Genomic DNA, 62,546 nt, shown 5'->3' with positions numbered 1-62,546 from the left:
CAAAGCTGTTTGCCTGGTGGGGCCCCTTGGGTCCCCGCTCATCACGCGACCGCCCTAAAGGGACAAGTCAAAGCGGAGGCAAGAACCTTCGGAACCAGAATATCCCCACAGGGGGTCTTCCAGATGGGCCCACAGGAGCTAAGAGACAAGGCCCAGGGGCCGGAACTGTGGTTTGAAGCGGTGCTGAGGCCTCAGTTAGTTATTCTGAGAGAAATAGACACGTAACGCATTCAATTAGGGGAAAACAGCAAGAAGTCCTCTGAGGAGGAGGGCATTCGATAACTTTCTCAAATACTTAGTCCCAGAAAGTTTAGTTTCAAGAGGCTTCTTGCTCTTAAAAGACATTTTACAGCAGAGATGGGGATGGAACCTCGGGAAGAACAGTTGAGGAGATCTGATGAGGAGGCGGTGCTGCCCTGGGTCCATCCGCAGGGGCTCGGGGGCTGGCGGGGCGGGTAGTGCACGGGAGGGGTGACGGCTAGGGGCGGGTGGGCGAGCGGAGGCTGCGATGCCACCCCCCACGACTGCTGGGCGGCCCTGGCGTGAGTGTCTCACCAACTTCCATGGTAGCAGCTTCACTAACTTCCAAAACATAGAAGAAGGTGGTTTTCAACCTTTGTGTCCATTTTTTCCCAATGTACCTGCCTTTCTAAAGGTAATCACCCAGAGCAGAATGTCGCCCGAGGGGAGCCTTCTTTTTTCCTCTCACGCACTCATTTTCCAAGTGGCTTTGCCATTTCTGTCCCATTTCCCTACAGACACCCCAGATCGGCTGTAACCACTGATCTTTCTGACCCTGGGGCAAACCAACCTGTACTTATATCCTCGGTTTCAGGCTCTAGATACATGCGAGGAAAAATAAGTGACTGCTGTCTGCATGCACACGACTTTGCAAGTAAGATGCCGTGAATAATAGTGAACAGAGAAAAGCCCACCGAGGGGGCCCCAGGGCCGCTGGGTCCCAAAGGTGTAAACCGTCTCCCAGCACTTGTGGCTGTGCTTCTGTAGACTCTCCTATAGATGGTTCACCCTCAACAGTTCTTACATATTTGCAGTAAAAAGTACGAGAAAACAGCAGTGAAAGAGCAGGTGAAGGGAGGTGAGGGCCTCGCAGGAAATGAAGCGACCTTCCTGAGACCTTCGCCCTCACCAGGCCAGCGGGTAGAAGCGGCGTTCCCGGGCTGGCCAAGTGATTCTGAGTGAGCACGTTGACCCAGAGTTGTGTGGAATCTATTTCTGAGTGCGTGACAATCCCTTTCTTGGGTGGCGTGACCTTGACCTGCCGTTAAACTTTGCTGACGAGACTGCAGACGGGCGTGCAAATCTTCAAAGGCACAGTCTGGGCCGGGGCCTGGGGTCATCTCAGACAGTGGTTGAGGTCAGATGAGCAGCCGCTTCCCCACCAAACACACACACACACACACACACACACACACGTCAATTTAAAACACTTTGGTGTGGGAAGAAGCACCATGTTTTTCTTTCATCCTGTTTTGTTTTGGAGTCACAGGGATGAAGATGGTTAACCTTCCAACAAACGAGACACACCAGCATGGCTGTGTTCAGTGTGGAGTCTCGTCCTGCCCTCTGCCTGGCCTGTGTCTCTGCCTCCGTTGTGCGGTTGCTGTTGACTACGTAGGAACGGGCGTATCTGAGATCGAATTGCTGTAATAATGATTACAATTACGGTTATTGTAAGTGAGGCTTCCCTGCCTTCCCTGAGACACACGAGAGGAAGAACAGTTCACACGAAATCCAGGAGTCAAGGCCTGAGGGAGGAAGGTGCCAGTGATGCAAGGTTTCCTTTCTTGGATTCTGTGACAGTTAAAATTAGCTTTGGCTACAGATACCAGGACATCCACAATAGTGGTTTATGGTCCAGAGATTTAATTCTGTTACCTAATCAAAGTTTGGAGGTGGACAACCCAGGGCTGTCTTTCTGCTCTGCCTCTCTTTGTGTGTGACTTCTATTGTCAAGGTTCCCTCATGGTGCAAAATGGCTGCAGGGGCTCCACCTTTATTCCAGGCCGCGGGAAGGATGAAGGGGAGAAAGGCAAAGGGACTGGCTCCTTTAAGAGATTTCCTGTAGGTCCCACCCAACATTCCTTGTTGAGGTGGAGATTTTTTGCTGAGAACTTAATCACCCAGCTGGAGCAGAGGCTGGAAAATGCCATCTTTCAGCTGGCGTGTTTCCACATCCAATAATTGGGGCCTGTTGACAAGGGGAGAGGGTAATGGACGTGCAGGTGGGCAGCGGCAGGCTCTGCACACTTTTATACTTTCTTTCCACCCCTTCCCATTTGATCACTCACGTGTTTGGTGCTGAGCCAGGTATAGGAGTGGAAGAACACAGGATGCCTGCCCTCCAGGGAACGGCTCAGTGTGGACATGGGGGCACAAGTGCACCCATGGAGCAGCGTGGACATGCTGGCCATCCCAGAGGGACGCACGCCCCCTCTCTGTGTGGGACCTGCTCGGCCTGGTCCAGGGCAGTGTGCAGAGGTCCTCTGTGCAGTCTTGGAGTAGGGCAGGGTCCAGGGTCATGGACTTGGCAAGGCCCAGGGGTGCTTGTTGATGCAGGTAAAGTGCTCAGTGAGACCAGGCACGGAGCAGATGCGCCATAAGCGGCCGGCGTGACTGCTGCCGTGTGGGGTGAAGCCGGGACGGAGGCCGCAGGGGACTTGGAACCCGGGGAGGGCCCAGCGCCCCCTGACGTTTACTGAGAAGCTGCTGTGCGCGGGCACTGTCTCAGGTGGCAGGGACGCAGCGGGGGACGAGGCAGGGCCCCTGCCCACCCTCATGGGGCTCATCGTCCGGACGTGTGGGTGGTGACAGTGCCTGGATACCCCTGGGTGCGGTGGGGGCCACAGGGGAGGGCGGCCGTGCAGGGGTACCGGCGGGGTCTGGGTGCCCTGTAGGAGACGACGGTGAGTCCTCAGGGCGGGCGGAGGGGTGGCGAGGGGTCCCGCTCTGAGCACGGGGATGGGCGGGGAAGAAGCAGGCGGTGGTGGTCCCTGGGGAGCGCGTCCCAGGCTCCTGCCAGCGAGCAGCAGGGCTGCAGCAGAGAGCCAGGCTGACCCGGGATGCGCTCGAGGTCCTGGCCCCCCGCCCCAAGCTCAGCCCCTTACCAGCTGGCTCCTTGTTTGTGTTCCCCCAGAAGGGTTTGCGAGAAGAAAGAAGACTTCCCTGTGGTTTGTGGGGTCTCTGCTGGTGGTGTCCACCTCCATCCTGACCGTCGGCCTCGCTGCCACCACCAGGACGGAGAACGTGACCATGGGCGGCTACTACCCCGGGATCATTGTGAGTGGCGCGGTCCCTGGGGTCTGCCGGTCGGGGGGCCTGGGGGCGGTGGGGACACAGATGTCCGTGTGCTGCAGACACGCTCCACCCCAGCCCCCCGAGGTGGAGGTTTAGGGCAATTATCCTGCATGCTCAGGTGGCCCCGTGGGGCACAGGGTCCTGAGAGGTGGGGGAGGGGAAGGAGAGGGGTCGGAGGCAAGAGGTGCGACAGGCCCTGGCCCAGAGTCTCCCCAGAGTGCCCGGGAAGAACCAGCCCTGTGACGCCTGGACTTCAGCCCCATGAGACCAAGCTGAGCAAACCACCCCTCGGAAACTGGACTCAGAGCTTTAAAAGACGCCACGGAACCTGGATAGAAGGTGCGTTCGTGGGACCGCATGGGATCAGCAGGAAAACGAGCTGACGTGGTCCTCACCTCCGCTTCTGGGCAATAACCCCACTAGGTAAACCCACAGCCCAGCCAGACCTGGCAACAGCGGCCCCCAAATCCAGAATCCTCCAGACTTCTGAACTGTGGGACTGTGTCCATCTGTTGGCAGTAAAATTTGCTCCAAGCGTCTGCATCGCACTCAGGGAGCGTCTGTGAAATTGCTTTTTATCAGACATGATGCCCTGCAAACGCACCAGAGCCCTGAGGGGCTGTGTCACAAGTGCTAAACCAGGATTTTAAAAACGAAGCTTATTCAATCTCATTACTCTCACTAGAGGTATTATGCAGATTAGTCACGATGTTGATAACATTTTAACAAGGATGAAAATACTTTACAAATATCATTCATTTTCTCTTTGTATTTTTCTTTATTTTTAGATTTTATCTGTGCTTTATAAATCTGCATTATCTTCCTGTGTACACTTTCTGAGTAAACCTACATAAATAGTGTCTGTGCAGGTAGTATTCTCAGTGAACTCCCATGAGACTCTGCTTCCCGGGCCCGTGTCCTGGACGGAGGGGAGCCAGGGGTGTGGAGGCTGGCGGCTGTGAAGACGCGTCCCCCAGGTGACCGGCAGACAAGGTCAATCTTGAGTAGGATTTTGCAGTGTTCTCTACGCGTCACTGGTTCAGGATCTCACCTGGAGGTCACCTTCAGAACATCCTGGGTGTGTTCAGAGCCTGGCTCTGCAGAGAACCTGACTCCTGGGCGAGAACCAGAGTGCAGCTGGCTTCAGCTCAGCGGTTCTGAAAGCAAACAGTGGACACAACAGATGAGGTTTGCTCAAAGAAAATGTGGATAAAAGTCACTTCTGTGGACGCACGGCATCCGACCTTGAGACTTCTAGCAAGGGCGGGTCTCAGGAAGAAACTGGGTGAGAAGGTGCAAACACCTCAACATTTTGGAAAGAGGAATTTTTTCAAATCCAAAAAAATGCAACTTAGCGAGAATTAATAGATATATTTTAATACATTTATGTTGGAATGGAATTGTGATATTTTGAAGAAAATGCTCATCTTTCCTCACTCCTTGAGAATTCTTAAATTATTGGTGAAAACTACATCTGTGCATTCACGTCCGTCTCCATAGATATAATACTTGCAGGCAAAGACATCCTTGGACATAAATAGGTCTCATTTTTAGTGCATTCAATCTGGCACCATGGGTAGAGATGCCATAGCTGTGTGGGTCAGTCGCGCGGCTGTCCCCAGGCTGCTGCCTCTGCCTCGCACGGTCACTCAGAATCCGACGGGCCGGGCAGAGCTGAGGGTCACCCACTGGGTGGGCTCCAGTGCGGGGTCTCGGGGCGGCCCTGTGCCTCTGGGAGGGGCTTGTCACTGGCTGCTTTGAGCGCTGCCTCCCCTGGCGTTGCTGGAGCTCTGCTCTTCAGGCTGAGGGAAAGCTTTGGAATTCTTCCCAGGCGGGTGTTGGGGGATGAGGCCACCGGCACCCCTGGGCACACTCGGGCGATGCGAGATGAGCACAGTCGTGGTGCTTCTCCAATGTCCCAGGGTCACCTGCACCCAGGCCGAGAGCTGAGGCCGAGGAACAAGCGGACTGGTTCCCAGGAGCCCCTGGGTGCCCTTCCCGCCCCAAGATTACCTGTTTGCCTGCTCACCTGAGTCAAAAGCTCATTTCTAAGGGGTGTCAGCCGTGTGCGTGTCAGAAACACCCTTGGTTCCAGCTTCCTATGATACTCCCTGAGGGGTCAGCCGTCCTCCCACGACGGCCCAGGAGAAGCTCTCAGACGGGCCTCTCCCTGACCACCAGGCGTGAAGGATGGGTCACCATGAGGAAGTTCTCCTGTCTGGGTGGGGGGCACGTGACACTCATTTCCCGGACTCGAGAGTTAAACTGACGTAGGAGTTAACACATTTGAACACGGGAGATGAGACAGGCCTGTTTCAGCAGCTTCTATCCCGGTCACTGGCTTCGACGGCTCCTGAGAAGCCCACCCCAATGGGCACGAACCTACCTGCCGCTTAATGCTTCGGGCTGTGTGAGGGGGGCTGGCTGGCCTCGCTTTCCGATAGGATGTCCTGAGGCAGGTGGGCACTGTTCCCTGTGGGCATTAGGCTGCCAGGCATGTAACCCGAGCGCTTTCTCCCTTGTTTTCCTTTGGTGTCAGCTGGGCTTCGGATCCTTCTTAGGAATTATTGGCATCAACCTGGTGGAGAATAGAAAGCAAATGGTAAGAATGTGCATTGTTTCTTTCAAATGTGGTTCGTGGGGCTGTACCCGGGGTGGGGGGGAGTGCTGCCCCTCTAGCTGCGGTGTTCCTGGGAAGGCCCCTGCCCCAATCCAGCACCCCTAGGGTCAGTGCCCAGCTTCCCAGGCTGTGGACTGTACACCCCAGGACTCAGGGTTGAGTGGGTGCCGTTCACATCTTAGGCTAAGTGAGCATCGCCCCTGGGATTGTAGGGGCGATGCTCCTACAACCATTCTACAACCTCATGTGGTGTCTTAGCAGCTAAGGTTGGGCCACGGGAAGGGGTGGGCTGGAATGTTGGCAATTAGTTTAAATCATGGTGTATAAGGTTCAGGCAAAAACACGCGTGTATGAACGTCTGTCCTTGAGTCAGGGAGCCTGGCATCTCCTCCTACGGCTGGGGTGTGACGACGGCTCTCCCAGACTGAGGAGGGAGAAGGGGTCAGTGGAAAACCAGGAGAACCGTGGTTCGGAGGTCTTTGCAGAGGGCGTGTCTACAACTGTTTGGCTGTGGGACGTATGAGGGCCAACCGGACGTGATCGGTCAGGTTACAAACCTGACTTTTATTGATCATTTCAGTTTGGAGTCTGTCGTGTTGATGCAGTGCTTTGGGGAAGAGCTATAAGAATAGTGAATCCCTAGTGAATTCAAAATAGTTAACTTTGCCAAATCATTGTGCGGCCAGTGCTGACTTTTGAGAGGGTTCAGGGAGGATGCGGTTGGACCATACGCTGTTTCTGTCTCATCTCCAAATCATCGTAACAGACTGTGCGGGCGTTTCCGCCTCCACCTGCACCGGCCATCATCCTGAGGTATCACCAGGATCCCAGTGGCTGCCCTGGGCTTTCACGGGTGTGTGAGGGTGTGGAGAAGGTGGAGACTTGCACACAGCTGGCGGGAGCGTGAAGTGACGCAGCCACTGTGAAAAACAGCGTGGCAGCTCCTCACAATGTTTTGCGTAGACTTACCGTAGAGGAAAGCGTGTGCTGTCGTCTGCTTCTCGTCTGGCCCTTCTGTTGGGTGTGAAGTGGGGTCTCCTCGTGGATCTGTGTTTCCTCGATGACTAATGATGTCGAGCCTCTTTACATGTGCTGACTGGCTTTTTGTGTATCTGTTTCCGGTTGTCGTTGAGAAATGTCTATTCTAGTCCTTTGCCCATTTTAAAATTGGGTTACTTGTCTTTTTATTGTTGAGTCGTCAGAGCCCTTTATATATTCTAGACACAGGTCCCTTATCTGATACGTGATTTGCAAGGACTTTAGCCCATCCTGTGGGTTGTCTTTTCACCTTCTTGGTGGTGTCCTTTGAGGCACAAAAGTGTTCCATTTTAATGAAGCCCGATTTATCTAGGTTTTCTTTTGTTGCTCGTGATTTTGGTGCCATTTCTAAGAATCTCCTGCCAACTCCAAGGTCATGAAGATTGCCCTTATGTTTTCAAAGAGTTTTATCACTTACATTGAAGTCTCTGGTCCATTTTGAGTTGATTTTGTATACGGTGTGAGATAGGGGTCCACATTCAAGCTCTGGCATATGGCTCCTCAGTGGTCCTGGCACCATTCGGTGAAGAGACTGTCCTTTTTCCGTTGGATGGTCTTGAGACCCTAATTGATAATCACTTGGCCATAGATGTGTGTGTTTCGTTTTAGATTCTCAAGTCTGTTCTGTGAGCTTCTGATAGAAATCGTGTCGAATCTGTAGATCAGTTGAGGGAGTGTCGCCCCATGAACTTGGGGATGTTTTCCATCTCTTTAGATCTTCTTTCAACAATGTTTTGTCGTTTTAAGAGTTGAAGTTTTGCGCTTCTTTTGTTAAATTTATTCCTAAGTGTTTTATCCTTTTGGAGGCTATTGTGAATGGAATTGTTTTCTTAACTTCATTTTTGGATTGTTCATTGCAAATGTATGAAAATACAATTGAGGGGCTTCCCTGGTGGCGCAGTGGTTGAGAGTCCGCCTGCCGATGCAGGGGACACGGGTTCGTGCCCCGGTCCAGGAAGATCCCACATGCCGCAGAGTGGCTGAGCCCGTGAACCATGGCCGCTGAGCCTGTGCGTCCGGAGCCTGTGCTCCGCAACGGGAGAGGCCACAGCAGTGGGAGGCCCGCGTACCGCAAAAAAAAAAAAAAAAAAAAAAAAAAAAAAATTGATTTTTGCATGTTGCTCTTACATCCTGCAACCCTGTTGGTCTCACTCATTAGTTCTAATAGTTTTTTAGTGGATTCCTGAGGATTGTCCGTCTATGAGGTCATGTCACCTACAAATAGAGATAGTGTAACTTCTTCCTTTCCAAAATAGTTGCTGGACTTCTATTTCTTTGGCTTTGGCAAAAGAAATGTGGGCCTTGGAGTGGGAGGATAAAAATCCAGAACTGACCCTAGCCCCCAGACAGGGTCCAGCCTCCCTGGAAGCCACCCTGAACCCCAGGCGAGACGGGGCCACCAGGTTCCGTAGACCAGAGCTTTCTGCCTGAGGTTGCGTGTGTTGCTGTAGAATCTCATTTCAGCCCTTTCAGGAACGCGTCCCCCAGAATCACCTCGTACGATAAACACGGGTTTCACTGTCTAACATTTAAGTTAATATTCGTGAGAGCCGAAACCTGTGTCGACCATTAGTCTGTCTGCCGTCTTGACTATCGTGAGCCTCAGTTTCTTCACATTCAGGATTGTTGAGCATCTGAGTCAACGCACGCGAGAACATGCAGTGCCGCGCTGGTCCGTAACGGGTGTTCGGAGACTAGTAGCCATTGTTGCTTATTGTACTGAAGCATGGAGGTCAGTCAGAACATTCAAGTTGTAGCAAAGGAAACAATAGGAAGCTGAGAAAACGTCAGCTGGAGACAGTGCTTGTTTCAAATGTATCTAGATTTGTAAGAACGCTCTCTTTTCCCTTGCTTTCTCTTCATTTTAATTTTTTGCAATAGAAAAATGTAAAGATATGCAGAAGTGGACAGAATAGTATAGCAAACCCTCTGTATCCATCTCCCAGCTTCATCCATTGTCGACTCGTGACCGACCTTGAGCGGTGTTTTGAAGCAAGTCCCAGACGTGGTATCATTTTGTCTGTAAACATTTTACTCCGCTCAAGCTAAGGGGTGGAATCTAATCATTACAAATGGCTCCTCCACGATCTCTGCCCGTCATGGCATTAGTCTCCAGTGATGTCCAAAGAATGCCCTCAGCGGAGTCAGCTTTTGATATTTTCCCATTGACGAATGAGTTCTTGCTTTCTCCTTGCCCAGACATCAGAGGCCCTGATTTCACCCACAGCTCTGCCATCTAGCTTGGTCCCCACGGCCGGGGATGGAGAAGTTAAGGGCTTAAAGCACCTTGTTAACTGCCGCCTCCGCCCACCCCCAGCCATATGTACGTGCATGCGCACACACACAGACACGCACGCACGCACACAAGAGACACACACGGACACACAGAGACACACACAGACACACATATACACACACAGACACACACACAGATACACACACAGACGCATACACTGGAATCTTCCTGGAACATAGTTTAAAACCCCCTGAACTAGAAGGACCGATGGGACGTCACTTAGCGGTAGAAGCGCGTTTCCTACAGAGGATTAGGGTACCGGCCTCCGTCTGCTGGGCTTCTGCTCCTTTGAGTGTTGTGCTAGAGGGTCCTGGCACCCCTGCTCCGGGTCTTGACATCACAGGAGTCTCCTCGGCCCTTCACCTTCCCGTGTAGAAGCCAAGCTGGTCTCTGCCCCCCAAGGACTGAGCTGGGCGGGGCTGAGACAGCAAGGCCTCGAGGGCTGGGCAGGCAGACGTTGGGGTGCTGGGGGATCCGAGGGCCATCGGGGAGGAAGCCTGCGAGGTCCACGGTGACCCACGTGGAGGCTGTGCGGGGGGGCTGGGCTTTCCCTGTGAGGGCCCACTAGTGATGGGGCAGGAGGGTGGTGGCCAGGTTCACACACTATCCCACCTCCAACCCCGTGCTCCACCAAAGGGCCTGCACCCCCGTCCAGTTCTTTCTTCGGGGAATGCTTCCGGGGGCGGCGGCACGGGGGGGGGGGGGGGGGGGGGGGGGGGGGGGGGGGGAGACCCTGAACGCATGGGCCTTCGGCCTGTACATGCAGCTGGGGGGCCCTTGGGGCGGACAGGGGAGAGGCAGTGAAGGCAGAGAAGGGCTGGAAGGTCTATCCCCAGACCGGGACAGGAAGGTGGACGCTCCTGGCAGATAAGGCCGAGAACTGAACAAGGCGAGTCAATTCTGTTAATAGTTTCAAAGAACCAACTTGCACCTCGATTCCCTTTGCTGCTTTTCTGTTCTCTGTTTCTTTTATCTCTGCTTAAGCCTTTCCTAGTGCCTTGCTTCTGCTGGTTCTGGGTTAAGTTTGCTCTTCTCTTCTAGTTCTCTAAGGTGTTACCGCCTTCTCCTCGGTGTGTGTGTTCACAGCTCTCACTTTCCCTCGGTCCTGGTTTAGCCGCGTAGCCTCTTGCCTGGACCTGTGGTCGGGGCTAACTGCTCCCGTCTCCACTTTCTACCGTTTATCTGGCTCCAGGCAGCCTCCTTCGTATCACATCCTTATCTGTTTGGTGTTTGTTTTTGAAAATCACTTTCCCCTGCTGGAATGTAGTAAACTCTGTGGGCCCAGCGGAGATTTGAAGATGACCTTCCCCCACTGAGTAACAGCTGCCCTTCTCCCAGAAGAGACCCTGACAGGACAAGGAGACACAGTCCCAACCCTAATCTAGTGCCTTCCTTAGTTGCTAGAGTCACAGACAGACCCTGTCTGCAACATCTGTCGGGCCCGGCAGCCCTCGTGTTAGAGAGGGGCCTTCGGGGCACAAGCGGGTCCTTGTGCTAACGTTGTTTAAACCCCTAGGCTGCTCGAGGGGCAGCGAGGCCTGGTAAGGACGTGGTGGCTGTGACCGAAACCAGGACACGCAGGCCTCGGCCAAGGGGCAGCTGCTCGTCCTGGCCGGTTTCCTATTTCCAGCCCGAAGCGCTGGAGGAGAGAACTTCCAACGTCTTTCCCAGCGCCGTCATCGGGACCCTGGTGGCTCCCGGGCAGGAGCACGCGTGCGGCCGCCCCGGAGCCGAGTTTACCACGTGTGAGGTGGTGCTAGCTCTGGCTTTTACGTTCTCCAGGGCAGTGGGAGGAGGGGCAGCCGAGCAGAGTCCCCTGAAGGTTGATGAGGACGTGCAAGTCGTGGGGACATGTGCAAACAGGGTCAGAGCACGTTTACACACCCCGCTGTGGGCAGCCCTGCGTGCTAGGAGACGCTTTGCAAGTTGTGTGCTGTCTGTGGAGACCTGGATGAAAGCTGGTGGAGGTGTGATGTGAGCGTCTCTCGGCCGAGACTGTGACCGAGCCGCAGTTGGGGCGGAGCCGGCCAGTGGCCAGCGTGGAGCAGGGCGTCCTCTGAGGCGTTGAGTTGGTGCGTGGAAGACTCACCAGGGCAGCGGGTCCGACGATGGCTTTGCTCACCCGCTGGTGGTGAGAGAAGCAACAGGGCCTCAGGGGCCACTTCTGGGAGCGTCTCAGGCGACTGTAGTGCTTAGTGGACTTCCTGAACCAGCACCTGTGCTGGAGCACACGGGGCTGGGCAGACACCCACTTCTGATGAGGTCCCGGTGACCAGGCTAGCCGCAGACCCACTGGTCCTAGGAGACCTGTCGCTGGGGACAGCTCCACTCCTTAGGGACACTGGCAGTGGCCCTGGGGGAGGTGGGGAGGGGGAACGGTGCCGTCCCAGGGGTGTCAGGCCGCAGGCTGCGTGGCTCTCTGCAGGAGCAGGTATCCCGGACCGAGTGCACGGCTGGACCCAGTGCCAGCCCGGCGTCTGGGACAAAGCAGGTGCTGGGGAACACTTGCTGGCGGAGCAGTTTGTCCCTCCCATTGCTTTTGTGCCAGAAAGTCGTCCTCCCTTCCTGAGGTCACAACTACCTGGGGGTCTGGGAGGGGCCGGGGCTGCGTCTGAACTTGACTGTAGCTGTGGCCTCTCTGTAAGGCTGGGGTGGGAGTTCCAGGTCAGAACCGGTGCTTTCCCTCCCTACGCGGCTGGGGTGTCAGGATGGGATGGGTGCCCCGTGCTGAAGGACTTGGGGCTCCAAAGCGATGTTGTTCAGGTCGCGTCTCTGTGTTGGGCCCCTCTGGCCGGAAGCTCTGCCCAGCAGGAACCGCGTCCTTCCTGTCGGGCTACGGCATCCAGGGGCCTCGCGGTCAGTCACAGGAGCTGCCCTGCTCTCCGGCCGAAGCTAAGACGAGACGGGGCGGCCTCGCGCTCCAGCCGCTACGAAGCATGAACCGTGGACTGAGCGTCTCTGTGCGAAGGGCGCGAGCCCGGGGCGGCTGGAAGGTCCGGGGAGGAAGCGGGAGGACGCGGCAGGCAGAGCAGACTCAGGCCTTTCATTCGCTGGAGACGCGGGCCTGCCTGGCTCCCGGGACAGCGGAAAAGTGCCTTTTGAGTCTTTTTTGTGTTTTCCGGTTCGGTGTGGTTCCTGCAGTGATTTTTCCCACCACTCTTTAGCCAGCCGCGTTGCATCTGTGTGCAGTAACTTCACGGGAAGGGACCACGCGGTCTTCCTCCCCCCATATGAGGGAGGGTCTGCCCCTGGCCTCCCTGCTCGGCGTCGAGGCCCTGCTGGGATGAGACCCCGCCTTGTGTCTCAGGGCAGCTCCTGCCTCGTAGACCTAGAGCACCTGGGCGGAACGTGGGTCTGACCGGGGCTCCGTAGAGCCCCAAGGCGAGGTCGCTGCCATTGTTCAGATGCAGGCAGGGTTCTCTGCGTGGCTTCCCGCAGGGGGTCCCCAAGGTCCCTTCTGTTCAATTCTCCATTACTGTCACAAGTGTCACGTGGGGGGAAGGGCCCAAGGCAGCAGTCGGGCTTGTCACACCTGCATCCACACAGCACCTGCAGGGCGTGGATCCGGCGCATGGAGAGGTCAGCCGCATGGCTCCTTCTCCGGATGGGGACACAGGACCAAAGGGGTCAGCAGGGCAGAGACCTCCGCAAGGCTGGGCAACGGCTCTGATGTGCGGTGTCAGGGGACAGGTTTCACTTGGAAGCAACATGTGGGGCTGGGCCTCAGGCCTGTGGGCTGCGAGGAGGGAGCCCGGCCACCCTCCGCCTCGGGACAGCCTTGTGTGGCCCTCCCGCCCATTCTGCCCCTTGAGTAGCCACCGGGAGCCTCACGTCAAAACGGAAATCAAAGCTGCAGTCTGTCAAACCAGCCCACGTTTCATGCCAATCCCTGTGCTTTGTTGAAGAAACAAATCTCTCAGGCTGACAAGGGTGGGAGGGTGGGGCCGTGCAGGTCAGTAACCCCAGAGCCTGACTCGGCCACGGGGAAAGAGGCAACCGAGGAACGCGGGTGGCGGGAGGCAGCTTCTGCCCGTGTTCTCCAGGCTGGAGGCAGACGACCTGCACGCACGCATCGTGCTCTAGCTCGCAGCTTGTTGTTCACAAGGTCTGGGCTGGAGATCCCGGTTACTTTACACGCCCTCTAGGACGGAGTGAATGCACTGACGCCGTGGCTCGTGGCTGCCACGGGGGTCCTGCCGTGGTTGGCAGGGTGGACACTCGGTGTCGCCAGTGGCAGGACGTACAGGAATTTTGGTACCACTTTTGCTGTCTGTTTTGGTAAACCTGAAATTGTTCCCCGAGAGAGAGAAAAAGATTTAAAGAAATGGCCAACAGACGTAAGAACAGGTTCTCAGCCTTGATAATAACAGAGAAATGCACGTGGAGAGGCAGCGAGGCTTTTTCTGCCGTCAGATGGCAGAACCGAGAAACGAGCAGCGAGCCCTGGGTCCTTTGGGACATCAGGGGGTGGGTGTCTGGCCGTGGGGCGTGGGAGCGAAACACATGCCCCCTCAGATCCTGACGTGCAGAGACCCCCTACCTTGTCCTGTTGGCAAGCGTGGCTCCCTGTGTGTTCCAGGAGATGGTCCTGCAGGAACACGCGTGTGTGAGCCCAGACTTTATGTAGAATGTGATTAGGGTCTTTGTAGCAGAGTCTGTAAAAGCAGGAGATTGCAAACCGTTTAAATACCCTGGAGGCCCGCCGTTACCCACAAGGCCGTGGGGGGACCACACTCCCCATCCAAGAGCTCCTGCCTCCGACCCTGCGAAATAAACGAGGCAACCAGGACGGGCCTTGCTCAGCGGGATCGGGCCTGGGGCGCCGCCCCGGCCGCCGCGGAGGGTTTCTGGAGAGGCCATGGTGGGAAGTGAGGACCCCGCGGAGCAACTTCGGGGGCGGGGCCGGGGGCCTCGAGTGGGCGGGCGCTCGGGGAAGGTCTGATGAGACTGAGCCTCTCCCGTCTCTGCTTCCAGCTGGTGGCGGCCATCGTGTTCGTCAGCTTCGGCGTGGTGGCCGCCTTCTGCTGCGCCATCGTGGACGGCGTGTTCGCCGCGCGGCACATCGTGAGTTCTTCCCAGTCTCCCTCGTTCTGTTCTCAGTTGCTCTGTGGGTTTAAGAAATCTTCAGAGGTTCAACTTCCTCTTGCAGGACGCAGCTCGGTGACCTTCACAGTCTGACGAATACAGATGTGTTGGCCAATCGCAGTCTTTCCTCCTGTCCCTCCCCTCGTTTCCTCCAAAACTGACCCAACACGCACCCCCTACCCCAGTCATCACATCATTAGAACCAAAGTCCTCAACTTCCCAGCGACACTCCTCAGGCCCCTCTTTAATCAGTAAGATGAAAGATGTCCCGGAGCCAGTGCCCCACGACTTCCCAGGCTTTTTGCTCAAATACGTGTGTTGGGACCTCCTCACTGGACGCTGTGCCCATGAGGTCCCTCTGCCTCTGTCATCCTAATGGTGGGGAAGCCGGGGGAGGACACGCCACGTCAGACACTCGTGCTTTGGAACCGTGGGGCGGTGGCCGGGACCTGCTCAGAAGGAAGGGCCGGGCGCTGCTGCTCTGTCCACCAACCCTGACCTGGCGCCCCATCCGGGCCGGGAAGGACCCACTGGCATTTCTCTGCGGCCCCAACGGGTCCTGTGTCAGGTGGGAATGCGACACGAGCTCAGGGCTTTACGTGCGCTCGTTCACGTCGATTAACACTGAACTCTGAGTGGTTTTATGCTTGTGAAGTTTCTTAGGTTATAAAAAGTGCCGGCCCTGGTGGTAACGTTAGGCTAAGCTTTACAGTCGCTCTTCTTGGGACTATTCGGTCAGTTTGAAATTATTTCCAAATAAAAGGCTCACAAAGTGCTGGCCCTGGGAATCCTTACCGATTCCTCTCCAGGAGAGGCGAAGGGCCAAGGAAGGCGCAGTTTCACCCTCCCAGTCAGGTTTCACAACTAAAGAGGCAGGTACGGTTGATTCCCGCAGCCTCCCTCGAGCCTCAGGTGTGACGAGCACCCCCTGTCCGGGGTGTAGGGTGTGGAGCTCAGTCCCCACGTCCCTGCGCTTTTCTTTCTTTTTCCTTAGATGGGTTTTCAGCTTCCTCTAGCTGCATGTGGCCAGTGTGGCCAGGATCGGCCGTCCCGCCAAAGCTGGCCTGCCAGTCAGGGACTTGGATGTGAACAGAGGGGCTGAGTTTCCAGGTTGAAAACACATAGCCTGAAGCTGCAGGGAGATGGCTGTGGTTGAACTATGGAGAATCAATTAAAAATGCCCTTTTCTGGGCTTCCCTGGTGGCGCAGTGGTTGAGAGTCCGCCTGCCGATGCAGGGGGCGCGGGTTCGTGCCCCGGTCCGGGAAGATCCCACATGCCGCGGAGCGGCTGGGCCCGTGAGCCATGGCCACTGAGCCTACGCGTCTGGAGCCTGTGCTCCGCAACGGGAGAGGCCACAACAGTGAGAGGCCCGCGTATCGCAAAAAAAAAAAAAAAAAAAAGCCCTTTTCTGCAGCTTGTAACTGGCTATCGGCACTTCCCGAGATTACAGCTTTAAGACGCCAACAGCTGGGGTAGAAAAATGTGTGGAGGACGACCCCCACGTCGTCCTCACCCCCAGGGCAGGCGAGCTGGCATCCAGCCCACTGTGGACGTGTCGGGTGTGTTGGGGTCCGGCAGGCTGGCACCCACGGGGCCCGGGAAGACTTCATGAACATCCACGATGACCCCGATCCTCAGGGCCCTGTGAGCCTGTGCCCGCCGGCGTGTTGCCCTTCTGGTCGATCCCAGCCTCTGGGCTCAGCCTCTGTCTGGACCAGGCCCTCCTTTCTGCCTGTAACCAACCGAGCAGAGGGGGATGAGGGCGCGCGTCTGGGAGGCAGCCTCAGGGAGCCCCACCTTCCTGGGGGCAGCAGAGGTGGGGTCTCGGCCTTGCGGGCGGCTTTCTCGGGCCTCAGCACCCTGAGCCCTCCCTTCAAACGCACTGGCTTCCCAGTGGAAGAGCCTCCCCGGCCCTCTGTAGGAGCGAGACCGGCCCTGCCTTGTTTCAGGGCTGCACAGGACACCTGGAGTGGCACCCCTGCAGGCGAGGACTCACAGCCTGCAGGCGCCCCCTTCCCAGCTCCAGAGCCAGGAGGCCCTCCCGGGTGCCCTTATGGTTTGGCACCATCTGCCCTATGAATGTCGGGGACAGGCTCACGGATAGATAGTTGGATGGGCACGTAGGTGAACGTACGCTCCCGTGGCTGGTGAGTGGATGGGTGCATGGAGGGACGGGTGGATGGACGTGGGTGGATGGATAGAAGGATGGAAGGATGGATGGAGGGATGGGTAGATGGACGTGGGTGGATGGATAGAAGGATGGAAGGATGGATGGAGGGATGGGTGGATGGACGTGGGTGGATGGATAGAAGGATGGAAGGATGGATGGAGGGATGGGTGGATGGATAGAAGGATGGATACACAGATGAGTAAGTGATCGGGTGGATGGTTGGTTGGTTGGATGGATGAGTGGATTAGGCTGAAACCCACCTTGCTCCCTCCCTCGTGGAAAAATTGCTGTGCTTTGAGGGAAAGAGGCAGGAGCCAGGGGGTCTCCTTGTTGAGACTTGTACGGGAGCACGACCACCTCCCTCAGCTGCCCTGTGTTGACCGATGGGGGGAGCTGTGCCCCTGGCCGGCAGGGTTGGGGTGCCTGCTTCCTGGCTGCAGGAGCCCAGCTGCTCTGGGATGAGCCCTGGTACTTCCTGCTCTTTGTACTCCTCCTGGGAGGGGTCCGTTGGCCTTGGCCCCTCTCCTTTGGGCTCAGAGCCTGCGGCCACAGGTCTGAAATCACCTCCGGTCCCTCCTGACATGGGGGTAAAGCTGTCCCGTTCCATCTGTGGTTCTTGGTCTCTAGGAGCCCAGGCCCCTCACCGCAGGAAGGTGCCAGTTCTACTCCAGTGGGGTCGGCTACCTGCACGATGTCTACCAGACGGAGGTGAGTGCAGCGCTGGTCCCGCTCGTTAACCTGGCCCAGATCTGACCTTCTGTCCCCAGCACGCCCTCACGTCGTGCTCACCGCGCCCGGTGAGGTGCTTCGCTCCGGATCACAGCTGCCGACTGCCTGTGGTGCAGCCCCGAGGCCACCGGCCCCGTCTGTGCGGCGTTCACGATGAGCCTTTTATTGACGTAATTAGTGCACTAAAGTCTAGGATGCTGCGTCTGCACTGGCCCCAAACTCGCCGGCTGTCCCTGGGCCGAGGATGTCTGGCGGGTGTTTCTAAGCGTGGCCGGCGTCTCCTCTTGGGCCGTCCAGGTGGCTGCGTGGCTCCCTTGTCCTGCTGTCTCACTCAGCTCTGCGTAGATTTATCGGTTTAACTAAACATGGCCTCTGACACTGTGCACAAATGTCAGGAAGGAGGCGCGCAGGGCGGGCAGCAGACGCCGTGGCTGAGGCCGCGTGGCTGGCGGCGGGGAGAAGGGGCCTCTGCTACTGCCCCTCAACGGGGCGGCACACGTCTTCTCCAAAGGCCTGGCCTGTGCCGCTGGAGGGGGCCCTGGGGACTCGTCCTCTTCAGCGGGGGTCACCGGGCCCCCCACGCCCTCGTGCTGCTCTGTCCTTCCTTCCTGCTCACCGCAGTGTGTTCCGAGCGGTACTGGGGTCACAGAGGTGACACCTCGCAGGAGGGAGGGACGCCTCCCAGCAGGGGGCACCTCGGGTCAGGATCAGGGTTAGGCCTCGCGACCTCCAGCTCGCTGTCCTGTGGCTCCGACCTTCCCGTGTGCTGGCTGCCAGGCTCAGAGCCCGGCGGTGCCCTGACTGCTCCCCGGCTCCCCTCGCTGAGCCCCGGTGCTCACCTGTCGGGCCGTCCGCCCAGCCCCCTTGCAGGCTGAGTCACACGGGCTCACTTCCATGGCTCCCAGCAGCCTGTCTCTGGTCTCCGCCCCGTCGGGACTGTTTTTCCAGATTAATCTTTCTAGGACCCCTGCTCAAGCCCTCCCACTCCTGATGTGGGTGGCTTTCGGGAGTTAACCACAGAACCCTGAAAGAAAGGCTACATGCCCAAGGGTGGCTTGAGGTGCCGCTATAGGGGCCGGGGCCAAGGACCTCTGGGGTCAGGCCCTGCCCCCGACCTGCCCCCTGACCTGCCCCGGGCGCTTGGCCTCTCAGGCGACCCCAAGCCTGCTCGAATGTCTGTCCTCACTCATGCACGGCCCTCCCTTCAAGTCCTTCTCCCCAGGGTCCCCGTCCTCTCTCTGCAGCTGGGTGGTCTCTGCCCCACTTACCTTCCACATGGGGGTGGTTACAAAGCGCCGGGGGAAGGAGGGGAAGCCTCCGTGTGACCTGGGGAAGGGCTGGCTTGGTCAGACTGGGCGACCGGGAGCTGTCCTCTGGGAGGTCAGGAAGGGGCTCCCACCAGAGGGGTCCCCACCTGCAGGCTCCTGGGGACCCCCCGCCCCTCACCTCGTCCAGCAAGCTTTGGCCTGGTCCTCTACCTCTCCCTGCAGGGGGTCCCTGTGGCCCCCCAGCCCTGATGCACCTGGACTGGGTGGAGGAAGGGGCAGGTCAAGAAACGTGGGCTCAGGGGAGGCAGCTGCCTGGCTCATGGGGCAGAGGGGTGGGTCCTTAACGCCCAGGGAGGCCCCTGCCCGCTGCGGCCTGAGGACAGGGGCACCTGACCGGACTCTCTGCTCACAGGTGACCTGCCACTCCCTGAACGGTAGATGCCAGCTGAAGGTGAAGAGTAACACCTGCTACTGCTGCGACCTCTACGACTGCCACAGGTGAGCGGTGGGAGCCCGACAGCCGCGAACCCCACGTCCCCGGACTTACCCAGCCCGCTCTGCATCCCCGTCCTTGCACCCACATCCCATTCAGACCTCGCACATCCTGTGAGGCCGGGGCATGGGCTCCGTTCCACAGATGAGAGGACCGAGGCTCAGGGCTGCCGGGAGGTGGGGGGCAGGGGAGGCCTCCCGGGGAGCCCTGTCCTGTGGGCTGTGACCGGCACAGGTGACCCATTTCTTCCTCCCCGGAAGGCCGGGACCCTGTCTCTGCCTGCTGGTCTCTCCGGTCTGGGGACGGGGGCGGCGGTTTGCCCTGTGTCCTCCCCTGTCCCATGGGGCCCAGCAGCGCTGCTCTGTTCAGTCTGTCCAGCTTCTCACCTGTCGTCTGGACCAGTGCAAGGTCCCAGCTCCGCGGGAAGCAGAACCCTCCCCACACCGTCTTTTAAATTTTGTGTTAACAGCTTGAATACCTACATTAAAGCCAACAGGGAGTTTACTGTTGCTTCTTGGAGACCCTCCCTGAACTGTTGAAAACCCCAGGGGCGTAGGCTGCAACACCCTTCCCCCAGAGCAGGAATTCACCCCATTTCCAACCCGAGGCTGTGGTCCAGAGCCTGCACAGACCACGACCACGGGGCCCAGGCCACGGGCCAAGACGAACCCCCTCCGAGGCTCACCCCTCTGTGCTCCCTGCCAGGGCGGCCAGCAGCCGCTAAGCCCTGCTGGCTCCGCGGGTGACCGGGCCGGGGCTCTGCCTGCCGGGGCCCCTGCTTGGGGCAGGCTGTCCTGCTCAGAGACCTGGGCCCCCTCCCAGCTGGATTCTGGGCTCCCTGGGACAGCCCTGCCCCCAGGGCCTCCCTCCGCCACCTGAGGGCCTGGGCCCTCCCAGCAGAGCCCCCGGCCCATCAGTACTCCGCGTCTGCCCCGCGGGCTCAGGCGGCGAGGGGGCCCCCCTGCAGCCGTGGGTGACGCTGAGCCCCTCCCCGCACAGCACCGAGCACCCGCCCACCTACTACGAGTTCGTGGGTGTTCGCGGCTGCCAGGACGTGCTCCACCTCTATCGGCTGCTCTGGGCCTCGGCGGCGCTGAACGTCCTAGGCCTGTTCCTGGGCGTCGTCACCGCGGCCGTCCTGGGGGCCTTCAAGGACATGGTGAGTAGCGCCCGCCGCGCACTGGGCAGACACAGCGACGGGGACGTGGGCTCGTGGAGCCGGCAGCCGTGCTGACCGCAGCCTGGGGACACTTCAGTCCCTCCTCCCCGAGGCTCGCGCCACCTGAGCTGGTCCAGGGAGTGCGAGTTCAGCGGCAGAGAGGGGCACCGAGCCTGGCGCCTGATGGCCGCGTCCATCCCTTGGTGGCCCGCTGAGCACGGAAGCCCAGCGCCTCCGATCCGGTAGATCTGGGGCTCAGGCCCGTGCTTCCCGAAGTCAGGTGACTCCAAAGTGAGCCCCTGAGAACGTGCTGCAGCATCTGGGCGGCCCTGGGCAGGGACTGCACTGCAGGGCCCGTGCCTGAGGCCACCCTGCAAGTCTCTCCGTGGGCAGCGTCCTCTCCAGGGGACCGGCTGTTCCAAACCGTGTTCTCGCGTGGGGCCCAGATGGTACCTCCCGCGACCTGACACTTCATCCGTGGAGGTGCCGCACGGGAGGCCACAAGCGCCAGGAAGAGCTCACAGCCTCCCACAGACCAGCAGCCACCCGCCCATCGCCCGGTTTTAACGAGGAGGAAGTCCAAATGCACGTGCAAACACCCCCTGCAGGCCAGACCCCATCCACAGCCCACACTGCCGAGGGGAGGCTTGTTACCTCTGCCCCAGAGACTGTGGCCCTTGGCCGCATTTCTCAGCCTCACCTGGAGCCTCCCGAGATCAGTGACATGTTTCTGGGAGGTTTCCTGACCCCAGACAAAGCCCGAGATACCACGGGAGACCCTGGCGACCCCCGCCCCACTCCCACTCTGCGTGGTGCAGACGCCGGGCCCAGCTCCCGCTCGGTCGCAAGGTGTCTTTCCGTGAGCGCACAACAAGCATCCTGTCCTTCAAGGATGAGGGCCGCCTGCCCCCGGGACGCCTGGGGTCTGCAGGGCCCACAGTGTGGTCTGGGGGGTCCCTCGGTGGGGCTTTTCCTGCTGTGGCCAGGTCGGAGTTTTCTCTCTCCGCAGATCCGCAAGGAGAGCGAGGTTAGACTCAATGGCTACACAGAGTGTCTTGCTCGGGTCCTGCCCCTGGGAGCCCGGGTGGAGGCTGCTGGCTGTCCCCAGGGATGGCCGTCAGCCCGGTGGCTTTTCCAGAAGAGGGCCCTGTGCTCATGAGTTTATAACAAAACTGCTGGAGCTTCTCTCGGGAACGTAGCAACGCCCCAGAAAGGCCGCTTGTCACGCGGGACACAGAGTTACGTGTCAGCCCCGCTCTGGACAGTTTCCTCTCTCACATCCAGAGCTCAGGGGCGTTGTAAGAAGCAAGTCAGGTGATTCCTTAAAATTTTACACCTGCGAGTAGATGCTCTTGTGAGTTAATGGATCTTATAATTTAAGAATTATCTTAAGGAGCGAAGACACGTCACGAGCTACCCGAAGCTCTGGGCACTCAGGGCTCCGTCCCGTGGGGTGTGGGTGGGCGGGCGGGCAGAGCGTGGCCTCTCGGGTCTGCAGAGGGTCTCCCGAGGTGGGGTTGCCCCGGCAACGTGGCCACGCTTACAGCCCAGCCTGGCTGAGGAAGGGTCTGCGCTGGCCTCGGGTATGAGAGCTGCAGGTGGACAGTCCTCCTGGCCCAGCTGGGGTCTCCTTGCCGTCATGGGAGGCTCGGAGGTGAGAGGGTGCACGAGGGGTCAGGGCAAGACCAGGCAGTGCAGGCGCCTAGCGTCCCCCGCAGAGTGGCCGTAGTTCCCAGAGTGAGGCCGCCTCTGGGAGACCCCTACACCTCCACCCCATCCTCCCCAGGCCCCGAAATGCTGAGCCAGGCCAGGCAGCTCCTCTCCAGCCCATGAGGCCCTCTGGACCCTCGACCCACGACCCTCACCAGCCCCCTCGGCCCGGATCCCCTTAGCCAGGCCTCAGGCCCGAAACGCTCTCCGCAGCTCTGGGGCCCAGCTCTGGTGGTACCGGGCCACGTCGGGGCACACAGAGTCGGCCCTCAGCTATGCTTGCTCGTGAATAAGTCATCAAGGCATCGAGGTGGCTGGGCTCGGGCCCCATCTTGAGTTTTCCGTCCTCTCTCCCTGCTTTCAAGCTGCCTGTTCACTCCTCGGAGTTTAACTGACTCGCCGCGCAGACCAGAGCTCCTGGTAGGAGAGGACGGAGCACTGAGCCTGCGGCATGAAGGAAGCGTGACGGGCCTCCTCCTTCCTGGGCTGCCTGCGTCCCGAGGGCAGGGGCGGCGAGGCAGCTCTGGGGGGCTCGCTGCCCCCCCCCTCCTCAGGACCCTGCTCTGGCACCTCCGGGGCTTTTGATGAGTTTTCAGATGCTCTGTCTGTGCTGCTGCCCGTGCTGTCGCAGCCCCTCCCGGCTCTGCAGGGCCTGCCCCGTGGGTGTCAGGCGGGATCCAGGTTCTGGGCTCTTAGGGAAGGATGCACCTCTGGTCTGGGAACCCCCAAGCCCCCCATCGGGAGCGGCTGGCCTGCCTCTGGAGAGGGGTCCGTCCTACGGCCCGTCCTCTCTGGGGGCGGGTGAGAGGTCAAGAATCAGGGCCCACGTTCTGTTTTCCTTTGGGGAATCAGAGCCTCCCACGAGCTAAGGAAGCCGGAGTTGGAGGGGTTTGGGAAGCTCTGGTCTTGGCTGTGCTGCTCCAGAAATCCCTGCGGCCAGAGCTCTACCCCGGCCTGTGCCACCCAGAGCCCCTGTGGGGAGAGGGCCCTGCTGACTAGAGCCGGGGGCATCTTTGGAATCAGCGCCCCTCGGGGGTGCCCATGACACACGCTCCTGGAGCAGACGGGTGGGGTTTCCTCACTTTTCCAAAAAAAACCCAAGAGAGCCTGGGCCTAGCTGGGCCTCTCGGCGGATCCCGGGACAAACAGGAGAAGGAAAAGCAAGAAGCCCCAGCTTTGGGGCTTTAGTTCTGGTCGGAGAGAGGCTGGCGAGAGGACTCAGAATCTCTCCCTTGGGGACTCCGCCTTCCTGAGCGGCTGCCGGACGGGGCTCCCCAGAGCAGGGCTCGGCTGACACGTCTCCATCCTTTGCGGCAGGTCCCGCTGTCCCAGCTGGCCTACGGCCCGTCCACAGCGCCTCAGGCCCTCTACAACCCCGCCCAGCAGATCCTGGCCTCCACGGGCTTCGGCCCGGTGCCCCCGGCTGTCCCCACCTGCTCGTCGTACCCGCTGCCCCTCCAGGTAGGCCAAGCGTCCCCGGGCCGGACGGTGCTCACGTCCCAGGCAGCTGTCATCCAGGGAGTGCGGCTCGGGTGGGACATGGGGGTGGGGGCTTGGGTTGAAGGAAAAGGGGGGGTCTGTGGCTCCCCCTCCCGACTTAGACAATGGGGTGATGCAGCTGGTGTGGACCAGCAGAGGGGGTGGGACGACTGAGGGATGTGGCGGGTGACCCCAGGCCCCGCGCAGGACGTGTGGCATCCCCGGGGCCATCTGGGGCATCCTTGCTCCGTGTGGCCCTGGTGACCCAGCCCGCCACGTCTTCCGGGGCCTTGAGGTTTTCTGGCCCCTGACCAGGTCCCACACGAGTTGCCTGCAGTCTCCTGGCCCTGTGCCAGCTGCCGGGCCCCTGCGACAGGGCAGCGTCGCTGAGTAGAGCCGAGGGCTTGCCGGCGCTCACGAAAGCGGCAGGTGCACAGGCCTCACCCTAGTACCACTCTGGTGGCCTTGGGGCTGCTGTGGAAGGGGGCACACGGGGGTGAAGCCTGTTCATAGAGCAGCGTCCCGCCCGACCAGCTGCCACTGTGGTGACCAGGACGTCCCCAGATGTTGCTCTGTGTCCTCAGGGGGCAGAGGTGAGCACCTCTGGCCCAGAGAGCCGGTCGGCCTCTGTTTTGGCGGGGGCGGGGCGGTGGCCTTGGCACGTTCTCTGGTCTGTGTCAATGACGGCAGCCCTGGAGCGGTTCTGGGAAGTTCGCGGGGTCAAGGTACCGGAGGGGCTGCGTCTGTGTGCGTGGGCAGGTGGGGTGCTGAGACCCCGGCCGTTTGCTGTGAGGTCACACATCTTCATCTGCTGCTTGGGGTCCCAGCGCTCGAGGGGTGATGTTGACGGGGCATGAGAACTTTCCAGGGCCAGCGGCTGCTTAGGACAGGTGTATGTATCCACCAGCTCAGTGACAGAGGCGGCGGCCAGACTTGAGGAGGGGCTGAGGGGAGCGTGCTGCCCGTCTCCGCAGCCCCTTATGACTCAGAGGAACCCGCAGACTCGGCCCGGCTGGCCGCCCGGGGCTGCGGCACAAGCCCGGCCAGCGAGGTCCACGGTGGCCTCCCCAGGCCCGACAGCTCGTGGGGCTGGAAGCGGGTGTGGGGTCTCTGGGCCCCGGGGCGCAGCAGGTGTGGCGAGCTGAGAAAGCCTGCAGCCTCGTCCTGCCTGGGGCAGGCCCGCTGGGCGGGGAATCAGGGGCCGCTCTACCTCCCCGTGGAGGCGCAAGTCCGTCCTCTCCGCGCCTGGCTCCTTCCGCTTGCCGTGAATGTGAAGCTGGCGGCTGTGCGCCCAGGGCTCCGGGGGCCTTGGAATTCCCAGAGGAGGCTGCGCCGCGGTGGCCTGGCCTGAGGGCAGCGCCACGTCTGTCTCTGAGGAGTGGCGGCCCACGGGCTGTGCCACGGGAGGCCTCCTCCTGCCGATGAGGGGCAACCCCTTAGCCACCCCACCAGTCCCGAGCAGGCGCCCTGGCTGCACGGGGACCCGCAGGCTGAGTCCTGAGTCAGGGAAGGGCCTGGCTCGAGAGTCTTCCCATTTCTAAGACACGGAAAGGAATTACCCAAGCGTCAGGAGGTGAGCTGGCTGCCAGTAACCCCCTGTGGCATCACTTCTCACGGCGGGTACGTCAGCTTCCCCGACACCCAGGTGGCCGTCCTTGGCGGCCCTCGTCTTCCCTGGGAGCGTCACCTGCATCCCACCTCCGGGCCATCCTCCCTGGTCCCCATCACGGGAAGGACCACGTCATCTGGGCGTGGCCTGTGTCCTGGGCTGTGCTCTGCCTCTCATCTGCTTAGTTTGCTGAACCCAGAACGTGAGACCACAGCTGGAGGGAGGGCTGGTTGGCCACCTGTGGTCTCAAACGCCAGCTTGGAAATGCACGGACGCTGAGGAATGGGCGTGCTCCGCGGGCCGCTGTCTCCCGTCCTCCCAGCGTCCACCGCGAGGCCCCACAGTCACGCCCGCACACGGGGACTCCAGGCAGCTCTGGGGCGTGGCTGGGGGCAGAGGCGATCCCCGCAGGGCCCCTCCTCCTGGCCGAGCCCCGGCGTTTGGCTGGTTTAGCACCAGCCTCCCGCAAGCTTGGCCGCAGGGAGGACCCGGGGAGGACAGCACCTCATCCGGGGCCTGCTGCTCTGGGTCCTGACCTGAGGCACTGGCAGGTGTCCTGATTCTGTTCCCCCAGGAGACAGGGCTGCAGGGTGCGGGCATGGTCTCCCCTCCTTACCGCTGGTGCTGGAGAACACAGGGCTCTCTTCCGGTGTCGTACTCCAGCCTCATCCACCATCGGGCCTCTGGCTCGTCACAAACAGCAGATGCTCCCAATTCTCCCTCCCAGGGGAGGCCTGGGCTCCCTCTACACGGGCCTAATCAGCTTTTATCACCGGCACATGTAGGAGCGTAATTACATACGCGTCAATAATCAGATTTGGAGGAGATGGCAAATCAATGATGCTGTGTGTCTCGTCAGGAGGGAAACGACAGATTGATGTTTCTGACTCTGTTCCCATCGGAGGAGGAAAGGGATATTGCAAGTGTCCTGTCCAGTCATTAGCAGCGGAAAACACTCCTGCATAATAGAGGGAGTGAGCAGCTCTTGGGGCTGTTTGGAGCAGCTGGTCAAACGAAAAATCGCCTTTGGGCTTCCCTGGTGGCGCAGTGGTTGAGAGCCCGCCTGCCGACACAGGGGACATGGGTTCGTGCCCCGGTCCAGGAAGATCCCACATGCCGTGGAGCGGCTGGGCCCGTGAGCCATGGCTGCTGAGCCTGCGCGTCCGGAGCCTGTGCTCCGCAACGGGAGAGGCCATGACAGTGAGAGGCCCGCGTACCGCAAAAAAAAAAAAAAAAAAAAAGAACACTCGCCTTCGAAGAAAACCCACATTCCTTATTCCCGGGGCCACCTGGTCAGGAAGTGCAGGAACAAGGACACGCCAAGGATTAACTCACATCCTGTAACTAAGGACCTCGCATCCTGTAACTAAGAGGCTTTTTGTCTGCCCCCCGATGGGATTGCCTGTGTGGACAGAGCCTAGTTTCCTCCGTGGTTCCTGGTGGTTTGCTCTGTGGTTCCTGGTGGTTTTCTCTGTGGTTCCTGGTGGTTTTCTCTGTGGTCTGTGGTGGTTTTCTCTGTGGTCCGTGGTGGTTTACTCTGTGGTTCCTGGTGGTTTGCTCTGTGGTTCCTGGTGGTTTACTCCGTGGTTCCTGGTGGTTTGCTCTGTGGTTCCTGGTGGTTTACTCCATGGTTCCTGGTGGTTTTCTCTGTGGTTCCTGGTGGTTTTCTCTGTGATCTATGGTGGTTTGCTCTGTGGTATGTGGTGGTTTACTCTGTGGTTCCTGGTGGTTTGCTCTGTGGTTCCTGGTGGTTTTCTCTGTGGTTCCTGGTGGTTTACTCCGTGATTCCTGGTGGTTTGCTCTGTGGTCTGTGGTGGTTTGCTCTGTGGTCTGTGGTGGTTTACCCTGTGGTTCCTGGTGGTTTACTCCGTGGTTCCTGGTGGCTTACCCTGTGGTTCCTGGTGGTTTGCTCTGTGGTTCCTGGTGGTTTGCTCTGTGGTTCCTGGTGGTTTGCTCTGTGGTTCCTGGTGGTTTACTCTGTAATCCTTGCTGGTTTGCCATGTATTTCCAGCTGGCTCCTCTGTGGTTCCCACTGGTTTATTCCATGGTCAGTGTGGTTTACTCCCTGGTTCTCTCAGCTGCTCTTTTCTGGTAAAGAACTGACCACACACATGCCTGGTGGGAGCTGGGGACCCGCAGATCTGAGGGATGTTCTCTAGAGGTTTCATTTGTCCCCTGAGGTCAGAAAGAAGTGTGAGTTTGAGAGAAAGAAAGCAATGGAGGTGGGCAGGGGCCCAGGGCCCTTGGATCCCTAGAGCCCTGGCCTGTGAGGAAATTCTCTCTCAAAGCCCAAGGTCTGGGGTTCCTCCAGGGGGGAGGGGCAGGCAGGCTAGCATCCCTGGGCCCTGGGCACCTGCTAAGCAGAGAGCAAGGAACCACCTGGCCCCCCCGAAGACGAGAGCCTGCACACACTCGCCTGTGTCCCATCACAGAAGGGGTTGCTTGCTTTATTTAATGTTGGTTTTAAGCAGGCGTTTTTAACCTCTAGAAGTTAAAAAAAAAAAAAGAAATTTAAGAGGTTGTTGGCGGGTGGAGGAAAACTGGCAATTTTATTAAAGCCTGTGGCCCCAACATTCTCCTTGCAGAATCACCTTTTGCATCTACGTGGGTTCTCCAGAGAAATAGAACCAATAGTATGTGTGCACGTAGGAGACACAGGTAGAGATCTATTTATAGGAAGAGATGATACAGATATAGATATATAGAGGGAGAGAGCCCAGAATCTGCAGTGCAGTCCACAGGCTAGAGGTCCCAGGAAGACAGATTTTGCAGTTTGAGTCTGGTCAGTCTGGAGGCAGAATTCCCTCTCCCTCGGGAACCTCCGTCTTTTCCTCTTCAACTGATTGGACGAGGCCCACCCACACCAGAGAGGGTGATCTGCTGGTCTACATGTTCATCACAGCTACCAAACACCCTCAAAATGACATCCAGACAGTTTGAGCAAACATCTGGGCACCGTAGTCTAGCCAAGTTGATGCATAAAATTCACCATCACACTATGTGGAAAATGTTGATGTTCTTGTCTTTTTCTGTAAAATATGAAGTGTTGAGTAAACCCAGGGCCCCAGATGAGCTGGGCAGCCTCTTCCTTAGACAGTGTTTGCACGTCCGTGCATCCCAGTGTCAGGTGGTCACCAGCCACCCTCCTGAATGTCACCAGCCACCCTCCTGAATGTCACCAGCCACCCTCCTGAATGTCAAGACCTGGATGTCAATGTGCCCACAGGCGAGAAGGGGGCCCAGTGGGGCTGAATCGGGGCCTCCCTGCGGCCCCCTGGGAATGCACGCTGTTCAGGGAGCGGTTCCCACCAGGAGGGCCTGGGTCTGGGGGTTCGGGCCAGGGTGGGCTCTGAGGGGCGCCAGTGGCGCTGGGCGTGTCCCCGGGCTCCCGTCGGCTGAGGAGGCTTTTTCTGTTTGGTTGCAGTCCCCTGGTGGCTTCCCGGCCTCACCTGGCTCCGACCTCTCTCTGTCCGAGGAAGTGCAGCCTCCGTCCCAGCCCGGCTCCAGCTGCCGGCCCCCCCCGAATGCCCCCCCCATCTTCGCCCTCACCCACTTCCTCCCCGGGGAGAAACCTCCCCCCTACGCACCGTGATGCAGAGGGTGGAGACTGAAAACTAGTTTTTGGCTTGTTAGAAAACAGAGCACCTTCTACGAACCCTGCTTCTGTGGCCAGCCTCCTGGAGATGCCCGAGCCCCCCTCCCCTCCCTGGGCACATCCGGGCAAGGAGAGGCCGGACCTGCCCTGGCGGGCGGGGAGCCCTGGTGGCTAAGGCCACCTCACCCTGTGTGAAGCCACACACGAAGCCGTGCTAAAATGCCCGCCGGAGCCGCCTTGCTCTGGTGGCGTCACTTACAAAACAGTTTCATTTTCCTCCTAATTCGTTAGCACTATTATGATCAAGGGGACTGCGGCAGGCGCCCCCGTGTGAGGACCACTTTCGAGGAAACGCGCTGTGTTTGTATTTATGTGTGTGTCCCCGGCGAGGGCAGGGTCACCACCCTCAGCGCTGCACTCCTGGTCCCCACGCACTCGAGTGAAAACTTGTCCCAGCTCAAATATAAGTGCTGTTTCCAAGGCCTGCGAGTGGTCTGAGGTCTGCGTGTGCTCTGTTCCAATCGCGTCCCGCAGCTGCGTGTGTCCTGTGTACGGTGTCCAGGCCCCCGACTGTCAGCCTTCGTGGAGAATCCAGGGAGCCTGGTCTGTTCTGTGGGACACACTGTGTGGGCCCCCGCCCGCAGAGCAGGTGCCCCTAAGATGCAGCCTCTCTGCTGAGAGACCCCTGGAGTGGGGGGGGGGGGGCTCTGGCCCAGCAGCCACGGCCTGGGTGAAGCCGTGCCCAGAACAGACCAATGGCTACCGACCAGGGCCCCACATGCACCTGCCCACTGCCAGACACACCTGAGGAAGCAGGCGAGCGTGGCCTTGGAGCCAATCAAATCCTGGTCGAGAGACAGACCAGAGTCTGTCTCAGAGTTACAGAGTTACAGTCGTGGATGTTTGGGGAAAAGAGATGGCGGAGGAGGGACAGGAGGGAGGAGAGGTGAGGGGAAGGGAGAAGGGAGGGAGGAGAGAGGGAGGGAGGCAAGTGGTTGAGTCTAAACAAGGCATGGCCTCCTCTGCCACTGCCGGCTGGGAACGCAATTCTGTCCAACAGACAGAATACTCCCAGCCCTCACATCCAGAAACACTTCTCACTACATTTTCTGAGCATGTGCACCGTTTCCTTAGAGAGGAGGACACGCGTGGATGCGTCTGACCCCTTGGCCTAGGGAAGGCTATTTGTCACAGACGAGGCAGGAAGGACCTGGTCACTGGTCAGAGCATGTAGATTGTTTTGGTCCCTGCAGCGCCCCCCGCCCCCCGCCAGTACCGCAACGAGGGGAGTCACAGAATTCTTGGCTTCCCGGCACATGAAAGCGATGTTTACACCATCCTGCAGTCTGTTGCCAGTAGCATATGGCTAAAGAAACAACCCACAAGCTTAAGTAAAAACACTTCATTCCTAAAAAATACCAAAACAGTAGGGGCTTCCCTGGTGGCGCAGTGGTTGAGAGTCCGCCTGCCGATGCAGGGGGCGCGGGTTCGTGCCCCGGTCCGGGAAGATCCCACATGCCGCGGAGCGGCTGGGCCCGTGAGCCATGGCCGCTGAGCCTGTGCGTCCGGAGCCTGTGCTCCGCAACGGGAGAGGCCACAGCAGTGAGAGGCCCACGTACCGCAAAAAAACCCAAAAAAACCCAAAACGGTGACAAGAGTAACATCAAAGACCACTGGTCACGAGTCACCATGCAAATATAATAATAATGAAAGAGTCTGAGATATCATGAGAATTATGAAGATGTGACACAGAGACACGCAGTGAGCACACACTCCTGGGAGAATGTGCGAGCAGACTTGTTTCGCACGGGCTGCCCCAGGCCTTAATTTGTAAAAAGAAAAGCAGTATTTGTAAAGTGAGATGTGACTGTGTTTTGTTAAACGTGGGCTCGCAAGCCCAGTGTCTCCAGGCTGGCCTGATCCGATGGGCCCAGCGCAGCCCTGGCCTCTGTGGCCTCCGTGGCCAGGACGTGGCCCCACCTCCTGTCGTCCCGGAACTTCAGCTCCAAAAGCCACGAGCACCGCGAGGTCACTCCTCGTCGATTCGGAATTTTAGCTCAAACTCTTAAGTGGCCAATCTTCCCTAATTGTTTGACGTGCTTTGGGCCTATCGTAAAAAATAACAAAACTAGCAGAATTTAGGAGGAGTAATTCCATTGGCTGAGATGCAGCCCGTGGCCACACCGAGAAGCAGCGTGAAGTTAGTTTTTGAAGCATCCTTTGTCTCCCTTTTAGCCCGATTTTGACCCGATGGGCTTGCTGTCCCTCCACCTGTCCGCCCCGTCACCAGACTCACTAGTCTGGGTCCCAGTTCCTCACGGCTTTGCTTGGTAGCCTCTGCGGCTAAGCTCTCCCTTTCGGGGCTTCGCCGTCACAGTGGCAGGCATTTGGGGCCTGGGGGTGTGCCTAGTGTGACCACAGGACCAGTGTCCCTGTGCTTAAAACCAGCTCTTGCAGGACGAGTCCCACTCAGCTGTGCGACTTGGGGAGACCATCTTTCACCAAAGAAACCTAGTTTGAATGTCACGTAAAACAATGGTGTATGAAAGGAGAATTCACGCGACTGACTGTGCTCCCTGCCGGGATCGTGCGGAGAACAGGGAAGACGGCTCTTACTTCTGAGGCTCGTTAGACCCAGACGGGTCTTGTTTTGCATAAGGAGGATGATCTCTTTCCTCCGGAGGCCCCTCTACGGCCCACTCGAGACCTCAGCTCTGCTAGAGGCCCAGCAGGCATCCCTGCGGCCTGGGTGTCAGGCAGGGGCAGGCAGGAAGGGGCCCCCCGGGCGGCAGCTGGAGCCGGGTAACGGGACGAGCTCCTGCACACTCCCCCTCAACACAGGCGGTCCTCCTCACAAAGGCAAAGAGGCAAACTCGTTACTTTACAGAAGTTATGTGTATCAATGTAGGGACTTTCCATAAAATCTAAGAACTTAAGAGTCACTGAGATGTTTACGTATGCTGAGAATCATGTTAGGATATTAGCGCACAGATCACAAGCCATCAGGGACCAGAGTGGGGGGAGACCAGATCCCGGCTTCCCCCTTCCAGCCTGCCTGCCGGTGCGGCAAAGCCTGGGCCTGGCTTCAGGCCCATCCAGGTGAAATCCACCAAGAGCTCCCTGTGTGGGCGCTCGACGCCACACCTGCCTCTTCCCAGCCTCATCACATCACCATCTGTTCATTTTGCTGCATCCGATAAGGTCCCGCCAGTCCCGTTTCTCCCTCGCGGCGTCTGTTGGGAGATGCGAGCTCACTGGCACGGATCTTGTCAACATTTACTGGGGACACCTGCGTGGACCCTACAGGCACTTAGGGTTCTGCGTGTGAGGCGCCCAGCCCGGCCTGGTCGGGGCCAGCGCCTGCCCATCTGGCCGCCCTTCCCTGCATGCCCACCCCGAATGCGTCAAAAGATGACACGAGCCAAGCCGCACAGTATTGGATGGACAAGCGTCCCTTCCAGCCAGGGAAACCTCAGCCTAGTCTGACGGGTTCCAGGAGGGATTTTTCCTTCTCTGGGTGACTTTCCAGTGGATCCTTGGTTTTATGTTCTTGGTGTTTTCGGTTCAGTGGGCAAAGACACGTGACATTGAAATGCCCGCAGCTGTGTTGCTTGGGAACGACCTCTGGCAGCAGGGCCGTGGTTCTGACCGTGGGCTTTGCCCTCTGCCCGCAGCCAGGTCAGCCCCCCTATCACAGCATGGAAACACCTTCACTTGTTTTATTCTTTCCACCTTTGTTGCTCCTGGAAATGTCGGTCAAGGTGGAGACGCTGTCTGATCACAGGAGCCTCTGCGGCCCCTGGGCTGGAGCCTCGGGGGGAGGACGTGCCCTCCCCCGTGTCCGTGCCGGCTCTGCGGCTGCTCCGTGGGCCTTCGGCGTCCTGCCCTGTAGGGGGCGTTTAACCCAGTGCAAACCGTACCAGGCAAAAGCAGAGAGGAGAAAGGAACTGGGGCTGGGACTTGAACGGGGCGTCGGGGCTGAGCCCCAGAGCTGCTCGCGTGGGCACGCGGCTCGGAGCTACCAGCGGGAGGGGCTCCACGCTTGCCCAGAACCCCTGCCTCCACAAGGCTGGACCGTGCTCAGGAACAAGGAGGAAACCCTCTTTCCTCCACGTCTCTGGCGCCCCCTACGGTTTCTGCACTCAGATGCGAGCCCCGGGACGGGGGCGTCCTGGAGGCAGAAGCCCCTTGTCCAGCAAAGGCTCGAGGTGCCCGGCCTCCGCTTTCCTCACGTGTCGGCAGGGCTCGAGGCTGCTGTCCGCTCGGTCCAAGGAGGGGAAACCAGACGCGGCCAGCAGGCACGAAGGGCCGACTGCACGCCCAACCCGCACCCCGGCCCACTGACCCGCCTGGGGTCCTGCAGCAAGTCCCTCTTCTGCCCAGAGTTTAAGAACCGTAGCGTCCAACCGAGCCAGGGGTCTGTGGTCCGAGACGTCGATCCCCTCGGTGGCTCCGGACCCACGAGCGCCCGGGTGGGGAGGGACCTTGGCTCCGGGCTGCAGGGAGTGAAGCCGCAGTCCCTGGTCCCAGCAGGCCCGTGGCTGCCTTTGGAGCAAGTGGCAGGGAAGCCGGTCGCGGGCCTGGACGCGGGATGACCTTCGACCTCCGAGCACAACCCAGGGTGGGGTCTGCAGGGGCTCAGGGTTTCCCCGGACCGTCCACACCCGCGTGGCCCAACCCAGACTGTCTGCCCTGCCAGGTCGTTTCATCTCGCTGAGTGCCGGGAGTTGATAAAAAATGTTAGACTCCAAGGCCAGCAATTTTGCTCTTGCGCACAAAAATGTCTTTATCCCTCAGCCCAGCCACAAAGAATGTGAACGATTCAATTCCCAGACTGGTGGTGGCTTCCAGGCACCCCCATCCCCATCCCCAGGACCCCCCAAGTCCGGCTGGCCTCAGTGTGCTCTGGGCGCCGTTCCCTGGGGACCCCTCTCTGTCATGCCCTCCCCACGGCAGAACCCGGCCAGGCTCCGCCTGTGTCCTGACGTGTGTGAGACCCGGCCCTGCAGCTCTCATGGGCACCACCAAGGGGTGGGGCTTGGTGGGGCCTCTCCCCTGGTCCCTCCCTCTGCTGAGCGGCCCCGCCTCTTCCTCAATCACAGACTGAGGCTGGTTGGGCGGAGGGGGTCAGGGAGGCTGCTGATGGGAACAGGGCTCCCTGCTGCCGTGGTGGAATGTTCTGGAACTGACAGTGGTGATGTTGCACAGCGCTGTGAAGGTGCTGAAACCCGCTGAGCTGCACACTGTTCGGGGGTGAACGTTATGGTATGTTACTGGATCTCATTGGAAAAGCACTCAGGGCAGGGCCGGGCGATAGTACGCGCTTGGTTAACAAGCACGACCTTCAGCAGCAGTCTGGTCCGGTCCAAGCAGCCTGCGGCCACCCGCACCCCCCCCCCCCCCCCACTCCTGGCTTCTCAGTCCTTCTGCATCCAATTCCGCCACCTCTGGGTGTAGGGAGAGAACACAAAGCCGGTGGGAGCACAGGCGCCCCCTGGATGAAGGGGACGTGCCCAGCCGAGCGTCGTCCAGCCCAGACGACAGGAGCAGGGCCAGGCCTCGCACTGCCAGCGGCTCATGGGTGGCACCATTACATGCCTACTTCCGTTTCCCATTTGCTAAAACTTTTTAGTTATGAAATTTAATACACCTGCAGAAAGCCTGCTGGAGACCGAGGTGTAACGCGGTGGCTCTCTGCCAAGCGAGGCAGCCACCTGCCCCGGGGCTGGCCTTCCCTCCGCCCGGGGCCCACTCTCCCACTGTTCTGTCCTCGGTAGGGACAGGTGCCCAGCCTCCGCTGAGCTTCCTGCCTGTGAGATGCACGTGTGGGGTTCTGCCGCCGAGCCCAGGACCCGCGACTGCCCCTTTGTCTGTGGGCAGGCCTCGGCTGACCTCGGGGTCCCTGTGTGTATGCGGGGCCCCTGGCTTGGATTTGGGGCACGTGGCAGACCTTGACTTTGGAGGACGACGCCCGGCCAGCGTCTGTGGGGTTGGCCCAGCGCAGTCTCAGCTGCGGACCTGGCGTCCTGACCCACCGAGATCTGGTCCTGCGCGATCCGGGAACCTTTCATAGCTGTGGGTGCGGGGGACATTCCTTGTAAGTTTCTTCTCGTGGTGTCTGTGACCCCATTTCCTCCTTGTTAATGAAGCGGGGCCCTTTGGACAGACAAACTGACCGCTGCTGTTTCCTGTTCTGTGCAGCACCCGCCTGGTCTTCTGCCCGTTCTTCTGTTGGGTCGTTACTTTCTCTCACTGATCTGCAGGAAGAACTCGTTCTCCCTTCTGGGTTAACCCACGTTAGCGGGTTCACGTGGTCCCCAGTATCTTCTGTTCGGAGCTGGTCTCGTCACCCTCTTTATGGTACCTCGGTGAACAGATGATGTTCTTGATGTATCTACTGATGCATGTGCTTGTTTATTTTTAATAGACTTTACTTTTTATAGCAGGTTTAGATTCACAGCAAAATGGAGAGGAAGGGCCACAGAGTTCCCACAGGCCCCCTGCCCCACGCAGGCGCAGCCTCCCCCACCATCACCATCCCCCACCCGAGGGGCCGGCCGTTACCATCCGTCCCCGTCACCCAGAGTCCGTCGTCTATACTCGGGGTCACTCAGTGTTGTACATTGTGTGGATCTGGACAAATGTTTAACGTCCCGTGTCCGCCATTACCGTCTCATGTGGAGCACATTCACTGCCCTAAAAACCCCCCATGCTCCACACTCTCACGCCTCCTCCCCTAACCCTCGTTAACCGCTGGTCTTTCTATTGTACTATCTCCATAGTTTTGTCTTTGCCAGAGTGTCACATAGCTGGAATCATACACTACGTAGCCTTTTCAGATTGGCTTCTTTCACTGAGCAAATATGCATTTAAGTTTCTTCTATGTCTTTCCATGACGGGATAGCTCATTCTTTTTATCACCGACTAATGGTCCGTCGTCTGAGTGTAACACAGTTTGTTTATCCATTCACCTACTGAAGGGCATCTTAGTTGCTTCCAAGTTTTGGTAATTATGAATAAAGTTGCTATAAACATTTGTGTGTACATTTTTATGTGGACATTAGTTTTCAGTGCCTTTGGGGAAGTACCCTGGAGCACAATTGCTGGATCACGTGGCGAGAGTATGTTTAGTTTTGTAAGAAACTGTCTCCCATGGTGGCTACACCATCCTGCGTTCCCACCAGCAGTGCTGAGAGTTTCTGCCGTCCCACGTCCTCACCAGCACTTGGTGTTGTCTGTGTTTAGGATTCTGGCTGTTCTAATAGGTGTGCCGTGGCATCTTACTATTGTTTTAATTTGCGTTCGCCCTGATGACATATGACATATGAGCACGTTTTCATGTGCTTATTTGCTATCTGTGTATCTTTGGCAAGATGTCTGTTAAGGTCTTTGATCCATTTTTTAATTAGGTTGTTTATTTTCTTATAGTTGAGTTTTAAGAGTTCTTTGTATATTTGGGGTAACAGTGCTTCATCAGATATGTCTTCTGCAAATTTCTTCTTCATCTGTGGCTTGTTTTTTCATCCCCTTGATGGTGTCTTTGCGGAGCAGAAAGTTTTCATTTTAATGAAGCCCAACTTGTCCATTATTTCTTTCATGGATTTTGCCTTTGGTGTTGTATCTAAAAGGTTATCCCAAATCCAAGGCCATTTAGATTTTCTCCTGTGCCGTCTTCTAGTTTTACAGTTTTGTGTTTCACTTTAGATCTGTGATCCATTTTGAGCTGACTTTGTGACGGGTGTGAGGTCTGTGTCTAGACTCGGTTATTTGCACGTGGAGTCCAGGTGTTCCAGCCTTATTTGTGAGGAGACTGTCTTTGCTCCATTGTGTTACCTTTGATCCTTTGTTGAAGATCAGGCGACTATTTTTGTGGGTCTGTTTCTGGGCTCTCTGTTCTGTTCATTTATCTCTTTGTTTATTCTTTTGGCAACACCAGGCTGTACTGACCGCTGGAGCTTCATAGCAAGACTTGAAGTCGGGTAGCTTCCTCCAACTTCGTTTTCTTGAAGTTCTTAATTTTAATGCAGCCCAATTTTTAAATATTTTTCTTTATCATGAGAGCATTTTGTTTTATTTTCTATTTTAAAGCAATATTTCTTTACCCTAGTTCATGAAAATACTCTTCTATCACAGGGGTCAGCAAAGTTTCTCTGTGAAGGAACAGATAGTACATGGTTCAGGTTTTGAGGGTCCGTAGCTGTGAAGCTACCGCTCAGCCCTGCCATTGTAGCAGGAGAGAAGCTGTAGAGAATCATAAGTTAACGGGTATGACCGTGTGTCAATAAAGCTTTATTAACAAGAACAGGGGTGCATCACCTTAGGCCCACAGCCTACAGTTTTACATTATCTTCTAAATGCTTTATAGATTACCTTTAGATTTAAATATATGCTCTACATAGAGTTAATTTTTTCTGTCATATGAGCTGGGGTCAAATTTCCTATTTCTTTAATGCAGAGATTTCAACAGGGATGATTTGCTCCAGGGGACGTGTGGCAGTGTCTGAAGATGTTTTGACTGTCTCAAGTGTGTGTGTCTATGTGTGTGTATTTGGGGGAGTACTGGCAGCAAGGACAGAGGTTGCAGGCATGCCGCCAAATACCCTAAGGGCACAGAACAGCCCTTCACACAAAAAGCCGTTATCAATCAATCGATAGTATCTGAAAAACAAACAAAAGAATGAAATACAAACAAATATTACAGCTCTTCTATTTAAAACAAAAAAAGCAAAACTCTGAGATCAATGCAGACCACAAGTGTCAGCAGCATAATCCACCTGAGTTCCTCCTTCCTGGCGCACAGTCAGACCCATCCCAGCTCCATCTCCATGGCGCACAGTCAGACCCATCCCGGCTCCACGTCCATGGCGCACAGTCAGACCCATCCCGGCTCCATCTCCATGGCGCACAGTCAGACCCATCCCGGCTCCATCTCCATGGCGCACAGTCAGACCCATCCCGGCTCCATCTCCATGGCGCACAGTAAGACCCATCCCGGCTCCATCTCCATGGCGCACAGTCAGACTCATCCCGGCTCCATCTCCATGGCACATAGTCAGAAGACGTGCAACTCTCTGTCTGCCCCAGCCTCGTGTGCAGTCTGGCCCGGACTGGGTAGCAGCAAGGACGCCAATCTGGCCAGTACAGCTGGGGAATGTCTTGCAGATTTTGGCTCTCCACTGGCCATAAACTTTTTCTTGGCAGTAGTTAGAATAACCCCTGGCGCCCAGTGGAAGTCTATGGAAACCTCAGTAGGAAACAGATGTGGCCCTCGCTCTCCCCGGAGAGAAGATGAACCCAAGGTGGTCAGAAAGCCCCTGAGAGCTGGCCTCGGCTCCGTGTGTCTGTGAGGCCAGAGTTTCCAGTCCCAGAGCTCAGCATTTGTCTTGTCTGCTCTCTGGCCATCCTGGCCTTTGTGAGCGGGTGGGGGCTGGCCTGGGGAGCATTCCGTAAGAACATTCCAGAGCTGCCTCCGGAGTGGACAAAAACCAGAGAGGATGGCGGGAATGCTGTGGTGACTGGGCTGAGAGCAGGCCCCAGGGTGGCTTTGGGCTCCTGAGGCCACATGGGGCCAGAGGGTGGGCAGCAGGGGGTCTCCTGGGGTCGTGGGCGGGACTGCGTGCCCCCATTTCTCAGAGTGGTGCTCAGCGGCTCTGGGAGACCACGGGCGGCAGGGGAGACCCCTGCTCCCTGAGCTGATGGCAACCGTGCCTGGTCCTCCTGGTCAACATCAGAGTCCCCAGGAACTGGGCTCTCAAGCCCCCAACGGACAGTGTGAGGCACGTCCTACAGCTCCAGGCCGCAGCCTGACCAGTTCAGCCCACCAGGCCAGCCCCCAACCCGGAGCTGGCACAGGGGCCTGGGCTGGGGTCCACTTAGGCTGTGAGCCAGACCACACGTCCACTCCGGTCACGGATGGAGGAGGGGGCTCCACGGTGCTCTGGGAAGAGGCTGGCTGGAGGCGGACTTTGCACGAGGACCAGGGCTCGCCGAGTCCCCTGACTGACCTCCCTGCCAGCCCTTCTGTGCAAATCACTTGAAGAACTCTCGGGCTAGTTTCCTGAAGTCCTGAGTCAGCAGAACTCTCACCCACAGCCCAGTGAGGTTCAGGGACGCCTGAAGGAGTGCACCGTGCCCACGGCTGGCCTGGCAGAGGAGGGGCCCAGACACATACATGCACGCTCATGCACACACACACAGACACACACACAGAGACACACACACAGAGACACACGGTTTGAGGCAGGCCGGGGAGCAGACAAGTGGGTTCAGGCTGGCAGGAGGACATGGGTGGCCCTGGGAGGGGCTGACCCCGGCTGCACGTGCCAGCCCTGCTGGGCCCTGGGGTCCGAGCGCCTCTGCCTCTGGGGTCCTGGCCGTCACCTTGTACCTTCGGGCCTCAGTCTGGTCGTCTTAGGTGAGCTCGGCCCACGGGTCCCGCCTGATGGGCATCTGTGGTTGCCAACCCCTCCCCTGTGTCATGGAGACCCCGTCCCTTCCAGGGCACGCCAGCTGCCTCTGCCCACGGTCCCCGGGGTCACTCCACTTGCCAGTCCCGCCAGCCAGGATCGAGAGGGAGCTTCTCCACCTGAGGTGCCGCGGCCACTCTGTGTCCCACGGGCTCCGCACGCGGCTGGGCTGGGGTCCTCGGCCCCTGCCCCTCCTTCCGCCCCTGCTTGTCTCTGGGTCAGGTTGTGACTGTAAACTCACGTTCAGCAGCGGGGTGGGGGGAAGGCGGGCGGGTGCAGAGACCCCGAAGCCGCTTTGAGGGATTAAAGCCATGAAGCTGAAATGGGGCCGTGGGACCCTGGGCTGCCTGCCTGAGAACACACTTCAGGGTTTAGTATTTAAAAAAATAGAATCTCAGTCTTGGGGTGGAGGGAAGCCCCACCGGATGCCGGAAACTCCCCTGGGACCCTCTGCTGCAACAGCGCCCGCAGCCCCAGACGTGTCCGCAGCAGCTGCAAACGCTGGGCTTGCTCTCCCCTGTGACCTGGTCTGGCGTCGTGCTGTCGTTACTGCCCCCCATGCTCCTGGAGCCAGAGCGAAAGGCCCGTGTGCTCGACCCCCGGCAGACCCGGCTCTCTCTACAACGAGCAGGTGCCTTCCGGCACCGCGCACGGCCTCCCGAAACGAGGTGGGAGAACCGAGGCTGCGGGTTTGCACGGGGAGCCGGCGGCGCTGACCTGTGGCGCCTGCCCGTGGCCGCGCAGGCAGGCGACCGGCACTGCCGCCTCCCGGAAAGCGGCTCATCCCCGTCTCGGGGACGCCGGCGGCAGGCGGAAGGGATGCCGCCTGGAGTTAAAGCCGATGGGCCTGGCGGACCGCTCTCGGCCTCGGACCCCATGACGGCTGCGCCGCTGAGTGCCAAGGGGCAGAAAGCGCCGACACAGAGCTCGGAAGTTTCCGTAAACGTTTTATTTTTCCATAGTTTTAGGTCAGAGAGAAGCATCTGGTAATAAAAATAACAGAATTCTCTTCCCGGGTCCGCTCGGGTGGTGCTGAGGTGAGTCCGCTATTTACACATATGTTACACACGGGCAGGGAGGCCGTGAGGGGAGCTGGTGGGCGAGGGATCAGTGTCTCGGGCAGGGGTGCGGGGGCCTCCCGCCGTCCTTCCTGGTCTGGGAAGAAAGCTAAGGCGCACGTGGCTGTGCGGGCGTCCGGCGGCAGCAGAAGCCTAGGCGGCCGGCTCAGCTGGGGGGCAGGAGTGGGCCGTGATGTCGCTGTGCTTGTAGATGGCCTCATCCAGGTCCAGAACCTTCCGGTTGACCTCCAGCGTCATGCAGCCGCGGTAGAAGGCTGTGACCGGGGCCGAGGTCACTGGCACATCTGGGCCGCGGGGGAAGAACAAACACGTCTCAGGGGGCGAGATGCCCGGCGTCTGGGGCCTGGGCTCCCCGCTCTGCGTCTCCGGCCGCCTCGAGGGCACGGTTTCCCATCCCTGCGGAACCCCTCCGTCTGGCTCGGGCACACGCCCTAGGCAGGTGGTGAACCGCTGCCACCAGGCTTGACGCCGCACCCCGGCCCCCAGGAGCGCACACAGATAGTCAGATCAATTAAATATTATCTTCTCGGCCCGAATGAGTCATGCCCAGGGCTTCCAGGCTTTCTCTCGTCCTCTTCAAAGCTCTGCTTATTAAAACCAAATGCACTCTGAGTCTGCCAGCCAAGACAGAGATGCCGCCGTCTGTGGCAAGTGGACACCCACCCTGAGGGGTGGGAGCGGACGGGGCCTTACGTGAGGCCCTGGCCTCGTCCTCCTGCCACCACTTCGCCCCGATTCCTGGCTCCACCTGACCAGACCTGAGCCCTGGACGCAGGAGGGGCCGGGGTCACTCTGCCTGCTGCCATGGCAACTGGACACCAGGCCTCAGGGGCGAGGCTGGCTGGGGCGCTGGGGCACCCAGCCCCCAGCGTGGCCCAGTGGGCTGAACCCTCCTCACTAGCCTTGGCCGGAGCCACCGTCTGATGCCCACGGTTGGGGGCGGGGCTCCTGGTGGGTGCGGGAGCCGGGGAGGGGAAGCTTCAGGCTGCCACTTGGCCCTGCAAGCGTGTTCTCAGCCTGAACGCCACACACAATGGCAGGCCGGGGCCGACACCCAGCGAGTACCCGATGCAGCCACGGGCCGGCTGCTTCCCTCCTCCTTTTAGTACAGAGCAGCCCAGTTCTGCTTGGGGCGAGCAAGTTGGGGCACCCTACCTGGCAGCCCCCCGACGAAGGTGAGCACGGAGCCCTGCAGGTGCCTCCCGAGGACGGCCAGCCTCTCCTGCAGCCCTGCTGGGCTCACTTCACTCTGGCCCTTCGTGCCGTCCACCTCCAGGGTGGCCTCGTCCTTGTTCACAGAAACGGTCACAACGTGCTCCTGGCCGTCACAGACCTTGATCTCCATCAGGACCAGGGTGACGCTCTCCACGGCCAGGACGACCAGCTGTGGGGAGAAGCACGCCTGAGCAGGGGCAGGGCAGGTGGGGTGGTGGCCAAGTGCCCGCGGGCCCTGTTGTCCTGCCCTGTCCTGCGGGCCTCCTGCGGGCAGGGTCGCCTGCGGCCGGGGTGTGACAGGGACTCAGTCTCTATTCGGGTGAAGGAGGGGGCCACCTGGACCCTGCAACGTGATGGAGGACGAACAAATAAAACCACACACCCTCGCGCGGGAGCTGGGGGGAAACACGCTCCAGAAATGGGAATGCACATGCATTGGCCTGGGCAGAGGTGACCCCAGTCACCAGCGTGTCCGTAGCCGGGACACAGGCTAGGGCTGCCCCTCCACGTGGAGCTGCCACAAAGCACCACAGAGGGGCCCGGGCAGCAAATGCACACGCCAGGCAGAACACGCCTCTGACAACACAGGGCAGAGGCGCTGTGATGACCGATGGCCCTCCCCTCCCTCCCTCTCCTCGCCCGGGGAGGTGGTCTCAGCTGGGTGGGCCTCGGGGCCGTTTGTCCCAAGTACCGGGATGGGGGAAAGCCGGCCTGGGCAGGGCGCGGATCCGCGCCCATCAGCTTGCAGACCCGCTAAGAGGGGAGCTGGGTGGCCCCCGCGGGCAGGCTGACTTGGTGAACACACCCCTCTTAGGACAGAGGTGAGAAAATAAACCTATTTCCGCCACCTCTTAGCTGTTCTCTGAGAAAACAGTGAGTCCAGTCAGCACGGTGTTGGCGTGGTGTTGGGAGAGTCGGGAGAGGGGGGCTGCGTGGAGGTGATGGACAGCGTGTCCAGGGGCATGTGCCCAGAGCTCCGCCTGCGTCCCCAGGGGGCCGCGTGACAAGGGTCTGGGGCACGTTTGCACATCTTTTTCAAAAGGAAGATCTGATCTATGAGCAAAGTCCTTTGGCTTACATACGAGCAATTAATTCAAACTGCTACACCACTGAGCGGGTGGGAAAGTCTCCCCACCGCACAACTGGCTTTCGGGAACGCAACACTGTCCCCGAGCCACGCGCGGCTGCTCAGACCCTGGAGAGAGATGGGGAGGGTGGGCTGGAACCTCGAGGGGCACGGTGCGGGCCGCAGCCTGGCTGGGCACTGGGCGCTGGGGCAGCAGTTCGTCCTCAGGGGTCGGGGGTGGGGTGGGGCAGTGAGTGGTACCTGCTTTTTGAGCTTCTTGGTGGAGTGGTAGTCGACCAGGGCCACGGAGAGGGCCACGGCCTGGTCATCGCCCACCAGCGCAAGCAGCATCCCCGTGTCGGCGGCGGGGCGGATCCGAGCCACGGCCTCTACTTCCCAGGTGGTCTCGGTCCCGACGTCCGGCGATGTCCGAGCTGCAATGAAGGCGGCACATCACAGGGCGATCCAGACCCGAGAGGCGGGGAGCGAGACGCGGCGAGCTCAGCTCCCCCGCGGCCCCGGGCAGCAGAGGACGCCGGGCGGCGGAGGAGGTGGGAAGCCGGTAACAGCCTCCCAGAACCCGCGGTTCGCGCCAACAGCTGGGAAGTGACGGGGGCCGGGCTCTGGACTCAGGTCTGGGCCGCAGTCCAGAGGCCCCAGGCCGCCTGAGGATGGCCATGCCGCCCGCTCCCCCGAGCGCCCCTTCACGTGACCACCGGGCCACCTAGTCCCGCCGGGACCTCAGACGCGCCACTTGGGCCGTGCTCAGCCCCCGGGCGCCCCCGACTCCCTCCCCGCAGGTCAGTTGAATGGGGCGGGCGTCTCAGCCTTCGACCCTCTGCACCTCAGCTGCGGCCTTGTGCAGCCCCGCAAGCTGAAGGACTTTGAAAAGTTAAAGACGTGAAGAAAATGGACGCTTCCACGAGCCCCACTCAACAGCACATACGATCTTACATCCTGAGCTGCGCTTTTCTACCGTCACAGTCGACGCGTCGCGGGTGAGGTTTTGTTCGGGTGTGTTAGACGGGCCGCAGTAGGTACCGCGTGTGGATTATAAACCATACGGTGCGTGTCACGTACACGACGCATCGGAATGAGTATACATGGTGCACGCCTCTTGCACAAACTGCTCCAAAGCACTTGTGGTAGCAGGGCTGCACTCCGGTTCTCGGAGGGCGAACGCCACCTCACGTTTCCTCCCCACGTGTGATCACCTGCTGCTGAAGAGGCCAGACAACCTCCGCCCTCTTGGGTTTTAAGTGTTTCTACCTCGTGAGAATGTCAGGCAGGGGCTGCTTCGGCAGAGGATGCTGAGGCCACGTCTGCGAACATTTGGGCTCGGACCTCGCCGTGGGCCGGTCTCTGCCCCCAGTGGACTGTGTGCCCCTCAAATCGTGTGTGTGCCCGCATCCCAGAGGGGCCTGTTACGGCCAGTTCCCGTAATTGTTCATCGAATCAAACGCACGCAGAATTGGAAAAAGGAACCGACCCAGCCTTCTCCTCTGCTGCCGAGCTCCCCCTGCACCCCTGCGGCAGGGGGAGTATGTTCCCTGCGGAGTCCCCGGACAGAGGAGGCCCGCGGCCTGGTTGCCAGCAGTGTGCTTAAGGCACCGACGCCTCGGCTCCCCTGGAGAGTTTTCTCGGGTGCACAGTGGGGTCAACCACACGCCCCTCACCGAGGGCTTCTCAGGCTTTGAGACCCAGTGAGTCCAGATCCACCGGGACCTGCTGCTGAGGACAGTATCTGTCATTTCCTAATGTGTCCTTTCTGTGTTGTAACGTGAGAACGTTGACGGTATAGTTCAAGACACATTAAAAATGCATAGAGTTCTAACTACCATTTGGCCTTTGTTGTCACAGAACTTGAAGATCAAAACCATGCAGCAAAAGCGCGAGCAGACCACAGCAGGCACGGTGACGGGCACAGGGACAGCACTGCAGCCAGTGGAGACTGTGCCTGCGGTGTCTGCGTTACCACAGTGTTAGTGAAAAAGGAATTAAACATTTATGCTCCATGATGTGATATTAAACATCATAGGATGCTCTAGGTTTGCACGTACAAAAACAAAGACTGAAAGAGTGACGTGTTTTGTGTGAGGTGGTGCGATTAGGGGTCAATGGTTCTTTTCTAAAAACCCTTCAGTGACGTGGTGATGCTTTTGACAATTAAAGACAGAAAGGGGACAGTGACACAAGGTCTTGAGAGGATGGCCCGACTTGCTAAGGAGGAGGGAGCAGGCCCCTCGTCCTCCGAGCTGGACGGGCCCTCCTTGAACTTGCAGGCCACCGGGGCAGTGAGGTCTGAAGGAGGCAGCAGGCCACCTGCCCTCCTGGGCTGACAAGCAGGGCCGGGATGGGGTGGGGGGTCACGTGTGCGCCTTCAACCACGAAAGGCTCAGAGTCTAGGAACAGAGAGGGGTGGGGGTACCCCGGGGACTCTCTCAGGGTGAGAGTGTGGAGGGGGGAGCAGAGCCGGGAGCGGGGGCCTTCGCAGCAATGCCAGGAGCCTGGCAGGAGGAGTGGGCTGCGGAGAAGGGGAGGGGGGCGACCCTGGAGCCTCCCTGGACCAGGTGTCCGCCTGGGACTGCCGGGCAGCCCGGGCTCTGGATGCCTTCCCGACCCTCGGAAAGAGGCGCACGGTTCTGTGCGAGCTGTCCCTGGGCCGGGACCCAGGGCTCTCCCAACATCCTCAACCTGGAAGTCACTAAGGCCCGTGAGCCCAGGCACGGTGACACCTCGGGGCTGCAGCTGGTGCCCCCTGGGAAACAGAGGCTAACTTCAACCCTGTCAGAGGGGAAGTCGGGGAAATCCTGGGTCCAGACTCAAATGGAACCGCCACCGTCCCCGCCCCCCGCCCCCGACGTCCGCACCGTCCGGGTTGACATCCCCAGAGCGGAGGTGGCAACGGTACCGCCGGGATTTGGAACATTCGCTCATTTCAGATAAAGCTGACATCTAAGTGCTCACCTATCAGCATGGGAGGATTATTTGTCTTTACTGTAAAAGTTGTCACTGATGGATAATAAAAGGGAAGAGATAGCTGTGGTTTGTTCCAGGAACGAAGGGCCCTGCTTCACAGAAGCCAGAGGGACTCCGGGCCGACCCTGTGTCCCCTGCGGCAGCACGCTGGCCCCCAGCTGCCCACCCCGCCCGCTACGAGGCCTGCTCCTGTCTCCCCGGGCGTGAAGGAGAAGCTCCTTTGCTGCCTCCGTAGCAGCTGGAAAAGCCCGGCTCCTTGGGGCCTCTCTCCTCCTCGTCCTTCTGAAGCTCGAGCTCAGGGACTCCTTGAGCCGTTGCCCCCTCCCCACGGCCCACGGCGCTGAGACTACAGTGCTGGGCGTTCCCGAGTGGCTCCGTCTACATCTACCTGGATGAGCCTGAGCCTGTCTTGTCTCAGAACCTTCTGGGAAGCTCCCCTTAGAGCCCTGCATCCGCCTGCCCGTCTCGGCCACCAAGCACCGGCACCCTCCTCCGTCCCTTTTTTCCCAGCCCTGCGCCCTGGGAGTGGGCCTGTGCCCCGCCTGTAGCCCGGGGGCCGTGAGGCCGTCCCTTCTGCCGTCTTCCCAGTAGGAAACTGCTTCCTGCTTCTCTGGTTTTTAGTGTATTTCGGCGTATTTTGGCTGCAAGGACAAGCACAGCCATCCCGATGCAGGAGCCAGGACTCACCATAATCCAGGCTGTAGGAGGCAAACCCTCTCCCAGGGAAGAAGGAGCCTCTCTCGGTCAAGGAGAAGCACTGCATGTTCACGTTCGCCTTGACCGTCTCCTGGACGGTGGTGTCCTCACCGTCCAGCCAGTGCCAACTCCTCAGGCAGCCGTCCAGACGGGGGTTCATCTGGAAAGACAGAGACCCCCGGTGGCTTCCTGGTGCCGCCCGCTCCCACGGTGCCCTCCCGGCGCAGGCACGTGGAAATCCACCACTAACGTGGATGAATCCTGCAGGGGGAGGTGTTTCCACTACAGGCTCCGCGCTCACGGAGGGATTCGCTGCCCGACTCCAGGTACACGGCACACGCAGCAGCACACGTGGCACATCCGCGCCCCACCCGTCCTCCTCTGCCTGCACCCGGTCCCCACTCATCTAACAGACACAGGGCGCTGACTACCACCTGGAAGGACGAGGGCGAGGGGCCCCTTCCACAGCAGCTGTGCCTGCGCTCCTGCCAGGCGCCCAAAGCACCTGGGGTGTGTAGGGCGGGGGCTGGGGACCCGCAGCTGTGCACTTGCCGCGTGGCTCTGCACACATCAGGTCGCCCCAGCCTTTGTCTGTAAAACGAGGAGGCATGAGGCACACGGATGGGACTCTGGGGTGTGGGCCAGCCCTCTGGAGGGAAGGTGCTGCCGCCGCCACCCTCTACTCGGAACCTCAGCGTGTAACCCAAATGTACTTGGGAACTGTCCAAAAAAGTGAGTGTTCTTTTTGTTAAAGGATAATTTCTTTGTGATTTATCTCCTCTGCAAAATAGACATTTTTATCATGAATTTAGACGAGAACGCGAATGAGTTGCGTAGAGAGATGGTGCGGTGCGTGACGCAGCTGCACTGCGGCTTGTTAGGGTCTAGAGATGCTTGCCTCCCTCCGGTCCTCTCCCAGGGCCCTCAGGGTTAAACCCTGTGCTCAGCCACCTGGGCTCCGACCTCAGGGGCTAAGGACAGTACTTACAGGCTGGACGAGGTCTTTCTCCTTGAAGGGAACGCCTCCCACGGTCAGGTTCAGATGGTATAGTCCTCTGTCCAGCTGGAACAGGTCACCGGCCACGGCGATCTTCATGACAGCATCCTTGTTCACCTTGATCACCAGGTTCCGTTCGAGCTCCTCAACAGAGATCTGAAGAGCACAAGTGCAGTGAGGGTGGATGTGCACCTTCTGAAGGGGCGCCGAGCCTTGGGTACCAATTCCCATCACCACCCAGGGCCAAGAGACCCCCAGCCTCGGGGGGGCCACGTTCCCATCACCACCCAGGGCCAAGAGACCCCCAGCCTCGGGGGGGCCATGCTCATCACCTGTACTGCTTCCCTGGCATCTATGGTGTGGCTCTGACCCTGCCGGTTTTGGTTTCCTCCCAATGCTACTCCCTCCCCCTGGCCCCCCCTCCTCCTGCAGGTGAGCCCACCTGGAGCCCCTTCCCCATCTCGGGACCCTAAATTAAGCCTCAGTCAGGGAGCTGCCTTCTGGGGGCCTGAGGTCACTGCCCCCTTGGGTCAGCCCTGACACCTCTGGCCCTTAGCTTCTCCTACCCCTCACTGAGCACTTTGAATACACGAGGACATATGTTACCTCGGGATCTCCAGCAATAGTGCCTGGCACGGATTGAATGCTGACTGAACGTATGAATTCTTTCTAAAACTTGCCACTCTTTCCTGCTTTCCTTGTAGGAAAGTTAAAAAATCTGTCACTCTATACGATGCATCTTCCTAATGACCCAGAAGCCCCTCAATTTCCTTTCTGGCTCAGGTGGAGAAACATTTAGGTACTGGGTCTGAATTTGGTCAGGAGACAGCAGTGTGCACATGTGGGGAGCCTCAGAGGCAGGGAGAGTGGGCAGAGGTCGTTGTGGAACTGGCCCTGCACCTCAAGGACCAGTTTGTGCCTTGGGTGGGCTGGCAGCCACGTGCATCCACTGGTCATGCCTCCTCTAGCCCCTTCCCCTCGGGCAGTGTCCCAGCCCCGCTCGGGACCCTCCTGCCCTCAACCGCGGGGCAGCGGGTTCCCACGTGTGGAGCTCCCTCAACCCCGAGACGGCTTCCCTCTAGATCGACTGTTTTATCTGTAACTTTGCGGAAGGCATCCCTCCTGCTGCTTTGGAGATGCTCGTGCTTTAAGAGTCCAGGAAAGGAGGAGCTAGAGGCCACCGACAGGATGGAAATATTAGCAAACGTCTACACTGTTTTTATTCGCAGAGACCAGGGCAAATTTTTCCATTTAATCTTCACTTCTAGAGGAAAAAAGAATGCTTTTCCCATTTCTCTTTCAAGCACTTACTTCTAAAAGCCCAGTTCCAACTAAGGTTGCCTCCAAGTTTGGGGAGGGAGCCTGCGTGTCACAGGCTGCTTTGCGCCAGGCATCATGATGGAGGACACAGCGGCAGCTCCAAAGCCACCGGCTGCAGTTCAGGCTCTGGGCAGTCAGGGCACCTCCCTCAAGAGGCTGGAGGTCAGCGTGAACGGAGCAGGCCAGGGGGCCAGAGCCTGGGACGGCGTCACGAGTCACGTCTGACCCTGCCCCACACCGAGAGCCGGGCCCCGGGACCTTGGCCGGTTCTCAGCCTCGACACGACTGGCAGTCCGAACCGGCGGGTCCTCGAGGTGGTGAGTCCCGAGTCCCCCTGGCCTCAATCCAGCTGCCAGGGGACCCCCATACCCCCCCACAGCTGTGATAAGCAGAAGTGCCTCCAGACACAGCCAGGTGTCCTCAGAGGAGTCACCCCACTGAGAATCACGGCCGCTGCGGTGGAAGCCCTGCTCTGCTTCTTTGAGGACATAATGCCCATCTGAGCGCAGGCTTTCTGGCGCGGGGCCGTCCTGCCGCGGCTGCACCCACTAACTGCTGAGTGAGCGACGGCAAGTAGATGCTGGGTCCTCGGCCCAGGAGCCCCGGGCCAGCCCAGGCAGCACGGAGGGGGCCACGCTCACCGTCTGCCAGGAGCCCCGGGCCGGCCCAGGCGGCACGGAGGGGGCCACGCTCACCGTCTGCCAGGAGCCCCGGGCCGGCCCAGGCGGCACGGAGGGGGCCACGCTCACCGTCTACCAGGAGCCCCGGGCCGGCCCAGGCGGCGCAGAGGGGGCCACGCTCACCGTCTGCCACGAGCCGTGGTTGATGATGGGTCCGCTGCTGGTGACGCGGCCCACGCCCTGGTAGCGGAGCTGCAGCTCCAGTCGGCCGGCCCGCAGGCCCAGGACGATCCAGGTGCTGTCCCGATGGCCTCCGGCGAAAAACAGGACGCCCTCAGGATCGAAGGTCCTGAAGTCGAACTCAGCCACCAGTCTGAGCGCCGGCAGAAACGAGTGGGTTACACGCAGGTCATGGTGCGTGACCCCTCCCGGCGGGGCTCGCCTGGCCTCGGGAAGAGCCCAGGTGAGCGGGCCGAATGCCGCCCGCACCCCAATGCCAGCAGCGAGTCCCCGGGGAGGCGTACAGCTGGCACCAGCCCTGAGGCCCACGCGGCTGTGCTGGACTGCGGGCTCCCCGGCCGGGATGCGAGCACGGGGCTGACTTTGCCCCCCGCCGCCAGGCCCAGACGCTCGGGCCGTCCTCTCACCTCGTGGGCTGCAGCCGTTTGAAGCGCAGCCTGATCACGGGCGTCCCGCTGAACATGCGGCCCAGGTACAGCGACTTCACACTCTTGGCCACGTTGAAGGGCACGCAGGGCAGGATGTCCTGTCAGGAGCGGGGAGCTGGCCTCAGGTGGGGGCCCTTGGCCGGGCTCCCACTGGAACCCCCAGGGACCCTGCTGCCCCCAGCCCAGCCCACCATGGGGGCTCCCAGGGGAGGCTGGTCTCCGATGTTTTCAGAGGCCCCCGCTCCCTGCTGGCAGCTTCTCCAGCACCCTCCTTCCCTGTGCATTTCCTTTCTGCTTTCATATTTTAATTATGGAATATTTCAAACATACGGAGAATAATAAAAACAACTATAAAATGTTGTAAAACAAGCAAAAAATGGAGACCTTGAAGTTGCTTCTAGAATGTTCCCTGCTCTACGATGCGGCTTCTCCACTACCTGGAGGGCCACATGGTGGGAGCCCCGGGGGGGTCACAGGGCAGCCAGGGCGGGCCTGCCCTCACGGTCAGGGGGCGCCTTGCTGCCCACGCATCGCAGAGCCCGGGCGGGGGCTGCGGTCACGCGTGTGTGAGTGAGTCACACTGGGGAGGAGCTGAGGTGGCCACAACCACACATCGGATGGCACGGCCACGCCTCCCACCCCGCCTCTCCCCACAGGCCCGAGGACGCGCTCCCAGCCAGCCCCACGCGGGGCCACAGCACAGCCGGGAGGCCGGGCCAGGTGCTACCTCGCAGGTGTTCATGTCCCGGGACAGCTTGAGGCCCCCGCGCCCGTCACAGTGGCAGGTGTAGCTCCCAGGGGAGTTGACGCAGGCCTGCTCGCAGCGCCCCTCCGCACACTCGTCCACATCTGCCAGCCACAAGGAAGCGCCTGAGCCCACTGACGCCACCACGCACCCTGCTGCCCCATCACACCGCCATGGACGTGAGTCCCCAGCCCGAGACCCGGGAGCTCCAGGCCCGTGGCTCCCGCCCAGCTGGCCGGCTCCTTCCTGGGGACGCGGGACGGAGGCCGTCAGCATGGCCAGGTCAGCATGGGGCACAGGGACAGCCTGGTGGGCGGGCAGGGCCAGGACTACCCCATCCCCTCCCTGGTGGAGGGGGCAGCCGCCGGCCCCAGGCAGGAAGGCGGTGGGAGGGAGCAGGGCTCTCGGCGCCCCCGGACTCGGCTGGGCTAGGCCGCACCGAGGGCAGGAGAGAAGCCCGTTGCCCAGAAGCACAGGGGCCCCGCCTGGTCGGTCTCCCTGTGTCTCTGGGGAAGAGGCCCAGGTGCACAAGGGGCGCGCGCCATGTCGCAGGTGTGCAGGACCCACACGAGCGCTCAAGCACGCTGTGCTCCTGGGAGAGCAGTGCCCTGCGCACGCGTGTGTGTGCGTGTCCCGTGTGGTGTTGGGGCGGGTACCTCGGCAGGACTTCTCCTGGGAGCTGAACGCGTAGCCCTCGTCGCAGAGGCAGGAGTAGGAGCCCGGCAGGTTCTGGCACTGAGCCTCCCCGCAGGCGCCTGCGTCCGCACATTCATCCAAGTCTGCAGGAAAAACCAGCTGTGTTTCAGGTCCACCAGGCCTGCTGGCAGCCGGCCCGAAATGAGACGCCGCCAGCCAGGCTGGGAACCGCCGCTGAGAGGCATCCAGCTCTGCAGAGTGAGCACAGCCTGGCCTGGCGGTGTCATCACTGCACCCTGGGCAACGCAGCCCTCCTCCCCTCCCCCTCCATTCCCTCGCCCCTCCCTCCCCTTCCCTCCCCCTCCCTCCCCTCCCCTCCCCGCTCCTCTCCAGCCTCCTCCCTTCCTTCCATCCACTGGGCTTTCCAGCCCCAACCCAGGAGCAGGGGTTGGGTGGGGGGGCACTGCTGATCAGGGGCCTGGTTGAGAAGGCTGATTCCAGACGGTGTACAGGGCACCACCTGGCCGGGCTGCACACAATTGGTGCTTAATTGCAATGACTGCAGTCCAGGAAGGTAAAAAAGTAACTCCTGGGCCCTTTGACTAGAAGTCCCAGCCTGCGCCCTGGAGCCCTGAGCTGACCGCGGAGCTGACCACTGCCTGCCAGGCCTCACTCAGGCTCCCTGGTTCCAACCCCTCCCCTCGCACCGGGGGCTGCCCGTGGGAAGCCAACGCCACAGTCGCTGCAACTGACAATCAAGGGTCAGTCCTGAGGTTCCAACCCCTCCGCCCCTCTGGCAAACAAGTACAGAAAGCCTGCAGTTAAGAACTGGTTCCTAAAGTGACAGAGGGACTTTCTAGAAAGCGCAACCGTTACTTCAAATAACATCGATTCCTCAGAAGGCACACAGGACCGCATGCCGCAGACTCACGACCTCATTACAAGGGCAGTTGAGCAAACACAGGCTTTCAGATGTGGAAACTAAGATCTCTCCCCGCGATCAGTCGTGGGAAGGAGACAACACAAAGGGCACCTGCTCCCCGCAGGGAGCCTGTAAACCTACACGGTTCCACGTCGTCAGGACCCACCTGCACAAGGACCAGACTGCAGCCGTGACGCGGGCTGCTCCGTCCTGAGCAGAACTGAATCTCTGGCTTCACAATTCCAAGAACTGGCCTCACGAGAATAGGATTAACACTATTGCTCATAATAATCTATATGTTTGTGGGCATCAAAATAATTGTAGCTGGCTCTGCCCCTATATGTAAGCGGACAACTAAAACCGTCAGCAAAGAGACGCTACAGACCCACGTCAACGTCTTCCACTCTGAGAATACGGCGCCTGTGTCAGCACGAAGAAGACAGAAGACGGACCTTCACCCCTAGCCCCGCAGAAATGGAACGATGTCTGACGGGGGATCCGTAAGCAGCTCTCCACAGGGAGCTGCCCTCGGGAAGCCCCCTTCCTTGTCACTTTAGCAGAGGCTCATTGCAGCTGGCTTTCGACCAGGCACCCCCACGCTCTGCTCATCTCCAGCCCAGGCACACCTCTCGGATCTCCTGATCACACAATACCTCGCCTAACCTGTCTCTTCTTTCTGTAGATCAAAGGAGCAGAAATGAAGCATAATGAACAGATGACCAGATCTCCCCCCAGCTTCCCGTCCAGTAATCTCCCGAACGAACCGTGTGACCAAGATCGCATCTAGAGGGAGGCCGTGAGGAGTCGACACGCCGCACACAGTGGGGGCGGCAAGGACTCTGAGCCCACCTCAGGGATTAACTCAGATTCCTCTCTGTCTCCCTTTAGAAGCTTCAGGGCCGGGCGGAATCTTCAGAGGGGGTTTCTGGGGGACTCTGAGGATGCCATCTCCCCACATCGCTGGCCTTTTCTGCCGGTTGTGAGCGCTGGTTTTGTAAGCAGTGAGCAGTGGGACCCTGGGCTCCCTGCCCACCCCCCCACCCCCGCCCCAGACGTCCTGGGCCCCGCCTGGCACAGAAGCCTCTGCTGGCTCTGTGGCCTGGAAGGAGGCCTGGCAGCCGCCTACCGTCCTGGGGCAGTAGGCACGGCCTCCCCCGCTGGGCCGGCCCCATCCGCAGGTCCTGGTGCATCAGCCCCTGTGGAGGTGCTGGGGCAGCTCCCCGTGGCCGCGGACATGCCCGGGCATGTGCTGTGTCTGCAGGACGCCCACAGCCTCCAGAGCCTGAGGGACCAGCCACGGACTGCAGCCTCTCGCAGAGGAGCAAAGCGACTGTGGCTTCAGCCAACTGGCAACTTGGCAATCGCAGAAGAAAATGGGGGAGGAGGAGAGAGGACGGCAACCAGGACCCAGGGCCTCACCGTGGCAGGTCCGGCCGTCCAGGGAGAGTGCGTAGCCGCTGTAGCAGCCACACTGGAAGCTGCCCGGCTTGTTGTAGCAAATCTGGCTGCAGATCCCGCTCTCCTGGCTGCACTCATTGACATCTGGGAACAGGACACAGGGACGGAGAGAGCCAGAGGTGACCCACAACCCGCCTGGAGCACGTCGCAGCGCCTGCATCTCCGACCCCATGGGATCCACCCTCAGATCCTGGGTGGGAGGGCACAGGGGCCCAGGGCTCCCACTGCAGCCAGGGGGCCGCCTGAGGGTTCTAACCACATCCTGGGGGTTTTCTGCAGCTCTCCGCTGACCCTGCGCACTGCAGACTCAGAGAGTCTCTTGACTCCTTTCTGACAGCTGGGGGGCCGCGCCGGGCGGGGCAGCTACAGGGCACTCTTACTGCCCTGCTCTCAGGAGGGGTCAGCGCCCTCCCCGCCACCCCCCCCCCCCCCAAGGAGGTGGCCTGGCCAGAGCACAGTTCAGGGCTCAGCACAGTGGGTTTTCAAGCTGGGTGGCGCCCCGCCCGGGGGGGAGAGGCAAGACCTCCCGCGCTGTGCAAACATTTGCGCTCTTGGGAGGACCCCGCCCGCCCATCTTCTCCCGGGAGCTGGGAGGGGGCCGGCCAGTGAGGGGCCTGGACCCCTGGCCTGCCGCCCTCCCACTTCTCCTCTCTCTGCTCTCAGCCAGACGGGCCGGTGCGGCTGTGTCCCCGGCGGGGTGGCAGGCGGCCCGGCGGGGAGAGGCGGAAGAGAGAAGGACTCAGGGCCCCACCAGCCCGGGGCCCTCGGGTGGCCCTGCAGGGAGGGCCTGACGCCTATGCCCAGGCCCGCCCCCAGGCCGTGGCCTTACCTCTGTTGCAGAGCCGTCCCGCCCAGCCGTCTCTGCACTGGCAGTAGAAGGTGCCCATGAGGTCCTGGCAGACCTGGGTCCCCCCCTTATCGCAGGGGTCTGGGTAGCACTGATCCGGCAGCTCTGAGTTGGAAGGAAGGAGAAGGCGGCCCTGAGCTATCCCTGGTCGGCTGGGAGGAAACCGAGGCAGGTCTGGGGCACTAACGTCCCCTCCACTGGCCCCGGCGGGCCGCACAGGACACCCACCTCTGGGAGGGAGGGCGTCACAGACCAGGCTGGCCAGGCCCCGCCGATCCCAGGAAACCCAGGTCAGCTCGGAAGGAGTGGCCGCCCACCCCCTGGGCCCGAGGTCAGGGCCGCGGCCCCGGGGCAGCAGAGGAGAGGAGTGGGCCTGGCTGGGCCCCGGGAGCTTGGACCTCCCAGGGAGCAGGTCCACAGGGCCCTGGCCGGTCCACGGGGCAGCCCGGCAGACACAGAACATCCCCTGCCCCGGCGGCCGTGTCCACCCTGCCAGGCCAGGACCCCTGGCCTGTGGGGTCCAGTTCGCACAGAGGGCGCCCACAGCCTCCCCGCCCGCCCCTCGGGTGGGCCTGCTGCCTCTGCCTCCGCTTGGACACGGTCCAGGCCGTCCAGGCCCCGGACTCCGCTGCTCCCCTTTCTCTCCGACACACGCCGGCCCCACGGCCTGTCGGCTTCAGCGATGCCGGTGACCAATGGCCATCCTGCTTCTCTGATCATCCTGCTTTCAGTGGAGGGGAACGGGGCACATTTCCCAGGGCCCTGGAGATGGCAGGGCAGCCACCCGGCCAGGCTCAGCCCTGCGATGCCGCCTTTCTGTGTGCCAGCGGCCACTACCTTCTCATACCCGGGCGTCCACCTGCAGCACCTGAGCCAGGCACTGTCGTGCGTCTATTCACCGAGCGACGGGCCCGTCTGAGCGCTGGGAAGCCCACGACAGGTGGCCACGGTGCTTCTGCCCTCCCTCTGCCCCGCCCCGTGTGGAGCTGAGGTCACCACTCACTCCACAGCCTGGTCACTAGGAAGAGGCCAAGCCAGCAGGTGACCATTGAGAGCGCCAGGCGGGCACTCACCCCCGCCTCTTCACTTCTTTCTCAGGACGCTGCCGTCTCCAGCCGGACGCTGGTCTGGGGACAGTGTTTCCACCGTGGGCTTGCTCCTGGTCCCAGGAAGGCAGTGGGCCCCTGTCCCCCGGCTCAGCAGGCCTCGCGCCAGCCCCTGTCCTTGGCATGGACCCAAAACCGTGCTTTGTCCCACTGCGTCCCTGTGGGTCTGGGGGCCCGGTCACCGGGGAGCCCCTCAGGGAGGGCCCAGCATAACTGTTGGTGTACGCAACCCTGGAACCCACGTCTCTCACTGGGCTCCTTGTGGCCTTTCCACGGGACCCCTCAAAGTTTGCTTGTTCCGCACAATTACAGCCAACAAAACACTCGCAAGTGTGCCCCGAACACAGCACCTCCGGGTATTTGGAGACTCATGCACAGCTGTCCTCGGTGGACTCAGTGAGTGCCTTCCGCCCCCAAGCAAGTAGGAACTGGGTCTGGCGCTCGGAGAGTGAGGAAGGGGGGTCGAGCGGTCAGCCCTGTGGCCCCCATGCCGCTGTAACGAGGGCTCCCCCGGGGGACAGGAGGGCCGGGGCGGCGGGGGTCAAGCCCAGTGCCAGGGCTGAGATGACGGACGGGTCTGCTTCCTGACACTGTCTCCGCAGGATGGGGCTCTGAGGGGGGCAGGGAGACCGGGGCGGTCGGGGGGACGTGTGCTGGGGCCTGAGGGTCCGGCTGTTCCCCCAGCAGCACTTGGCACGTCAGAGGCCCTGCAGGAGGGACGGGGAAGATGGGGTGCGTCTCCATTCGACATATTTGGTGAAAGACTTAAAGTTATTTCAGAAGGACACACCTGGCCTCGTTACCTTTGTCTGGAATTTGCCTAGAATGCCTAGCCGCCGCCCCCCCCACCTTTAAAAATCAACCTCCCCTGGGGTGGGACAGCCCCAGGAGATCCCCACAGGGAACCTAGCTGGAGAGCGGCTCTTATCTGTTGCCCTGTTGGGAAGCTTATCTGTAGGGCAGAGGAAGGAGAGTGTTTGCAGGTGCCCCTGAGCTTCTAGGAATTCGGTGGACGCAGGCAGCCTGCAGAGGGGCTCGGGGCTGAGTCAGACCTGAGCCCCAACCCGGGCCCCCGACAGGCGGGAGGCGAGGGCCACGACGGTGGAGAGAGGATGGAGGGAGAAGCGGCTGCTATGTGGACGGGGGTGTGAGGCACCTGCTGAGGCCAGCAGAGGCCTGTCTCAGCGGCTTTTGCTCCCACTTCCGGGAATGTGTGGGCGTGACGAGTTATAAGCTGGGAAATACATGCAAATGCGGGCCGTCGTCCTCACGGAGGAGAAAAGGCACCGAGACCCTTCCTCGTGGAGACAGTTGGCCAGGACTCCGCAGACGGCATCGCCCAAACCCTCTGGGACCCAAAGGCAGAGCCTCAGAAACCGATCCCGGACCCCCGGGGGAGGCACATCTCGAATAAATGACCTCCTCACTGCATCAGAGACGCCGAGGCAGGTTATGAGCTTAAACGTGAACTATCAGACAACTTCACAGTCTCAGGAAGAGGACAGCCTGAAACCCAGGAAGTGAAACAAACTCATCAGTTCGAACACATAATTTAAAAAGAAGGAGCGGGTATGGCAAGTTGACAGCACCAAAAATCTGCTACAAGTGAAGCGGAATGACAGGAAGCGGAACTGCTGTGATGCTCCCATGTCTGCCTAAGGCCGGTGAGGTCCCGCTCAGCCTGGGGGGCCGAGGGGCGGGCTTTGCTCACGTCAGCCGGGGTGTGTGGGCGCGGGCTCTGTTCCCTGAGTGCACACCGGCCTCTGCCCCTCACTTGCTCTTGGGAGGCTGCTGAAGGGTCCGTGGGGAGCCCAGGCCTCACAGCAGGGCCCCTGCCCTCGTTCAGTCTCTCACTTCCTTTGTGCGCCTGGGCCGGGCTGGGGTCTGTGACCCGGGGCGAGACAGGCAAGACCAGCGACTGGTACGTGGGAGGCTGGGTGACGGGTCACAGCCGCCGAGCCCTGCCCACCAGGCCCTGGTGCCAGTCCCGGTCTTCCACCCGCCCTGGGCGACCCCGCAGTGCAGGCCCGCGTGCAGCGCAGGGCTCCCCGTGCGGGGCTGGCTGTGCGCTCAGAGCCCGTCTCCTCACCGGTGGAGCCGGTGCAATAAGGCAGCTGACAGCCGGGCCTGGCGGGGACGAAGTGGTCACATCAGAGAGCTCTCCGGCCACAGCCGGGCCTGGAGTCAGGCTCGGCTGAGACGGGCCTGGGGGTCTACGTGTGGACTAAAGTTCGTGCAAAGTGTCAGTGTTACGTATGATAATTTAAAATAATAATAAAGACGCACGATGAGCTGAAGAAAAATTTTGCTACCTTTAGTACACATGGCTAATTTGCAAAATATATCAACAGCTCCTACAAATTGAGGCAAGTAGGCAAAGACTCTGAACAAACTACCCACAGAAAAAGAAACCCAAGGTTCCTCAACATATGAAGCTCAGCTTTACTCATGAGTAAGAAAAAAAGAAACTGAATTGACTGGGGGTCTTTTTTCACTTTTTCTACTGAAAGATATAAAAAAGTAAGAAGCAATACACTGGGCTGGTGCAGGTACTGGGAGAGGCACTCCCGCCCTCCACCGGGGTGGGGGGTAACGGGGCCGGGTCTGCAGCAGAACTGAAAAAGAACACAGCTTTCCCTCTGCAAGTCCACTCTATTCTGCAGATATATTCAGACAAGGAGGACACTCTGGCTTTGCTTGTTACAGTATAAAAACTGGAAACGGCCCAGGTGTCCGCCAGCGCACACTGGTTAACAAGCACGCTGCCCACCAAGCGCGAGTGTGGACGCAGCCCCACGTGCTGGCCGTGCTCGTGCTGACACAGGAAGCGTCTGCGAAACGTGGAGGGGAAAGGGCGGTGGGGTCATGGGTTCAGGGAGCTGCCACCTGTGTGGAAATAAGAGACTCCGAGTACATTCCTACGGGTCTGAGAATATTCTTAGAACCGGTGGCCATGGCGAAAGGGCCCCTGACTGACCAGGAGGCAGGGCCGGATGCACCTTCTCTCCACCTGTGAAAGGTTTACACTTCATACCGTGCGAATTTCCTGCCTGTTCGAAAAGCCAACACGTACTCGCTTAGAAAAGGAAGTTCAGGGCAGAGGAGAGGACATCAGGCAGGTGCCGTGGCTCCAAAGACAATGGAAATATAGCAAAGCCCCAAGACCCCAAACGCAGGGGCTTCGAGGAAGGAGACAGACTTACTTTGCACGCAGGTGATGAAATCTGTGTTCTTTTTGTACGGAGATCCATGTTTACTGATGCATTCTGCAAAACAGAGAGGGCAGGGCGTCACCTTCCGGCACGGGGCCAGCAGACGTGACACTCTGGAGGGAGACTAGTCACGCTGACACGGAACATGGAACACCGTCAGACGAGAAGACGTCTCCGCCCATGGGCAGAGCTCTGTCTCCAAGGAGCCTTGGGCCCCTGCAGCCTCCTGGTGGGGTTCTTTCTGTCGTACAGAAGGCTCTCCAGTGGCACTCAGGAAGCTTCTGACCGTGGTCAGAGGGCTGGCCTCCATTTCAACCTGACCCCCGCTTGGAAACAGTACCCTTGGTTTGATGGTCAATCTCTTTGGCGAACTAGCCCCCTCCTCCTCTGTGCTGTCTGACCGCGTGCTCCACACGGAGGCCAGGGGTGGGAGGGACCACAGCATCCGGATGATCTGAACTTGAGCTTGGGCATAATGGGTGTTGGTCGAGCCACTTCACTGGCCCTTTGGTGGGTCGCTGCTGCCCATCCGCGCCTCGGAGGATGTGGGCACAGGCAGTGGATAGCATTGGAGGTGGCCCGGGGGCCACTGTCGCCTTTGCCTCAGGATACAAAGCCATGCACCCGGGAGCAAGGCCGGCAGGGAGCCCGGATGGGGCTTCTCAAGGCCAATCACAGGTCCACTATGCTTGTTGCCAGATACACACCCACAGAAGGTACCTCTACGAGGCTATAAGGGCAACGGAAAATTTACCAAAATGCGCTTCACACAATTAAAGAGGAAAGCCCTGGAATACTTCTCTCTCATTATAAGTAGAGACATAAAAGAACCCTTGAAACAGTGTCGATTAAGGAACAGTTCGCAGGGGAACTTTCAGGTCTTCCTGAAAACACGGGACCGCCTTGGCCTTTTTCCTCTCGTTCTCCCCCAGTCCAGGCCCCCCCGCCTCCACACACAGACATGACTGGCGCTCGGGGAGCGCCATGACTGCTCGACGGCCAAGGCTGTTAGCCTGCCCGTTCCTGTTGTCCAAGTTAAACAAAAGCACGTTTTAATGTCCTCAGCTTTAATTAATAACATGGTATCAACAACCAGGGTCCGCATAAGCAAAAGCTCTCTGGGGTCTTCAGTGATTTCACAAGGGCAGAGTCCTGAGACCAAACAGCCCGAGAACCACGGAAGCAATCATATTTCCAGTTAACGAGCTGAGCCTGGAATCAGAGTGGGGCAGAGGTCTGCAAACAATGGCATCGGCTGGAGGTGACACTAACGCGGTCACTATGGTATAAAAGACACAAACTAGGGCTTTGTCCCGTGAGCCCTGGAGAGCTCCCAACTCACTGTGCGGTCAAGCAGGTCCTTCCGGGAACAACTCGGTGATGAGGTGTGAGGCCCCAAACAAAAGGAGGAAATGAGTCCAACTTACCTAAGTACCTCGGATAAAAGTACTCCTGCGGAGAAAGAAAAAGAAAAGGCAGCGGTTAACCGGCAGAGTGCCCGGCGTCTGGGCACCACCCCCTGGCGGCTGGCCCACCAAACCTCACCCCTCTCCTCCAACAGGAACGGCCAGGCCCGGGGGGGAAGGTGCTTGAGGGAGGACGGCTGCCCAGAAAGCCACTTTCTGCCCTTGAGAGGGCTGGGGGAGGGGACGGAGGGAGGGGGCGTCCCTGGGGCCACGCAGCTTCTGCAGAGTGATGTCTGCACACTGACACCAGACCTGCGGTAACCAGCAATGCTGTGCGGGTGAAGCACCTTTCAGGAAGACAGGAAACATGCCAAGAAAAAGGCAAGCCTTGGACCCCGGTGGCCGCAGGGGCCCCTTGGGAGATGGGAGGCCTCTGTGGGACTCCCAGCAGCTACGGTACTTGTAAAACAAACAGCTGGATGAGGGATGGAGGGTGTAGACGGGGAGTGCTTTTATCCATGACTGCAAATTAAGAGATGGGCGCTGGGCAGTGAACGTCAGGTGAGAGAACACCTGCCTGTGCCCATCCCGGCAGCAGCTCCGGGACCCACACGCTCTGATGTCCCGCTCAGGGCTGATTGCTCAGGGCCGATCGCGGAGCAGTTTGGCCCTGTGTCCCCTCCCTGACGGAACCAAGGGGCCGGATGCTGGGTGTCACCTGCTTGCTCACGACCACCCTCCCAGGAGGGTCTTGCTAATCAGCCCCATTATCACAGATGAGTAAACTGAGGCTCCAGGCCGGCTGTGGAGTCTGACTGAGTCCCGTCCCAGGGAGGGCGGGGGCGCCGGACCCCACGGGGCCCGTGCTTCACGCCTGCCGGTCCCCCACCGCCTCACTTGTCCCCTCCGCTCGTGCTTGGCCGGGGCGTCCCGCGAAGACGCGTTCAGATGTGCTTTTATAAAGTAGCGTTCTGGTAAAGATGCTTCTTGTAAAACTCAACTTGTTTCAAAGAAAAGTAAGGATCAGAGCAAGCTTGGGACTCATGCAACACTTGCGAAGGTGACATTCACGCGAATGTGACAGAGGCAGGCAGGAGGCGACTGCCCTCCTCTGCGCTCCCAGGCCCCCGACAAGGCTGGCTGCGCTTCTTTCTCCTGCTTTCAGTCCCACACCGGCTGGCGCTGGGGACGGAGAGACAGACCAGTCTGGGGCCCTGTGACGAGAGCTCTCAGGGTCCCGGGGGTCGTGGCATCTTTCGGGGTTAGAGGGAGAACAGAGGCCACTGGGCTTTGCAAAGGGAGGGAATTTGGTTCTGAAATAAGATTCAGGATGGACGCAGGAAGTTCCGCTCAGGCTTAGGAAGCCGAGGATTAGACCAGGCTTGAACGTGGTGAAGAACTGCGGGGCAAGCACCCGATCACACACACGGTTACACACCGCAGCCTTCCGGAAAGGCAGGTTCCATTCTTCAAGATCGTGACTAGTTAACAGTAACGCGTAATATGTTTTAATACTGAGCCCTGCTGTTGTGAAAGCTCAGGCTCCGCAGCCCTCCGTGCCGCCCTGCTTCCCGCAGGTCTGTGCACGGGAACGTGTGGCCCGAAGCTCCTTCAGGGAGCTGCGCCCAAGGGCAGCTGCGTCCACCGGGGTCTACAGTGAGGCTGCATGTGCTCTGGAGCTACAGGAGAAACTTCCCTGTGAGCCCCTCCTCTGTCTCTGCTACTTGTGACCTGCCCCCCGCACATTCAGGAGAGCAAATCTGCTTTACCCCTGAGCTCCTCAGAGGCCGGCCACGTCCCTGCGGGGACCGGTGAGGCGTGAGAATCCAGCCCTGATGCTGTCCCACTGTTCACCCGATGGCCTCGCTTCCTGGCCCTGCGCATGGATGGGCTGGGGACTCCCGCTCCCGGCTCTGCTGGCCAGCGTGGACGTTACCCTGCAGACACGCCCGTGTCGGTGGTGCGTGGATCTTTGTCGTGGAATGTCTGGGCTTTTATCTGGATTACACAACGTGGCCAGAGTCGCACCTCACACCACAGTGTGGTTACTTCTCAACAGTAAACTGAGAACTCATTACTTCCTTTGGGACATGACAGCACTAAGTCATTTCCAAACATCTCTGCTCTGACAAACCAGGCTGGGACTCGGCTGTCAGGACAACTTCGCTTACTGACATGAAACGTGTAAAGGTGTTTTCCCTGGGGACCAGTCGGGAGGGCTGACCAATCCTTTGGCCACGGCCTTGCTAGCAAATCTGTCTTCTGGCAGAAGACCGTCAAGGTCACGGCAGCCTGAACTGCCCTTGCCGAGGCCTCGGCTTCCTAAGAGCGTGAAGCTCACAGCGGCCCCTGAAGACGCCCTCCTGCAGCTGGGTGCCCCGGCTCCATTGGTCCCGCCCGGGGACCCGGAAGGGCTCCTAACCCCTGGGGCTGGCGTTACACGGCTCCCCACGTATTCTCCTAGTACGGTTCACACAAAACCCTTTTTTCCTTCCTTTCTCCCCAATTCCGCTAAGATTCTCCAAACCAGGTGCAAAA

At 59.6% G+C, this 62,546-nt stretch overlaps 2 protein-coding genes across 5 annotated transcripts in view; one reads left to right on the top strand and one right to left on the bottom strand.

Annotated features, from left to right (window-relative positions):
• The first annotated feature begins 2,982 nt into the window (after positions 1–2,982).
• Positions 2,983–29,494, top strand: TMEM255B (transmembrane protein 255B). Its single transcript, XM_027115722.1, has 8 exons — positions 2,983–3,300; positions 5,858–5,920; positions 14,247–14,336; positions 17,156–17,236; positions 18,938–19,023; positions 20,018–20,177; positions 23,205–23,348; positions 28,400–29,494. The coding sequence occupies exons 1-8, from the start codon at positions 2,983–2,985 to the stop codon at positions 28,565–28,567; spliced, it is 1,110 nt and encodes a 369-aa protein (XP_026971523.1). The 3' UTR covers positions 28,568–29,494.
• A 7,246-nt stretch (positions 29,495–36,740) lies between these two features.
• The window catches only part of GAS6 (growth arrest specific 6), a 35,956-nt gene continuing 10,150 nt past the window's right edge, over positions 36,741–62,546 (bottom strand). The window contains exons 3-15 of one of the 4 annotated variants that reach the window (XM_027115742.1): positions 60,030–60,054; positions 58,594–58,656; positions 54,267–54,389; positions 53,399–53,521; positions 51,078–51,200; positions 50,404–50,525; positions 49,656–49,774; positions 49,192–49,381; positions 47,060–47,224; positions 46,063–46,231; positions 42,658–42,830; positions 41,271–41,499; positions 36,741–37,228 (exon numbers count right to left, since the gene is read on the bottom strand). In XM_027115742.1, coding sequence (XP_026971543.1) covers positions 37,215–37,228; positions 41,271–41,499; positions 42,658–42,830; positions 46,063–46,231; positions 47,060–47,224; positions 49,192–49,381; positions 49,656–49,774; positions 50,404–50,525; positions 51,078–51,200; positions 53,399–53,521; positions 54,267–54,389; positions 58,594–58,656; positions 60,030–60,054 — 1,638 coding nt within the window. In that variant the 3' untranslated portion in view covers positions 36,741–37,214. Of the gene's footprint in view, positions 37,229–39,963; positions 40,700–41,270; positions 41,500–42,657; positions 42,831–46,062; positions 46,232–47,059; positions 47,225–49,191; positions 49,382–49,655; positions 49,775–50,403; positions 50,526–51,077; positions 51,201–53,398; positions 53,522–54,266; positions 54,390–55,357; positions 58,246–58,593; positions 58,657–60,029; positions 60,055–62,546 lie in introns of those variants that run through there. The other 3 variants (XM_027115741.1, XM_027115743.1, XM_027115744.1) reach the window with 3 other exon arrangements.

This window comes from Aethalodelphis obliquidens, unplaced genomic scaffold (genome assembly GCF_003676395.1).
Source record: "Aethalodelphis obliquidens isolate GAN/ISIS:26980383/991018 unplaced genomic scaffold, ASM367639v1 scaffold15, whole genome shotgun sequence".
Classification (NCBI taxonomy): domain Eukaryota; kingdom Metazoa; phylum Chordata; class Mammalia; order Artiodactyla; family Delphinidae; genus Aethalodelphis; species Aethalodelphis obliquidens.
The sequence above is the reverse complement of the archived record's forward strand: the minus strand, read 5'-3'. Positions and strand labels throughout refer to the sequence as shown.

What these genes read in the sequence shown, in the direction of transcription:
- TMEM255B (XM_027115722.1), top strand. Translation starts at nt 2,983, where the DNA reads ATGGGCGGGGAAGAAGCAGGCGGTGGTGGTCCCTGGGGAGCGCGTCCC. An exon ending in GCTACTACCCCGGGATCATT is followed by an intron (nt 3,301 to 5,857) that starts GTGAGTGGCGCG and finishes CTTTGGTGTCAG; the next exon opens with CTGGGCTTCGGATCCTTCTT. An exon ending in GACCTCTACGACTGCCACAG is followed by an intron (nt 19,024 to 20,017) that starts GTGAGCGGTGGG and finishes CTCCCCGCACAG; the next exon opens with CACCGAGCACCCGCCCACCT.